The sequence below is a fragment of the Erpetoichthys calabaricus genome, chromosome 16 (genome assembly GCF_900747795.2).
Source record: "Erpetoichthys calabaricus chromosome 16, fErpCal1.3, whole genome shotgun sequence".
Taxonomy (NCBI): Eukaryota; Metazoa; Chordata; class Cladistia; order Polypteriformes; family Polypteridae; genus Erpetoichthys; species Erpetoichthys calabaricus.
In genome coordinates this window covers 103609321-103681409 of record NC_041409.2, presented here as the reverse complement: position 1 = coordinate 103681409, position 72089 = coordinate 103609321, and the positions used below count along the sequence as shown (strand labels likewise).

The following is a 72089-nucleotide window of genomic DNA, read 5'->3' as shown; positions in this document are numbered from 1 at the left end:
TTGTAGTGATCCACAGAGTAATCCTCACAGTTCCAGCTGTCTTCCAATGTGTCTACTTTTCCGAGAAAACACAACTGTTCCGACCAAAACCAGACAGCTTGCATAAGACAAATACTACATGTGACAGCCTGATGCATTTATTGGTGTGTGTCCACAGTGTAGGAGAGCAGGCTGGCTGTGTGGCTGCAGTGGGGCAGCTGACTGAAGAGCAAGTGGCTCAGGTTTTTGCAGCTGCAGAGATCAGCAGGGCCTACAGGAGGACTCAACATGAGAAACTGTTGGAGTTCATAATAAAGGACCATGGAGCAGATGATCACTTGCTGGTAACTTAGTTCAGATGACAAGTAAAACTTTGGTATTGTAATCTATCTGGCAGCAAAGAGCTATGATAACTTTATAGTGCCAAACACTTGTATTTTCTTGTCCAACAGGCTGTTGTATCTCATAAGGTATCGTCCAAATGGTTAAAAAAATTATGAAAATCCTAAAGGTCACCAGGTAATGACTTATATAGAAGACTAGCAAAATACCCGCGCTTCGCAGCGGAGAAGTAGTGTGTTAAAGAGGTTATGAAAAAAAAAGGAAACATTTTAAAAATAACGTAACATGATTGTCAATTTAATTTTGTTGTCATTGTTATAACTGTTGCTTTTATATATATATATATATATATATATATATATATATATATATATATATATATATATATATATATATTATATTATATTATATATATAATATACACACACACATAAACATTTATATACATATACATATATATACATATCTACATATACACATCTACATATATATACACACATACATACACACACACATACATACGACGTACGTACACACACACATACGTACATACGTACGCACACACACATACGTACGTGCGTACTCACACACACACATACGTACTATGTACGTGCGTACACGCACACATACATACGTACTACGTACGTGCGTACATGCACACATACATACGTACTATGTACCTGCGTACGCACACACATACACACATACATACACACACACATACATACGACGTACGTACACACACACATACGTACGTATGTACGCACACACACATACGTACGTGCGTACGCACACACGCACATACTTACTACGTACATGCGTACGCACACACATACATACGTACTACGTACGTGCATACGCACACACATACATGCAGACATACATGCGTACTACATACGTACACACATACATACGTACTACGTACGTGTGTACGCACATACATACGTACGTTCATACGTACACACATACGTACGCACATACGTACACACATACGTACGTGCGTACACACACACACACATGCATACTATGTACGTACGTACATACGCATAAATCTCAGTATTGGTGGAGTGCTGCAGTGGCAATTGTCCTTCTGAAAGGTCCTACAGTCTCCACACAGGTTCTCTGCAGGTCAGTCAGAGTGACCATTGGGTTCTGCGTCACCTCTCTTACTAAGGCTCCTGTCCCACAACACCTCATGTTTGTCATGGCAGAGTCAAACTTGTTCCATATGAGAATCATGGAAGCCACTGTGCTCCTTCATTGCTGCTGAAGCCTTTCCCAGATCCACACCCTGACACAATCCGGTCTCTGTGCTCTGTTAGTAATCCTTTCGACCTCATGACTTAGTTTTTGCTCATTTATCGCACCTTCTCTTGACATCCGTGTGCCTCTCTTAATCAATCCAATCAAGTGAACTGAGCACTGGTAGACTCCAAACATCTGTGATGATCAAAAGAGTGGGATGCACCTCAGCCAGATTTTAAGGGTCATAGCAAAATGTCTGAATACTTGGGTCCATATGATGTTTCAGTCCTTTCTTGCAGGGGTCCTAGTCAGAGGCGTGACCACGGGGGGGGCCGGGGTGGGCACTACATACCCCGCGAAATGCTCTGTCTGTCCAATGAAAACTCTGGAGAAGAATAACATTTGATTTTCAAAACTGAGTTGCTTTCCGTTTGAATTTGGGGCGTATCTGGCAGTGTCTCCTCCACTAGACAGACACCGTACACACTCCTCAGCCTCCCTGGGCGGACGGACAGACAGACGGACGGATGGACATACAGACAGAGAGATAGACAGATGGACGGACATATGGACATAGAGACAGACGAACGGATGGACTGACTGTACGTACATACACACATACATACATACATACGTACGTACATACACACATGGACGGAAAGACGGACACACGGACGGACGGATAGATGGACGGACAAAGGGACGGGCATACAGACAGACAGACGGATGGATGTATGTACGTACAGTCAGTCCGTCCGTCCGTCTGTATGTCCATATGTCCGTCCGTCTGTCTGTCTGTCTGTCCGTCCGTCTATATGTTCGTCTGTCTGTCTATCACACACATACGGATGGAAAGACGGACACACGGACGGACGGACATACAGACAGACAGACGGACACACGGATGGATGGACAGACAGATAGACAGACGGACGGATAGACAGATGGACGGACGGACGGCCAGACAGACAGACAGACATATGGACGGACAGTCAGACAGACAGACGGATGGACATATAGACAGACGGACGTCCGTCCATCCGCTCGTCCGTCCGCCCATGTGTCTGTCCGTCCGTCCGTCCATCCATCCATCCGTCCGTCCGCCAGTCTGTCTGTATGTCCATCTGTCCGTCCGTCCATCTGTATGTCCGTACGTCCGTCCGTACGTCTGTACGTTGGACTTGCGTCCACATGTCTTGGACACTCGGGTGAAGAGAAGGGCGGAGCTGTCAACTGATTACCACCTGGTGGTGAGTTGGCTTGGCAAAAAGTTGGGCGTGGGAGAAGTTTGGGGAGGCCATGGAGAACGACTTTCGGATGGCTTTGAGGAGATTCTGATCCACCATCCGGCGTCTCAGGAAGGGGAAGCAGTGCAGTGTCAACACTGTATATGGTTGTGATAGTGCGCTGCTGACCACGACTCGGGACGTTGTGGGTCGGTGGCGGGAGTACTTCGAAGAACTCCTTAATCCCATTAACATGCCTTCCAATGAGGAAGCAGAGCCTGGGGACTCAGAGGTGGGCTCCCCCATCTCTGGGACTGAGGTCACCGAAGTGGTCAGAAAACTCCTTGGTGGCAGGGCCCCAGGGGTAGATGAGATACGCCTGGAGTTCCTCAAGGCTCTGGATGTTGTAGGGCTTTCTTGGTTGACATGCCTCTGCACACCTGGTCGTGAATCACAAAGTCGCTGTGGACCCTGTCCAGGTGCTCCACTGCATTCCCACAGCCCCAGAAATGGGCCATACAGCGATCAGGTGGCACCTCCAAGTGTAAACAATGGCAGTCATGCCTGGCCGTATGCTACGGGATTTCAGCCCGACTTGCAAACTTCCCATGTGGTTTGTCAAAACGGACTCAAAAATTGTGAGTACATCACTCAGTGGCGTGAAGTGTTTTCCAGCCTGCTGCCAGGGAGTGGGATGGTCCCAAAGTTTATTGACATGTCGAAAAATGCAGACTTTGATGCTCAAGTTTGTGAGGCATGAGGGATCATGTGAGCTGATTCTTCAGAGACTGACAGATGGACCGCAACTCCCAACATGCCTGAACAGAATTAGGCTGCCTTGACGATGGACAGATATGTAAGTGAGTTCATAAAATTAGCTCTAAGATAGACTGGTGTCACCTCCAAAACTGGATCCTACTTTGTGCCCACAGACAAACACAGACCCTCAGGACTCCAAACTGAATTAAGTGAGAGGACGAGAGAGTGTGTGTGACTAAAAGCGGCATCCCGTCACGGAGTGCCTGGGGGCTGCCAGAACAGAAAATACCTGCCAACAGCACTGAGCAGAAACATAAATGATGGATGAATGGATAAGCAAGGGTGGGCACAGACAGGCTGATGGAGTGGCATCAACTCCAGGACTGACTTCTACCTTGTGACCGGTGATCCTGAGATAGAAACTATGACACCAAATTGAATTAAGTGGACTTGATAATAAATGGATGAGTGACACTGTGACTAAACGTGCTCTGTGATAGACTGGCATCCCCTTCAGGGCTGGTTGCTATTTTGTGTCCGCTGCTGCTGCTGCTGGGACAGTCATCAGTCCCCATGGCTACAAACTGAATTACATGGGTGGATCAGTGAGTGTGTGACTAAATGTGCTCTGTGATGGACTGGCTCGACTCTTGCCGAGTGACCTCCCTGGGACCACCAGAACAGACCCCACCTGCTGACAATCCTCAAAATAAATTTAGCAGCTTTAATAATGAAGGCGTGGACAGGTAAGGAAGTGTGAGCATAATTGTGCTTTACGATGGACAGGAATTCCACCCAGGGTTGGCTCCGTTCCAAATGTTCAGTGCCAGCATTGATTTCTGCTTTGTGCCCAGTGATCCTGGGACAGACAATGGCACCCTATTCTCAAACTGAATTAAGTGGCTTGGTTTATGGTTGGACAAATGAATATATAAAAATGGTGGCTTTGTGATGGAGTGGCATCCAGTCCAGGGTTGGGCTCTTGCCTAGTGAGACACCTGTACGGAACTGAAGAAGTAAAACTTCAATGTCCAGAAGGAGGCTTGTTCTGTTGAAAGCAACCATGCCATCAGGTTTTAATTAAGAAGGTGGCAAAGGGAGAGTCCAAATCAGCGAGTGCCCAGTCATGACGTGTGAGACGTGTTGCTGTTGCATTTGCTGCCAGGCAGTTTGTATCTTTTGAGAGGTGCCACACACCTCCACATTTGGGTGGATGAACTTCTAGATGCTGTGCCCAGTTGCTTACCCTGCTCCCTTTCAGTGTCCACCTTCTCTCCCTGTCAGCTGAGCTAAACGTAACCCAGCATGTAACACACCCTGATCGTATCGCCCACAAACCCAGCGAGGATGGCAAAACAACATCGTACCAACCATTTTCATTTAGAAAGGAGAGGCAGGTTGGTTAGAAATCGGCCACTGGACAGGTCAGCCAGGCCATCTGAGGGTACGGAAAAACAATGAACTCTGGGCCAGCAATGGGCACGCTGTATGAACGAGGGCTGTAGAAATCACATAAACCCCCTGACTTCTTCCTAAATTGGTGGCCTTGCTGCTTTTCTGTCAATTTCTGCTTCTTTGTTTTTCGTTTTTACATTGAAATCTCCTCTTTAGCGTCCATTTGTGAGCTCAAATGGACCAGAGGCTCTGCCTACGTGACAAAGCCGAGGCGCGTCTCGCTGACGTCTTTCTAATCACGCATTCCCCAATGGGCCTGGCAGGAAAAGACGTGCCACAGTCATGCCCAGTCAAACCTACGGGGTAATCTCATATTCATGTCTGAACAAACACGGACGAGCAAAATGCCAGGATCTGCTGCCTCGGCCCTTTGGAAACCCTGCCTGGTGCGCCGACATTTTCTAAATATGACTTTAACCTTTTTTTCCCAAGATTGTGACCACATCAGGACAATATGGCTCCTGCCCTTAAGCTCATTTCTTCCCGGTCTGTGCCCCACTTTGCCCGTTATGCACTGAAATTGCATTCAACACAGGAATGAACTTCCAGCCACCAGCCCTGCCACTTCTTAAACGACTTTCTGCTTTGCACTAAAGGGTTGTCAGTTGCTGCAAGGTCCGTCAGTGGCCTAGGTTCAGGGAAGGAGCCCACCCTGGAGGGGATGCCAGTCTACCACGGGTCTCACAGCTACTACATCTACACACCTGCTAATGAAAACAAAGAAGAAATACAAAGTGCACACGGACGGGACCAGGCCGGTATTTGAACCCGGGTCCCTGAAGTGTGAGACAATTGCAGTAGCAGCTACACCAATGTGCCAACCTTCCTTAACATGTCTAACAACCATCTGCAATAGCGACTGATGGCCCCGGCTGGGTATCTTTAGGATTTGCACACTCGCTTGCTCTCCCAGTGTCCATGTGAGCTTTTCTCCAAATGCCAAAGACACACTTGATGGGTTAGCTGGTGACTTTAAACTCTGTGTGTGACTGGGCCCTCCAGCAGACTTGCAGCCCATCCAGAGTTGGCTCCTGCATTGTGCCCAAGGCTGGCGCTGGCCAATGCAACCCCAAATTGTGTTAGGTGACTTTGGTTTAAATTAGGCTGTTTGACAGATTCAGATGAATTTTAAAATATTAAAGAACCCCTTCTCACATTACAAAAAAAAAACGATTCCACTGAAAATGACGAGCTGCCCAATCCAAGCGCCTTACGCTACAGCTGGCATGCATCCGCTAGAATAACGAAGTCTGGGCACCATCTTGAGAAATTCCGCTCAGGTGACAACTCAGTCATACACATGCCCGTTCAGTCCGGCACTCGCGCCACACGAGTTCCACCCACTGACATTTGACATAATAAAGCTGTACTCACTTAGAAAACAAAATGTCGTCCTGTGCTCTGAAAGAGAAAGGCGTAACGGGACACGTGGGAGGCTGGGAAGGCGCGGACAATGCGGCCCGACTGTTTTACAGTGAGAGCTGGGGGTGCGTTATTACACCACCCTTTGTGGTGTCATGATCCAGTTTTTCACATGCCAGTGTGTTTGTGACCCATTGTCCTGCCCCTCAGTGAATCACACGTGATAGTCAAACCTGGGGGGTACCCGTGTGATCACCAGAGTGTTAGCTGCGAGGACTTCCAGGATTGGTCGCCATCCTTTTGCGACGCTGCCGCTGTGAATCGAGTGCGATCGTCTGAGCCGTTGGGGTTGGTGGTCAGACTTTCATCCGGGGGTCAGCTGTGGCTGGGAAATACTGATCTATACGACTCCCTTTTATTTTGGGGGGTTCTTCCAGTATTCTGGGGTACTTTTACCATTCAGATGCCACATGACAGTTTTTGAAACCAAAAGGTTGCAAATGAGGATTCCCGATGTCCGGCCACTTTACTGTCCTTGCTATTGTTGTCGTCGTCACACGCACACTCACTGCGGTCACCACACAATGTGTTTTGGGTCATTTGTAGTCCTCTGCAAAATTTCAATAAACACAAATGTTGCGTGTGTGTGTGTGTGTGTGAGTGTGTGTGTGAAGGCCTCCATTTCTCGCTACCTTAAATACCACAAATCAGAATCAGGTGCCAATGACAACAACCTCAGCAGAGAGGATCGTGTCTGAAACTCTGCTCTTATTTAAGCATGAAGTTTGGTTTGAGGGGTGCGTTATCGACATGCTACAATCAAAGGACCTCTTGGAGGCCTTCAGAAAGAAGGCTAAAGATGCCTACAAGTCTCAGAAGGGATTTCCAAAGATCTCTCCACCCTACTGTCCAGAAGATCATCTGTAAGTAGAGAGGAATTCACACAATTACCAACTTGTCCTGGCAAAGTAACCGAGAAAGCCGAGCCAGAGGTCAAGCTACTGAAAGATGTCTCCAAGAAGCCCAGAATTTCATCTTGGGACGTCCAGGTAGCTCTTGCCACTGTTGCTGTCAAAGTGCAGGGGACTACCATTAGCTGCACAAGTGAGGCACATGGGAGGAGTGCAAGGAGAAAACCAGAAAGAACATCAGGGTAGGACTAAAGTGTGCTTAAGGACATCTAGGAAGGAGCCAGGACTTGTGGAACAGACGAGGAAATGATTTCCTGTAGATAGTTACTGGGCAACAATCAACTACAGTACTCAAGTGGAAGACCCTGATAGTAACTGGAAGGGTCGGCGGTGGAAGTGTGCTGCTTTGGGGCTTCTTCACTGCATCACGACTCCCCATCATAGAACTCACTAGGAATCTTCATGGTCTCACACCGTTTGATGCAACCTGTCAGAAGACCAAAACGCAACTAAACGTGGGTCTTGCGTCCCTGAACGTGTCAGTAAACCCACCAAGGATTGAATGAACAGGAAGAAAAGGGGGCTCAGGAATGGCCAGGACAAAGCTCAGACGTGAGATGCTGTTGGCAGGAGGGATTTGTGACAAGCTGTGCACGCAAGACGCCCCTCAAACATCACAGGATACATTGACGATGTCAGAGACAGCTGACGGTACAAGGGGAGCCCCACCTGCGGTTAGAGCCAAGGGTGGACTTGTGATTTCCACAGACAGAAATGGCACATCTGTTCACCTTTCATTAAATAAATTACTGCAAAGTCCATTTCTCTTTTTCTCCCTTATTATGAATTTGAATTTGGGTGACATCGTAATCCAAGGTGTACTTGAGACATCTGACATAAACACTCATAAACACTCAGTAACATTTACCTCGGTATCTCCAGTTGGAGCACGGGCAGGTGACGGGACCTACTTGGGGTCACACAGTGGTGTCAGTGGTGGGATTTCAACCCACAAAGTTCAAAGTTTTAAGCACTATGTCGGTCGGTGTGCCTGCCGGCCTGTGACGTCACCTTTACTTATTGATAATGTTCAACTATATGAAGATCAAATTTGGATACAAGACGCATATTATAATACAAAAGAAAAGACGACTGTGGAGTGCATTTACTTTTTCAAAAGGCCTGTAGTGTCCAGTGGAGAATGTAGCCATGAATGCCACCACTGGTCGCTGTCCTGTGTGTACTCGGCCTCTACTCCTCAGGTTCTTGTGTGTCTCCCACCCACAGAGTGCCACTGTCTTTAAATGGCCACGTGCGCCCCGTCCAGGGTTGGCCCTCGCCTGGCACCCAAACCGACGCCATCAGTGGACGTTTGTGATGTTTTACGTTACAAGTAGCCTTAGCACTGTTTGTGTTTTTGGGGTATCTGACGGCCCCCCGCAGACCGATGACAGCCACTTCTTGCGTAGCCCACCTCACACCCCGTCTCGTCGCATTTTATTTTGTTTCTTCTGTCAGATTAAGCAGCAGCAGCTGCCTCTCGCTGCAGACCCCAATGTGTGAATCCACGTTTCATTTGGACCCCCGCCACTGGCCGGTCCCCGAGCAGGTGGCTCAGCCGACTTGGTCAACAGCGCTACAAGCAATAACTCACACAGCAAAGTAACATTAAAAAAATAAAAGAAGAAAGAAAAAAGTTTGACTCGACGAAAACAGTCGCCGCCGCATCTCGGGTCCCCACACAGGAAGCCCATCCCTCCCTGGCCGATGACTTCCTCCAGCCCAGCGAGCACCTCCGCAGTATGCGGCATGGCAGAGCAGAGCGGAGCGGACGGAAGGTTACGTACCTGGCGAAGCAGAATTCGCAGTGGTTGGCCTTGTTGGCCACACTTCCTTCATTTTACTTCTTTATGCCTAATGCTCCTCTTGGACTGGTTGACACAGACCATAATAACATCGACCCTTTGAACTTTCATGCTCGCCCAAGCCCAACCACCCTTCAAGTAACTTTCATTCCACCTTTCCTCACAAGATCTGCCATGTCCACCCTAACCTTTTAATCACCTTTTCAGCTCATGGAGGCTCTCGTAAGTCCTTTAATGAAGAGCACTGTTGGATCACAGCTAAAACTACAACTCCCATGAGCCCTTGCAGTAACCTGCATACCTGCAGCAGGTCTCTCCTGCTGCCAGCTAGTGGCCTGGGGGATTTACAGCACTTTTATAGTACATCCCAAACCCCAAGGATCCACAATTGTGCCACCCTGTAGCTATAAGTTACTTGAAGTTACAACATTTAATACTCCTTGACACACACATGCGAGCAGAGGACGTCTTTGTGGCTCACATCAGGTAAGCAATACCACCCTGAGACAAGAGGAGGTGCCATTGCTACTTTTAATCTCCTTTTCCCTCTGCAGCTCTACGAGATGACAGCTGGAATTTCCGGTCCAGAATGAAAAGCCCCTCCCTGAAGACCACCGGAATTGGAAGCACTAATCAGGCCGACGACCATCAGAGACAGAACTCCTAATCAGAAGTCTTTGCTGACGTCTTGTGAATGGCTGTGGCCGGGATTTTGCATCATTGCCTTGTTTTTCCATTTTCATCTCATTTTTGTCTTCATTAAATGGCGTCTGCAGGGTTGGCACCCCAATTCTTTGTGCTGAGGATCCCTCTTATCTATTACAATAAGTTTAATACACATATATATGTATAGATATTTACAGTCGTACACCAATGTACAGCCGACTGAGTTGAGGCGATTTGTACTTAGGGCTGAGGTTCAGAGGAAAGCCACAGATGACAAACTTGTAGAAACTGCCAAAGCAGCCACAGTCAGACAATTGTGATGATGATGATGATGATGATGATGATGATGATGATCGTATTACATAGGGTCTCTGACTCTTGGGTGACCCTTTCAGGTTTGTTCTCATCAGCACTGCTCTGACATATTCGGGCAGTGCCACATTCCTTACACCTTTGTGGTCCTGCACCCCAGTTTTGCTTTTTTAAATTCACTGACGACCCACTGGCAGCGATTGCAAAGCACCCCTTTGGTGATTACAAGCTCACTTAGAAATGGAGAAACACATTGCACAGCACAGCCGATCACTTAGGTGACCAACTGCGGCCCACTCTCGAACCAACGACCTCATCACAAGACCCACTGGTGGCACGATCCCGTGGAAGAGAAACACTGCCTTACGCAGACCTGACGTGTGGCCGGTTTGTGGCCCTCCATAGCAGCAGTTAAACTGTGTGTGGCACACACCAGGCCCCCCGGGCCTCAATCGAAGTGACCTGCACTCTTTGTGACCGACACACGGCCAATTTGAGATATGGCCGGTCCCTAACAAGGCCAGCGCAGGACTGGATATACTCTCTCTCTCCATATATACTGAAGGAGACCCTGGTGGGCACTTAGGGTACCTGAGAGCTCCAGCTGCAGACAGAAGTGGCGTCCAGTTGTGATGAGGTGTGGCTGTGCTGCCCCAGCCAATCGATAATCATAATGGAAGGAAAGGACTGGTCATTGTCTGGTCACAAGCCATTATGACGACAAGCTCAAAAAGTGGGTCTGCTCCTCGGGATGTTGGGCTTATTCTCCATCTTCATGCCCTCATCTGCACACGCTCACCTCCAAGATACGATTCTCGAACTGAGAAGTCGCCCAATTCTCGCTCATGGGAATCTCTGGCGGAGCCATTACCTGTAAACCAGTCGCTCGATTCTTGTTCCGTTTCTTCTCTTTTGGGGTCGCACGTTTTTCATGCACTTCATTCTCAAACCAAATCATCACTCTGGAACGAGTCACACGATTCCCTCATTCATGGATTCCTTCGGGTACGAACTTCTTCATTACCAGCCAGTGAGTTGCACGATTCTCGTTCACTCACTTCTCAGACTGTGACAGTTTGTGAAATACATCGCGTTGTACTCACTCAACACAAAGGCAGAACCTTCTCTACTAGGATCCCGCACTCGCACATTCTTCATCCTGGGCAGATGGCGGGAGGTTTCCGATCCTGACTGGCCCTGGAGTTCTTATACCACCATATGACCCTAGTATTCAGTATGCTTGGTGGGTTGATATGATAGGAAGACATTGGGATACTGAGTTCCACCTAGATGGGTTTGGGGAGTTTGAACGAGAGATTAGATTCTCTGCCCCATCCCTGAACCCTTACTTTAAAGTCAGGAAATGGGGCCCTGATGTTAATCTAGAAATGGGCCCTGATGTTAAAAGTTCCATCCTAACGGAGGCAGAAATTCTATTTTCTGCCCCATCCCTTAACCCTCACCTTAAGGTCAGTAAATGGGGCCCGGATGTTAAAAGTTCCACTTTAACGGAGGCGGAAATTCTATCCTCTGCCCCATCCCTTAACCCTCACCTTAAGGTCAGTAAATGGGGCCCTGATGTTAATTTGACGGGGGGCCCTGATGTTAAAAATCCCACCCCGGGGCTGTCTGGAACAGGAATAAGTGGAGTGGAGGACGGGGACCGGGAGAGGCAAGGGGGAATGATGATAGCTATGGGGGCTGTGGAGGAGGATTTGGAGGTAGAAATGGATGGAGGGGAGATTGGTGGAGGGAGGAGTGAAGAGAGGAATAGGCCGATGGAGATCATCCCCTTGGTTTTTACTTACTCAAGGAAGACACAGGCAGTGATTAGAATGCTAAAGGACAATTTTCAGGGGGCCCAATTGACTAATGATGATCTGGCCAACATTAAGTTAGTGTTGGCCTATCGCAAGAACAAAAATCTAAAAGATTATTTAATTAGGGCGTCCTGTAAAAGGAATAAAACAGCATGGCATATTCCGTTTATACAGTAAATAAAAAAATGATAAAAAACGGAATATCAAAGAAAGAAATGCCAATTTATCAGCAACTGACTTTGACCTCTAAAAATTGCATTTATGCCATCCAATGTCGAGCATGCGGCCTGCTCTACATTGGAGAAACCAAAAACTCGGTGAAGGCCCGTTTCATTCAACACCTTAGATTAATAGAAAACCAGCAAAAGCCCACTGGGTTATACTCCCACTTTGCCCAGCCAGATCATGAACCGTTTTTTTTTCCTGAAGAGAGTCAAAGCTACTGGAATAAAACTAGACGTCTGAAGAGGGAATTGGAATGGATAACATCTTTAGATACATTTTTTCCTAACGGATTAAATGAAAAATAGATGACTGGAGATGTTATGGATAAAAGGTGTTAATAGGTTTAATTTTCTTTGATTGTCCTTTTTTTTTCTTTGTTTGGTGGATAGAAATGTATACGATGGGAATGTAAGAGAAAAAGAAATGAGAATTAGTGCACATAGTGAACCCGTGCCTGCCAGCTCGCTGGTATCCCCTACCCTAAGCCTGACCCTGCCAGCGTCCAATGTGCATTTTGTTATTCCCACCGGTAAAATATAAATTGTCCTGTGAGAAATTAAATTAGTATTAATTGGAGAAATAAAATCAGATAGGGGAGTATTTAGGCCAACTATGGAGTAACTGGTTGGTCTGGATTTAGATAATTATCAAGCAGGACGATTTTGTTTTGTGTTTTGTTAGTGTTGAGTATGTGAAATAGGGAGAGTTGTTTTATTGTTTTAATATATCTTCTTTTATGGAAGAATATATATAAATTTATATGGTTTTAAATATATATATATTAAGGATTGGCTTAAATGGATTTAATTAAAGTTTATTTTTAACTAATTGAGGATCGGTCTTTTAAGTATCATTAATGAGTCATGTGTCAATCACAATAGATAGGGATGGCCTTTCTGATACACCTGGCTAATTACCACCTGGGGCCGAGGCGATTAGGACAGCAGATATAAAAGCAGTGCTGACTTGAGGGGCCATCGTAAGACTTGTTGGTTATCCTCTGAAGAAGCTTAATGTTTATAAGTGAAATGTTAGGGTTTAGGTTACCAAATATCATTTGTGATTGTTTATTTGTTGGTAAATCTCTTTTGTTTTTTCCTTGTGTTGGACTTGGTTGGGTAAGCTTACCTTTAAAATCTTTTTAAGAGCTCTTGTTTTGATAAAAAGTACTTTTTTGCAGGCCTGCTTTTTTCTTTTGATCTAGGACATATTTTCACTGTGCACAGTAAGTGTTTTGTCCTTTGTTTTTTGCAGGTTTCTTTTTTATATGGTTTTTTAATTCCTGGGGGAGTAGTGCATGGTTTGTTTCAAAATAGTGTGCTAGGCCTCTTGGGTTAGTCTTAGTCCTGGGGGACAGTTTGTTTCAAAATAGTTTTCTGGGGCTAATCTTTTTTTAATTCTTTTACTTATTTTTTCAAAAGAATTTTTAGTAAGAATTAGTGAGTAGTTTTTATGTAGTTAGTAGAGTAAGAGTCTGTTTCACCTTTTTTTTTTTTTTTTTTGTTTGAAAGCACTTAAATTATAGCACTTATTTATCTTAAAGCACTTATGCAACACTTAGGTTGCATATTGGATAAGTCCTTTTTTTATAATATAACAAGGGCCTGGTATAAATTCACAACAAGTCATAAGATTGGTTGCAGAAACAATTAACAACTACAGGAGGGTAAGACAAAATGATTTATTTTTTTATAAATATACAAAGTCTCCCTATTTTGTGGTTTGTGAGATATTAGTGGGTATTTGTGTGTTATATATATTTTTTTAGAAATATGGCTCCAGTTCAACTAAGAAATAGGTTTCAACCCTTGCAAGATTTAGACACGGAGGTAGACCCAGGGATGTCCCTCACCTCTATTACTGGTGAAACATGAAAACCAGATAAAAGGTATTTCATACTTTTAAAAGCTATCCATCATTTGGAAATTATTTATAAATGTTAAAATAAGACAGTAACAAAGGGGATGCAAAAACAGGTGGAGAAATTTCTTTTATTAAGCCAGCAGTACCTAATAGAATTACTACTTTACAAATTAGGAGAAATACATTTGATTGGTTGATGGCCAATTTACAGACATTAAAATGTCATTATTTGGGGATTCTATTAGATGAATATCCTAGGATTGAAGTGGTACAGGAACAGGATGTTCAAAAAGCGTTACATTTTGCTAAAAGTAGATATAAAACTAAACTAACGGAAACATCTATTCAAAAACTTAGCTTTTCTGAAGGATGGATGTGTGGCCGAATTTGATCTGGATATATCAGAGTAACAATATACGGGAAGCCGATATTGAGAAACAGACGTGGATTCCGGTGGGTCAGGTCCAAAATAACAAGAATAAAAATCGGGTAAATCCTTTGGATGGTTCTAACATGGCAAATGTACATTCATTCACTTTACCTTCTTTTTCTTCTTCTTTACCGAATGTTTTGCCTCGGAGAATAAATAAAAAAAATTATCTTTAGAAGAACAAAGTGTTTTCTTTATCTACTACTTACCTCCTTCTGGAGGTTAAGGGTGGTGGGGATGGTCAACAGCAGGAGGGAATAAAAATATCTGGAGTGATTTCCTTACCTCCCTTCTCTCTCTCTCTCTCTCTCTCTCTCTCTCTCTCTCTCTCTCTCTCTCTCTCTCTCGGAGACTATAGGGATTAATAAACAAATTAGTCTTAGAGGATATGGGATCTTCCGGGGAGTGAGTTAAGGATAGAGTTAAAAATATAGGGAATAATAGGATAGGAAACAAAGACGGGTGGGGCCACCCTTAAGGGGTGTGGTGGCAGAAGATGGGGAGGGTGTAGAACAGATTTTACCATATTCGTCGCCGGACTCTATTTCTTTTGGTTGTATTCAGGAGGGAGACAAGTCACAAGATGGTTTGCTGTTGCAGGGGGAGGAGATGGTGGTTAATCTACAAATAAAGGATCGAAATGGAGTGCAGGAGGGTGGTGAAGTGGGAGGAAGGATTGAGAAACCGTTACTTACCTTATCAGATCAGGTGGAGATACGGAGTGCATCAGGTGGACCTGTAGAGGAAACTGATAGTGGGACTACTGGACTGGGGGACTTACAGTTGATAGAACAGATACGGGTAAGGGTTTGATCAGTTTGGAGAGAAGATTTTAGAGTTATGGTTGGACAGGAGGACATGGATCAATGAGGTAATTCTGATGTTGTGTTATCTTTTGTAGGGACATCTAGAGGTTCCTTGGAACAACTTATTAGTGAACAACAGTCTGGACAATTTTTTACAATAGGAGAAGGGGAAGAGATGAGATGGGAGGAGTTTAATTCTGATTTAATGAATGACTGATTCCCAGACTGATCCCATTGCTAATAGCCCTAGAAATATTGATCAGATCAAAATAGATCATCCCATTAGAGTAAAGGGGTGGAAGCAGGAGGGATTTAAGATCCCTCAAGTTACTAAACCTTATGTCATCTTTGGGGATTCAAATATTTCTCGAATTCCACATTTTTGACAATCAATTGGAGGCATATAGTTATCCAGGTATAACAATCTCAGGGTTACAGGATATTATCAATCGGATGGGAAAACCAAATGTACAGGTATTAAAAATATTAATGTGTGGGTCTGAATGACTGTAACAAGTCTAAACCTACAAGATGGAACAATTTGATTCCATCGTTAATACGGACTGCAAAAAGGTTTTTTCCAAAGGCGATAGTATATATGGCCAAAGTACCCTATTCACTTACTGAGCAGTCAGAGGTTTGTACTAGAATACAGGGATTAAATTTGTCTACATTGTCGGGGATTCAGGTGATAGCTTAGGCCAGGAAGATGTGGACTTAGTGGAAGGGGACAATTTACATTGGACGGATCAGGGATTTTTGATTGCGGATCATTGACTAGAATGTTTAGAATTGTCTCAGGAACCTTATAGGTTTGTGGAGGCAAAAGATGTTAACCTAAACTTAGTACTTAAGTTCTAGATGTTGACGGAGTCGGATGTATCATTACAAAAAGGACTTGCCTTTGTTCCAGTTCCGACTCAAATAGATTCTGATGAGATTAAGAAAGATGTCTGTAGGTATCCTCAATGGTTGAAACTTTTGGATTATTTTGAGTATCACGGAGACCAGGGGCCAAAACGATTTGTTGAACCATCTCCTTGGGAGCCTGTGAATAGTAAAATTAGTCAGGTTATGAAGGATATGATTAGAGATGATCAGCAGGATTTGGCAAAGTTGAGGGCTTTTCCTGAAGTACCAGACAATCTGACTCCAGGGGAGCGAAGTTCTCTAGAACGTTTGAGATGGAAAAATAAGTCCATTATTATTAAACCAGCAGATAAAGGGTCTATGACCATTGTAATGGACAGAGAACAATACATCAGGGAAGCTAAACGACAACTTTCTAATAAATTGCATTATAGATGGTTGAAAAAAATCTATTCGTGAAAAAATATATTCTAAAATGGTGACTATTCTGGAGGCTATGCAGGCAGAAGGATTTATAACAGGACAACAGAAACGATATTTAAAGGGACCTTCGGATCCATCGATTAAAGTTTTATCTCTTGCCTAAGGTTCACAAGAAAGTAGAGAACTGGACAGTGCCATACTATATTCCCCCGGGCAGACCGATTATATCGGACTGCTCATCTGAATCATATAGGGTGTCGGAGTTTATAGGTTTTTATCTTAACCCCTTGTGCACATAACAGTTATGTACAAGACACGTACCACTTTTTACAGTTAGGGACAGATTTTTACCTCGAGGCATTCATGTTTTCCATGGATGTCTAATCTCTCTATACTAACATAATCAATTTAGATTTGCAGGCCGTACAAAAGATTTTTGAGCGGTTTCCGGATAAGACAAGACCAGACAAATACTTATTGGATTTATTGAGTTTAAACTTAAGATCCAATGAGTTTGAATTTGATGGAACGCTCTACCTGCAAACCTATGGTACCGCAATGGGTAAAAAATACGCTCCAGCCTATGCGAACATTTATATGGTGGACTGGGAGGAGCAGGCTTTCGCTAAATGTCGGAAATTACCTTATATTTTCGGTACTTGGACGATATTTTTGGGATTTGGACTTATTCAGTTTCCGAGTTCCAGGAATTTGTGGAAATATTGAATGGGGTACATCTCACTATTAAACTTACAGCGGAGATGAGTTTTCAATCTTTGACCTTTTTGGATACCCAATTATATTTCAAACAAGTGCCACAGGGTGGGTATAAGATTTTTTTCTAGGGTTTACTTTAAGAGTACAGACACTTATGCCCTTTTACACAAAATTAGTTATCATCCAAAGCATACTTTCCGAGGAATTGTGAAATCACAGTTGATAAGGTTTTATCTAAACATGGAGGAACAGTATGTTAATGAGGCGGTAAGTGTTGTTTAAGGCCCTTAGGGAGAGGGGTTACTCTAGAAGATTTCTTAGAGAAATCCGACAGGAGGTGAGAAATGATTATAGCCAATATTTGCATGTCCCAATTAATGCTACAAATAAACACACAGGGATTTCTCCAATTCAAATCCAGCGGGAGGAAGAGATGAATATTTCTGGAGCTTCCTGGTTAACAATACATGAATCCTTAGAAACAAGTGGAGAGCAGAGTCAGGTTGAAAGGCAAGGGTTGGCTTCAAGGATATTAACATATATGGGTATCCTGGATGATGTTACTTCATGCTTCTCGGGATCTTGGACACCTAGAATAAAAGTTTATTTTCCGGACCGGAGCACTCTTCTTTTTTCGATTCCTTCCTTTTTTTCTACTTGCCATGTTGGGACATCCGGGGTCTGCAAAACAAAGAGGAGGTTAGAGATAAAAATAGGGAACAAAATTCTTCTTTCCAGTATTGTTTTAATGCTAGTGAGGGTTTCCCCGGGGCTATTTACTTTGATCTGGAGCCGGAGGTCAATTCTTCATCCTGGGCAGATGGCGGGAGGTTTCCGATCCTGACTGGCCCTGGAGTTCTTATACCACCATATGACCCTAGTATTCAGTATGCTTGGTGGGTTGATATGATAGGAAGACATTGGGATACTGAGTTCCACCTAGATGGGTTTGGGGAGTTTGAACGAGAGATTAGATTCTCTGCCCCATCTCTGAACCCTTACTTTAAAGTCAGGAAATGGGGCCCTGATGTTAATCTAGAAATGGGCCCTGATAAAAGTTCCATCCTAACTGAGGCAGAAATTCTATCCCCTGCCCCATCCCTTACCTTAAGGTCAGTAAATGGGGCCCTGATGTTAAAAATCCCACCCCGGGGCTGTCTGGAACAGGAATAAGTGGAGTGGAGGACAGGGACCGGGAGAGGCAAGGGGGAATGATAGCTATGGGGGCTGTGGAGGAGGATTTGGAGGTAGAAATGGATGGAGGGGAGATTAGTGGAGGGAGGAGTGAAGAGAGGAATAGGCTGATGGATATCATCCCCTTGGTTTTTACTTACTCAAGGCAGACACAGGCAGTGATTAGAGTGCTAAAGGACAATTTTCAGGGGGCCCAATTGACTAATGATGATCTGGCCAACATTAAGTTAGTGTCGGCCTATCGCAAGAACAAAAATCTAAAAGATTATTTAATTAGGGCCTCCTGTACAATTCGTAAAAGGAATAAAACAGCATGGCATATTCCGTTTTATAAATAAAAAATTGATAAACGGAATATCAAAGAAAGAAATGCCAATTTATCAGCAACTGACTTTGACCACTAAAAATTGCATTTATGCCATCCAATGTCGAGCGTGCGGCCTGCTCTACATTGGAGAAACCAAAAACTCGAAGGCCTGTTTCATCCAACACCTTAGATTAATAGAAAACCAGCAAAAGCCCACTGGGTTATACTCCCACTTTGCCCAGCCAGATCATGAACCGGTTTTTTTTCCTGTAGAGAGTCAAAGCTATTGGAATAAAACTAGACGTCTGAAGAGGGAATTGGAATGGATAACATCTTTAGATACATTTTTTCCTAACGGATTAGGAATAGAAATGGATAGAAATGTATACGATGGGAATGTAAGAGAAAAAGAATTGAGAATTAGTGCACATAGTGAACCCGTGCCTGCCAGCTCGCTGGTATCCCCTACCCTAAGCCTAACCCTAACCCTAATTTGAAAAAGGGTTAATTCGGGACAGCAAAAATCGGGTGAAAACGATGCGTTAATTCATGACATGAAAAATTGGGTCAAAATTAATGGTTAATTCAGGACAGCAACATTCAGTTGAAAGCGAAGGATTAATTCTGGTGTTGGTTTACTGATTGTGGTGTTCTGCATTTTTGATTCTATTTCTCTTGGCTTTTTAATAAGTCTGAAAAGTTACTATTTCTTGTGTTTAAATTTGACATAATTTTATTCAAATTACATTTCAAACTGTTATCACTTTTCAGGATTAGGTTCCGACGATTTTTATAAGTTTTTTTTTTTTTTAAGTAGAATTTTCTGTAACTCTGAATGTATAAGAAACGGAAAGCTATTTCATTTTTTTGTTGATCCAGGTATTCATTTTGAATTGTTGCTGGGCACTAAAGCTTAACTAGGGAGCAATGAAGGGAAAAAATTGAATGCACTTTGAACAGACCATCATTCGACTACACTTCAATCTCCCTTTCAAACCATGCAGGACACCATATTTAACTTTTGAATATAATGATGGAGTGCTGTCAGCACATTTCTGTACATACTGATAACAATTTTATAAGTTCAAACTCTAACAGCCAAGCACAGTCTCTGTGCACCCAAAGTCAGCCTCAGGTGAGGGGATGCTACCACACGCATACTGCTGCCGGTCCTACCGTTTAAAAAGACAAATTTCATTTCAATCGGCGTTAAACTTGCAGTTTTTGCATTTCTTGCACTTTCCTTTTCTTTTATTGTACAGTATGTATAGTTCATTGGTGCATTTGACATGAATGGATTTGATTCTGGATTTATTTTTATGGACTTAGCCTTGACTGGGTTTGCAGCCTCTGGAACAACTGAATCTTTCTGTGGTTCACTGCAGAAGACTTTCTTTTGATTGTTCATTTCTCCCTTATGCTTGATCAATGAACATTTTTTTTCCTCTGGACCTTAGAGATGTAGGAGCTGTGGATGTTCGGTCCCCTTGATTAGGATGGATATGCTGGATTGCTGTTGATTCCTTCTGTGGTTCAACTGAGAATAACTGACAAGTGATCTTATGTCTGCAGCCACCTGGCTTGCGGCTTTGGGCTGATCACTCCTGTAATACCCAGCACTGTATGTATGGGGTTGTATGTTTCAACATCAGGATTCTGTTAGCTATCTTTTGTGTGCATCTTCTAATATCTCGTTTCTTGTGGATTGCTCATCTGCACCATCCCACCCCTTCCATCTCTCCTTCACTGTGCTTCTCTGCATCTTTGTTACTATCAGATAAGTATTGCTCCACATCATGCTGAATTACTCTTGTGACAAACTCCTTCATATTTAACAGTTTGTTTAGAGCAAGTGGTCATTCTGGAATGTCCTAAAAGACACTGGTATTGTGCAGCGCCAAAAATGTCGTCATGAGTCAGCTTATCGTCACCACCAGGCCACAGATGAAAAGTTTTCTGGTGATCTTTTAACTCTCTGCTAAAGGGGACTTAACTGGGTTAATCTTCTTGCCGATTTCAATGCCCATATTGACAACTGTAAACTGAGAAATGTCTTCCTGTCCATACCGAATCTTTTGAATTGGTACAACACGTTAAATTTCCTACTCACTCTGGTGGTCAAACATTGGACTTGATCAATATGACTGCCTCACTCCAGTGATTTTGGGTCTCTGGTCATAAAGCTGAACTTTTCACGGTCTCATTATCTCTCTCTCACCTTTTAAATGTCCAATTTCTTTCAGAAAACTTAAAATATCTGTCCTTCTGTCCTTGCTGGGTTAAATTCTTATCTTTTTCTGTCTTCATCTATTCCATCAACACTAGATAGTCTTGTTGACTATTATAACTCAGACCTTCATTCAACACCACATAAAGCAGCTCTGTTAAAACATAAGGAATTTTCAATTAAGCATTCAGCTCGAGTAACAATTTCAGGACTTTAGTCTATGAAAGGAGCTGGCCAATGTCTTCAGAGATGTCACATAAGACTGGCCTCACTATGCATGTCCAGGCTTCCTCTGACCATCAAAGGGCTTACAGGGAGGCACTGACTGCAGCCAACACCCATTATGGCAGAATAGTAGAAAGTGGCCATGACCACCAAGGGTTTTGTTCTCCGTAGTTAAACTTCTTCAACCTGCATCTGTCCTAATCTCCTCATCTACTGAAGTCAACCCGCTATATCCTAACTACAGGGTCACGTGGGTCTGCTGGAGCCAATCCCAGCCAACACAGGGCGCAAGGCAGAAAACAAACCCCAGGCAGGGCGCCAGCCCACCGCAGGGCACCCACACACCAAGCATACACTGGGACAATTTAGGATGGCCACTGCACCTAACCTGCATGTCTATGGGCTGTTGGAGGAAACCCACACAGACACGGGGCGAACATGCAAACTCCACGCAGTGAGGACCCGGGAAGCGAAACCGGGTCTCCATAACTGCAAGGCAGCAGTGCTATCCACTGTGCCACCATGCCATCCAGCTCCTTTCTGTATTTTCACCAGTCACGTCTGCATTTGTTAATGACTTGCTTTGTAAAATGACTTTGTAAAATGTGTACTGGACCCTATCACTTCCTAAGTCTTGCGTTCATGCCATAATCCTGACTGTTATGACAATAATAAATACATCCCTTGTCACCAGCTTTGTGTCAGTCACTTTTAAGATCGCTTCTGTAACCCCAATGTTAATGCTGACAATCTTAACAATTTTCAGACTACTGTATTTCTTTCTTTTCTGTCAAAGTTCTTTAGCATGTTGTAGCCTCCCAAGTCCTCAATTACTCAAGTTCTAATAAAATGATGAAACCCTTTCAGTTTGTATTTTAGAGCATAACACAGCTTTCAAACTGCTCTGTTTTGGGTAACAAATGATTTACTTATGGCAGTAGACTCCGCGAAAACCACCACACTAATTCTGTTACTTCTTAGTGCAGTTTTTGACACTGTCAGGTTTGACGTTCTACTGTCCACAATGGAGAACACTAAGGATATTCTCTGGCACTGCCATCCAGTGGTTTAAGTCCTATCTGACTGACAGGCAAGAGTGTGAGTCTTGGCAAAAGTAGATTCAGCTCTGTGCCAGTCACACAAGGTGATCCACGGGGCTCTGTCCTCGGCCCTCTGCTCTTCTGTGTCTCTAACATTCTCCTTGGCCATATCATTCATTGCTATGCACTGCATTATCATTTTAATTTCAGATGATACTCAACTTTGTTTAAATGTTAAAAGTGAAACTTCATCTGAGCTTTCACAGCTCACAACTTACCTCAGTGAAATGAAAACGTGGATGGAGCAGAACTCTTTACAACAAAACTGAACTCCTGCAAATCTCACTAAATCACAATTTAACTTCTCAGTTACTCATAATGGTGATCTCACCAGACCTTCTAATGCAAGGAATCTTGGTGTCATTTCTCATTCCTCTTTTTCTTACTTCACCCATATAAACCACATTAAGAAACATTCTTTCACCTCAATCACATATTGCTCATTTCTTGCCTTTTCTTATGCTAAGAAATATGTCCCTGCTTTTATCACATCCCACATTGATTAAGTCCCGACTGGCAGGTGCTGCTCCTAATCTTATACCACAGCTCCAGTTAATTCAGCACTCGAGTCCAAACATGGGCTAGCAATAGTGAGCACATCAGTCATCCTGCTTCGCTTTCACTGGTTCCGTGTCTTACAGGATTAGGTTTAAAATTCTATTAATAAATAACCTAGAAAGCTTTAAATGGCCTCAGACAGGACATCTGTGACCTTCTCCTTCACTCTGCTCCTGTTTGCCCACTAATGTCCTCTGATTTTGTCCATCTTGTTGTGCCCCCCACTAACCTGCACTTTGTGGGTGAGAGCAGGGCCTTCAGCTGTATAGCGCCCAGACTTTGGAATGACCTCCCGAAATGAATGAGATGAGCGGACTCAATTCATTCTTTTAAAAAACCACTTCAAACTCATCTGTTCAGGAAGTCTTTTAACTTAACCCAACACTCTGCCCCTTTCTTCAGTTCACCTCTGTGTCATGCCTGTTAGGATCATTTGTGTGTGTGTGTGTGTGTGTTGTATCTCAGATTACGTAATATGTTTAGGCATTTCTTTTACTATTGAATTTAGTATCATAATCTGATTTAATATTCCATTTACTCTAATGCTTTACCTATCCTGTATTTCTTTTCCAGTCTTTCCAGAAAATATTTATATCTTAAGCACCTTGCGCATGGCAAAGATGCAATATAAGGTATTAATAAAATACAATAGTCAATGATGTCAAATGCTCGGCTTAAATCTAATAACATAATTACAGTGGAGTTTCCTACATCAGTCTTGCCATTGGCAATAAAATACCAGTAATTAATTAAATAATTTGGTGAGGCTCCAACTTTAATTGTTTCCTTATCTGTTATAGGAGGAGGTCTCCAACCTTTAGAGTGAGGTCAAGGTAACTGAAACTCACTCATTTTAAGAAACAGAATAATGCAATTAATTTAGAAACACAACATTTATAGAAACGCAATTACTGCATATATATATTGACACAAGAGGGGACACACACAGTAATGACAAACATATAACACAGAGAGGCTGGCTCTGTATTTGCTGTTTAGAGTTCTAATTTATCTTGGCACAGGTAAATAGTTGTATGATACCAAATCTTTCATGTGGACGACAGATGTTAAGTGGAGTTGTTGCTGTTGGTGGTAATTCCTCAGCCATCCACAGAGTAGCGCTGTATTCTAATGCCTCTTCTCTTCCTCCCTCTCCCAAACTCGCCACCTCTGATGTCACTTCCGGTATCCATCCACCTGGACCTGCCTCTTCCTGCCTGGCTGGCATTTAACCAGAAGTGTCACCATCTTGGATAGTTTAATTTGAGACTCGCATCCTTAGGGACATTCTTTTGCTGAAAGGCTGCATTAATTATTTTCCACTTACAATATATGGGTTGTCATTGTGTCACCCTAAACCTTTTTCTTTCTCTTGTCCTCTTACAATACATATACTTTGCCATTTTGTTTCATTTTTACTTTTTAATGTTTTTGGATGGTATTCTTGTTTTGTGACTGGGATTAATTTTTTAATGTGCTGTAAAGACTAAGGATTCATGGATCCATTTACAGAGGATGAGTGGGTGCCTTGCACTGTAAAAGAACGATTCTTTATAGAAAAGAAGCAATAAGCCTTTTAATAATATCTAAATTTACATGAGAATACACATTTAAAAAAAAAAAAAAAATCCTTTATCTTTTTGTTCTTAAATAGTGGTTCAAACAATATACCGAGTTGAAACTTGAAGTCCCCACCAGACAATCTACTTGCTCCTTCATTTTCAAGCCACCTGTTTTATTCTTTTTGTAATTCTTTGTTAGTCTCTGCTTTTCTAGCTTGGAGCCTTTAAATAATCCAAGCAGTTGTTTTGTGCGGTGTCTTTACCAGTGCTGTGCCTTGCCGCAGTGAATTTTGTGCCATAATGTCTATGTACAGTAGAACCTCAAATTACACAAAACAAACTAACTCTAATTCAATTTTATCCAAACCAGTGACAAAATAAATTGGAATATGCAAGTGGGACTTGGGTTACAAAGAAGTTCAATAGATGAAGACATTTATAAACTCATTTTGTATGTAAGTGGGGTATGCACTAAAAATGTCCAACCTTGTGGAAAAAATGTCAAATACTGTATGTAATTTTATTTATGTAAGAATTTTTTTTCAAACTTACCAGTAAAAAAAAAAAAAAGGTAAAAATACTGTACTGTAAATAACAAAACACTAATATTCATGGGATACTTTAACTACCCAAATATTCTCTGGGCTATCCTTACAAACTACGGAGTATGACAGCAGTTTATACACGTAATGAGCAACTCTTTAACATACCAACACAGGGTGACGATGTCTTTCAAAATGTTTAATAGTTTGTAATAATCAGGATAGAATTGAGAGTATAGAGGTGTTTGAAACACTAGGGTCAAATGAACATCCTCTTTAATAAAATCCCTGTGTGCATCCAGGTGTCCGTGTGTGTGTGTGTCTGTCTTCTGGTGAAGTGCGCATGCGCAGGGCACGGTGCGTTGCTTCAAAGGTCGCCTGACACGTCACACAAGACAGAGACTGCGGGACCTATAAAAGATCGTGCGGCAGATCCAATCGCATTTCTGTAAATGAGGTAAGACCTAAAACAGAAAACGAAAAATCCAATCGGGTACTGAGACGCGGAGACCAGCTTCCCCATTGTTGTGCAAGTGTTCACTCTGAGGATGTCAGATTTGCGATTAAGAAAGCTTGCCCCGGTAAAGTATAAGTAGATTTATTTTCGCGCACATTACATCAGTTGCTGGGGAGAATCTGCTGATTGCCCACTGTTGTCGCATAAAATTAAACGCATATTACGAACAGCAAAGCCAGTATTACTGTCAGAGAAAATTACAGGCATTTTATGGAAACAATTTAATGAGGTAAAAGGTCCCTTTCCATTTAATATAGACTGTGCCTACTAATGTTTATGGACTACTGTTCTAGCGCCCATTATTGTAACGGGCTTCATGTCTAGTAAAATAAAAAAATTCTCAGTATTTTGAAAAAAATGCAAATGCAAAGAACTTGCAAAAGATTTAACTTTGATAGGGCAAATTTTGAACAAATGTGGCAAAGTCTGCAAAGGAAAAAAAAAAAAAAACAGACGAATTACTGTATAAGACTAATGAATCCAGTACAAATAATAGGGTGTTTGAGAACATGAGTGCAACCATTAACCCCTTAACCGCCCTCTGCCGGATATATCCGGCATCGTAGCTTTAATGTTGACGCCTTACTGCCAGAATTATCCGGCACATTTGTCTGGTTATGTGAATGCCTGGCACGTAGTATAACTGACAGTTTGGCGTGGGTATTATTACTACGTTGTATTTTGACAACTCTGCGCTTGTATTGGCCGATCACGTGATGTGATTCGAAAGTGAAAGCTGTGAATATGGCAAAACGTAAACTGACTTCAAGTGAGGTTTTGCAGGCGATTTTGGACAATAATTCTGATCATGATTGTAGCAGTTCTGAAGAAGATTTTAGCGACAATGATGATCAGCAACGTGCGCTGCATGATACTATGAATGACGGCGCATCGGATGACGGTGATGAGTGGGTGTATCCCCAGCATCTCAACTGGACTGCTGCCCGAGGTGAACTACCTTTTCTGCATCCGTTTGAGGCAACGTGTGGCTTTATTGTTGATGTAAACAATTACACTGCTGAGCAGTTTTATGAGCTGTTTGTGTCACCTGATTTGATCAGACATTTTGCTCATCAGACAAATCTGTATGCAGCACAGTTTATTGAGAAAAATCCCAATTTACCTCCACATTCCCGTGTTCGTGCTTGGGTAGACACTGATGAAAACGAAATGAAAAAATTCATTGGGATTTTGATGTTGATGGGAATAATCAGAAAACCAGATATTGATGTACTGGTCTACAGATCCTATGTATGCAACACCTATTTTTGCAGCTATCATGACACGTAACCGATTCTCTTTGCTGCTGAAATTCTTTCATTTGAATGACAACAGAAATGAGCCAGATAAAGATCCAAACCGCGACCGCTTGTTCAAGCTACGTCCTTTGATTGACCATTTATTTGAAGCATTTCAGTTGCCCTACATGCCAGGACCGTCAGTTACAGTTGATGATTTATTGTTGTGGAAGCCTGAGAAAAGGTACATTTTGTGTTTTATTATGTGTTTGCCCATTTCTAGAACTTGCACAACATTTAGTGGTCAATACTGCTTGAATAAATGTAAAAAAGTAAAATAACGAAAATTGTTCAGATTTCGCCTGGCGTGGGGAATATTTAGGGAGTTGGCGGTTAAAGGGTTAAGAAGGATATTAGGGAGGCTAAAAAACAGTTAGAGAGGAATATGGCAGATAAGGAGAAAGATGACCAAAGAGATTCTTTCAGTAGTTCGGCATAAAAGGACAGTCAAGGAAGAGCTAAAGTACATCGGGAATATTCAAGGAAATTAAAGAATACATCCATCCATCCATCCATTTTCCAACCCGCTGAATCCAAACACAGGGTCATGGGGGTTTGCTGGAGCCAATCCCAGCCGGCACAAGGCAGGAATCAATCCCGGGCAGGGTGCCAACCCAACGCAGTAAAGAATACAGATAATGCATTTTTGCAGGTTTTCCCATGTGAGGAAGTGTATAACGTCCCATTGGAAAAAGGAACTACGAAGGAGTTACTGAAGAATATGAAAAATTGTAGAGGGTTAAGGGTTGCTCAGATTAAAGACTGAGATTAATATCACCAGGACCAGATCATGTTTATGACAGAATGTTAAACAGGTGAGTGATTACAGATATGAAACCTTGATGCATATTTTAGGAATTCCATGATCATTGGTTTCAGAAGAAGGCCATGTTTGACTGTCATGTTGGATTTCTATGAGGAAGCAACAAAAGGCTACAACCAGAGTTTTGCATCCCAGATTATTTATCTTGAATTTCAGAAAGTATTTGATAAAGTGCCACATAAGAGGTTGACAATTAAACCCAAACAAGTATGAATTCAGGAAGTGATGTGTAGAATGGATACAGAATTGACTAAAATACAGGTAGCAGAGGGTGACGGTGCAAGGAACCTTATCACAATTGGCTGATGTTAAGAGTGGCATCCAGCGGGGGCAGTACTAGGGCTACCTCTGTTTTTAATACGTAAAAATAATTTGGATAGGAATGTAAGTAAATAAGTTGGTTAGGTTAGCAGATGATAACAAACTTGGTGCATTGGCAGATACTCAAGAATTCATAGAATCATCACAGACAGACTTGTACAGCTGACAGGCTTAGGCAAATTTGTGGCAGATGAAATTTGAGATCAGTAAATTTAAAGTATTACATGTATGAAATAAAATGTTACTTTTGAATACATAATGGGAGGTATGAAAATTTTAAAGTACACCTTATGAGGATTGCAGAGTCATATTGGACTTGACAGTAACAACTGCCAAACATTGTTCTGAAGCCATTAACAAGACTAACAGTATCTTATGTTATATAGCACCCTGGTGTGTAGAATACAAGTCAAAGGAGGTGATCCTTAAAATGTATAATGCACTGCTAAGGCCTCATTTGGAGTATTATGTTCAGTTTTGGTCTACACACTACAAAAAAGACAGACTGAGTAGAAAAAGGTCTAAAGAAGAAAGACTCGATTGATTTAAAACTGCGGGGGATAAATTATGAGGAAATATTAGAGCTGAGGTTTTTCATTTTAAGTAAAAGGAGATTAAGAGGAGACATGATTGGGGCGGCACGGTAGCGCAGTGGGTAGCGCTGCTGCCTTGCAGTTGGGAGACCTGGGTTCGCTTCCCGGGTCCTCCCTGCATGGAGTCTGCATGTTCTCCCCGTGTCTGTGTGGGTTTCCTCCGGGCGCTCCGGTTTCCTCCCACAGCCCAAAGATATGCAGGTTAGGTGGATTGGCGATTCTAAATTGGCCCTGGTGTGTGCTTGGTGTGTGGGTGTGTTTGTGTGTGTCCTGCAGTGGGTTGGCACCCTGCCCAGGATTGGTTCCTGCCTTGTGCCCTGTGTTGGCTGGGATTGGCTCCAGCAGACCCCCGTGACCCTGTGTTCGGATTCAGCGGGTTGGAAAATGGATGTTTGAAATGTTTAAAATTATGATGGGAATTAGTCCAGTGGATTGAGACTGTTACTTTAAAACAAGTTAATCCAATACACATGAATACGGTTGGAAATGTTATCAAGATTTTCAACACTCCCAGAACCATGGAAACATGCTGTAAGTGACCGCATAGTGTGGTGAACAGTAGGACTCTCGGGACTTTTAAAACAAGAAGTTATTTTTGAAGGATTGAGTGGATGGGATTGGCAAACTATGCTGGGATGAATGGCCTGCTCGTCTTTTTTTTTTTTAATGTGCTAATTTAATCTAAAGTCAACCAATAGTTATGTCCATTATGTCAACTTTGTTTAAATATCCTACAGTTGTTAATAACAAATAAACATGCAATATTTGTCTTTTCTAAGATGTGAGCTGCATGTGGTCATTGCAAGTGTCACCTTGCCTGCCAGCAACTGTACTCCCTGAGACGACATGGCTATGATGTTTATTTAGGATACTGGGAATGACAAGAAGTATCTTCTACCACTCCGCTAAATGAAAAGTTGTTGATTGATCGGCTTACCTGTGGTGAAGCGTGCCGAGTGGCTGCCATTTACTTCACTTGACTCTTGGACAAAGTCACAAAGTATGTGTAATACTGTATTGCAGTATGTTTTACCATTAGTTATGGCTGCTACATATTCATATACTATATTTCAAAACTAGTTTCATTTATTAATAAGGGGAAAAAATTAAGCAACTAAAATCCATCATAGAAATCCACTTAAATAGGAAAATAAGGGACTTTTATACCATTATGATGACTTAAAATTGTTGTAATCCAAGACCCATCCGTATACCAAGATTAAAATCAGTATAAGTGAAGTGCATTTTTTAAGATGGTACAAGACGGGCCTTTCACGCACCTACCATCTCTCTCTCTCTCTCTCTCTCACTACTTCATGTGGTAGTGCGAAAAAGATGGGGCTGCACCTCTGCTGCTCTCACAATCACTATTGGTCCCAATGGAACAAGAAAGAGAGAGGGACATTTTACTCGTGTTTCACTCTGTCTCATTCAGAGCACCCCATAAACAACAGGACATGCTCCTAGGGATACTCTTGCTTTGTGTCACTCATCCTGGTGTGCACTGTTGTGAGAAACAGCAAGATGTGCACTTCTTGAACCTGTATTTCCACACATTCGTCACTACACACAGCACCTCTAGCAGTGAGAAGTGCACCACTTGTGCTCTCTCGTGATTTTTGTGAACTGCAGGTTTGCTTTTTCTAATCCTCTGGTGCAGCCTTGCATGTCAAGCCCAAGTCATGGGTATGTTGCACTTAAAGCTACTGATGTAAATGCATTCTGCACATATTAGAGTGCACAGGTGTAACCAGGATTGCTACAGTCAGTGTAACACGTTGTCTAAGAACTTCACTACATGAGAATTTCCTGTATATTTGGTACTGTGGAATTTATCCCTTGTGTAACTAGAGGTTCTACTGCATCTGCTATAAAGCACAAGAACACATGCCACACTCAAAAAGATCTGTAAAATGAACAAATTGCATCACACTTACTTGAATACAAAGACAATATTGCCAAAAGATGTCCTGCCATCAAGTAATTTGAAATGAGGAGCAGAATGGTTTTGCACCTTTATTAGTAATAATACTGAAGTTATTTAAAATGTGTCAGCTGGTGTGTTTTTAAATGACAGGACTGTGTAAATGTCTTGTTGCAAACTGTGCATTCAAAGGGTCTTTGTCCAGTATGAATAAGATAATGTCTTTTAAACTTTGATGGAGAATTGAAACTTTTAAAGCACACAGCACACTGATAAGGGCTCCTGTTTGAATTTTTCTCTGTCACCTTTGCATCACAAGCCTGGCACTTATGTAGCAGAAGTTCTCTTTCTGTGCTGAAAAGCTTGGCACACTGAATACAGTGCATCCTCCGATTAAGACTGGTTGAACACAAGTAGTCTTGTGTGTATTTGGATTGTGAACTTAATCCAATGTCTTCTTGCTGCTCCAATAACATTGCTTCACCAGCATTCTCCGTTAAAGGAGTTGAAACACCTTCAAACTCCATCACACAAACAGGGGTCTGCAGTCCACCTGGAATATGATCTTCAGCCCTGTGACTGCTTTCATCATTAAACTCAGGTGGAGGTACAGCCTCAAACCATTTTGCATGGACGCGCTGATGCACTTTTAAATGAGCAGCCTGTCTGAACATCTTGTTGCAGACTGAGCACTCAAAAGGCTTCTCCCTACCATGAATTAGTTGGTGTCTTCCAAGTTTTGATGGTGAAGAAAAGCATTTTTGACAGTCTGAGCATTGGTAAATCAAATCATTTTTACACTTCACTGAAGATTTTGCAACATTTACATTTGAAGTTAAAGTTCTCTTCTCTAGGAAAGAATGAGGAAGGCATATACCATTTGCCGCCTTGTCTGTCTCAAGAGTTAAATGGCATAAAACAGGTTTAGAGTTTTCTGAAGCCTGTTCTGTTTGCTCCTGAAAGGAGGTTTCTAATAATCCATTAAAATCGGAAATGGCATCCTTTGAATTTGATGGACTTTCTTCTTGATGACTAAAATGCAGATTATTAAAGTCAGTCTGTGAATTGGAGCAGACCTTCCACTCAGTGTGGGTGTTCAGATGGTTCTGTAGGTGACAGAGCTGTCGAAACAACTTGGTGCATATGTAACATTTAAAAGGTTTCAAACCAGTATGAATAAGAAAATGTCTTTCCAGTTTGGAAGGGGAGTTGAATGTTTTTGAACAAACAGAGCATTCGTATGGCTTTCCTCCAAAGGATTTATGGCTTATGCCTAGGCTATAATTAGACAGTTGATCAGGGGGCTCTTCGCTTGTCACACAGGATCCACAGCTGGCATCCATCTCTTCCTGTTTTTGGCTTTGTGTAGGCTCCCTAGAATTTAGCATTAATGATTGATCTCCAGAATTATATGTCTCTGCATGTAAAGACCCCAAATTAGAAGATCCACTTACTGATATACATTCCCCATGAGTGCGTTGATGCATTTTTAAATGTGACAACTGACGAAATGCTTTAGAACACAAACTGCACTTAAAGGGTCTTTGACCAGTATGAATTAGGTAATGCCGTTCTAGTCGAGATGGAGCATCAAAACATTTCTGACATTCTGGACAGTGATAACGTTTTTTGCTGCCTTGGACATTTTCAAGGTCTTCGGAAGCAAGCATCTGGTTTGCTAAAATCAGTTCTCCTATTATACTCCCACTTTCATCAAATCTCTGACCATCAACAGTACTTTCTTTGGAACAGAGATACCCAACCTCAAAGTGCTTCTCATTTTCAATGTTCAGTTCATTACCAGGCCAGCAGTGGTCAGGCTCCTCAATCTGTTGCTCACTGCCTGTACCTGTACCAGCCACCAAATGCCTCTTCTGCGGACTGCAATCTCTGATGATTCTCTTTCGGCTGTGACTTTGCTGATGCCTTTTTAAATGTGTTAATTGGCGAAATTTTCTTCCACAAACAAAACATCTGAAAGCCTTCTGTCCAGTATGTGAAAGATAATGCCGGTTAAGTTTGGAAGGGCAGTCAAAAATTTTGAAGCAAAAGCAGCACTGATGCAGTTGCATTCTTAAACTCATTTTCTCAGTGTCACTTTGATGCTGTGGAGTCTCCTCCTCGCTAGTCTTGATCAAATTTGATTTCAGACCTAACTTGGCAGTTCCTATTAAACTCGGCTGGCCTGTTTTTAGTTTTTCCACATCCAATGAAAGGATGTCTTCCATTACAGGTGGAAAATGATGCACATTTAAATCTTGAGGACTACAAGTCTCTAAATTATCACAAAGGCTACCATTGCTAGCAGGAGGAGCTATGTGTTTCTTTAGCACTGTCAGTCTGGTATGAAGACTACCACTTCTTAAGGCCCTTAACTCCCTATGAGTGTGATGATGAGCTTTTAAATGTGATGCTTGTCTAAATGCCCGATGACAAAAATTACACTCAAATGGCCTTTGGCCAGTATGAATGAGCCAGTGTCTCTGCAACTGTGATGGAGCACTGAAACACTTTTGACATGTTGAGCACTGATAGACTCTTTTAACACTGCTGGCAGCATTTTGGCTTTCAAGGTTCTGCTCCTCTTGACCCATTGCTGATGTGAGGCCTGTTTCATTTAAACTTACCAACTCGGGCCTACTTTTTTCAGTGTTATTGTCATGAGGATCTTCAGGCTGAGAGACATCAGAGAGGCTGCTGATACCAGAGCCCATTTCATTGCTTCTGCACTTTATAAACTTTTGTTGTTGTAATAAACTTTTGAATGTCCGCCATTTGTCATGTGTCCGCTGATGAACTTTCAGGTGAACAGCCTGTCTAAACTGCTTACCACAAGAAAAGCACTTGAATGGCTTTTGGCCTGTATGGGTTAGATAATGTCTCTGCAGCTTAGATGGACAGTTAAAACATTTGCAGCAGAAAGAGCATTGATGTGTCCTCCTCTTCATCATTTTACTGTGCCTGTGAGGCTGCTCATACCCATGCATGCGAAATAACTTTCCAGATGCTAAATTCTCAGAAGTCATAGAACTTGTCCCAATTTTGGAATATTTGTTTTGAACATTATCCATATCAGTAGGCTGTTTAGATATTTCTACATCGTACTCTCCAGAGTCTTTTTCTGGCAAGAATTCTTCAGATTTCACCCGAGTAGGATTCTCCTTAGTACAGGTCTTCTGCTGTGACACTAGGATTTTCACATTTGCTTCTTTTTTTAACAATGTCCGAGATAAATGGGACGTTGAATGAGTACGTTTATGGAGTTTTAAATGTTCCAGCTGTCTAAAAGTCTTCTGGCAATCAGAACACTCAAATGGCCGCTGGCCAGTATGTATTAGGAAATGTCGTTGAAGTTTATAGGGAGAAGAGAAGAATTTGAAGCACACAATGCATTGATGAAGTTTCTTGCTGGCCTTAGCCAATGACTTTTTATTAAAGCAGTCTCTTTCAGGCCTTTGCTGGGATAACTCATTGACAACACTCTGCTCAGATGTTGTTGGGGTAGTCGCATTCATATCATTAACAGTCCAAGGATCAGTCATCTCCTCGGGTTTTACAATAATGTTGAGGTCAAGCTGCTCCACTTGCAACAATTCATTGCTTACGTGACCCTCATAAGAACATAGCTTAAAGGAGGACCCATCTGTACTGTCTTGCTCCTTTTTACAAGCATCGGCATCTGCAGGAAACTTGCATAGCAAGTCGTGACTTTCAGTACAGCCATCTTGGGGAACAGCAAGGCTAAATTTGTACAAAGAAAATTTGACATCTACATTAGTTTTTGAATGTTTTACTTGATGCTTTTTCAAATGAGCTGCCTGCCTGAAAGCAATTCCACACTCTGGACATTTAAATGGTTTTAAACCAGCATGGATGAGCTTGTGGCGTTCCAATTTTGAGGCAAACTTAAAAGATTTCAAACATACATTACACCGATTTACTTTCTGCCTTTTTTCTCCAGTTGCCTCCATCTCGTCTGTAGCACAGTCAAATGTCTCATATTCGGTTTTAAGTTTACAGCTTGTCTTAACCATTTTCAGATCCCCAAGGTCATTGACAACACCACTGTCGTTATTCTGCTGATTCTCAGAGTAAGCAGGCTCCTGTTTATACTCCTGTTGCTGAAATTGATGAAAATGGACTACAGAAGTTATTTGAGTGGTGGGTGTGGCAAGATAATCCGATTTATTTTGTACAGGACTCGGGGGATTATTCAAGTCTTTGTTTCTCCCTGGTTCAAAAATCCGCCCATGATCCTTGTAGTTTTCGTGAGTTCCTTGATGAACTTTTAAATGTGTCATCTGCCTGAAAGTTTTGCCACATTTTACACAGTGGAAAGGCCTCTGGCCGGTATGAATAAGATAATGTCTGCTTAGTTTGGAAGGAGAATTAAAACATTTTGAGCATACACTGCACTGGTGTTTTTTTCGATCTCCTTTTACAGATTTGCAATGAGGATTCTGCACAGTTGTAATGTTTCTTTCAAGAGCTTCATATCTTTCATCTTTACTTCTGCCAAGACCAGTTTCATCATGGTGATCAGAAGACAAGACATGATCCTTTCCGCTTTCTGGAATTGAGTCCTGCAGAGAATTTCCTTCTAGCTTTGATAGCTTACCTTGAATCTCACAACTGCTATTGATTCTTACACATTCAGACTCTCCACTTTGCAACCACTGTGAAGTACCTGACTTTGTGTGGATGCGCATGTGTAGCTTTAAATGCACAAGCTGTCTGAACGATTTTGTGCAGGTTGAACACTCAAAAGGCTTCTGTCCAGTATGAATGAGGAAGTGTCTCTGAAGCTTATATGGTGAGTTGAAGCATTTCAGGCACACTGAGCACTGGTGTGCTTTCCTCTTCTGTCTCCCTCCTTTCCCTTCTCTTGCAGAGTTGAACCGATGCTCCTGAAGTATTTGCTTGATGGAGGTATCAGTTTCTGATCCTGGCCAATCAGATACTTCGCAAGCACTGAAATCAATCCAATTAATCCCATTTACATCACTTGGGGCCACACCGATATTAAGTTCTAGTGGTTTAGATGGTTTAGGGTCCTGAAGTGCAGTATACAGCTGCAAAGAACCAGAATGCGTGAAGCCATACTGAGGACCCACAGTACTCGTTTCACTATATAAGGCATCTGCAGGGTCATTCCCACTGAAGAAATCTTGAAGATTATCCTTAAAGGGATCCCATCTGAGGTGTGTTTCCTGATGCTTTTTTAAATGAATGGACTGCCTAAATGCTCGCCCACAAACCAAGCAGGTAAAGGGTTTTTGTCCTGTGTGAATTAAATAATGGCGTTCAAGTTTTGATGCAAATTTGAAGGACTTCTGACACACAGTACACTGATGAACCAATTTGCAGTGGCTTATATTTTCAATGTCCCGCTGCTCCTTTTCAGTTTTAAAGTCTGTAGGTGAACCGTCTGTAAACAAAGTGTATGATGCAGCTGTATGCGGGTATGAACTGGTATGGTGCGCTTCGAGGCAGCTGTTCATTTCAGACAGTGGATGTAGCTGCTTTACCGGATGATTTTCAGTTGGCACTTGCAAATACATTTTGGGAATCGTTTTGCTGTTATTTTGCTCTTAAGCAACTGACCAAAAAAAAGAAAAATCTGTTAAACTTCTCAGCATTAAATGATGGATAGCTTCTTTGCTGCCTCTACAGAAAAAATTCAAACATGCTTGAAGAATTACCTTCACGTCTTTCCCAGTTCACAAATATGAATGCTGTCATTTGCCATGTCAGCAGTTTTACTCTGAAAAACAAAGTTAACACCATTAATACACTGTGAAATATAATTTCGAAATTTAAAGAACTTGCTCAATTACAATATCTCAAGTATTAAGATAGACAACTTTAAAATTTACAGTATTTTAAAACGTAATATACAGTATTACTAGTCCTAGCATTATTTTCACAGGCTGCTGGTACAACTCACTTTCTTCACGCTGACTGTTTTAGATGCTACAACTGCTGTGTTGAGAGGCACTTTTATGTTTATTAAGTCCATAACAGTCAAAGGTTGATTTCTTAATTTTAAGCCCAGCTTTGTCCTTCCAATTTCAGTATATGTGCCACTGAAGTGGTGCCAGGGTTAGCTGTGTTGCGACAGGCATCCAGAAAATTAAGTTCAAATCCCAGTCACCTGTCTGCAAGAAGGCTGCATATTCTCTACACGTTTGTTTTTTCTCCAGGTACTCCTGCTTTCCTCCCACATTATGGAAATATAGCTGGAAGATTAACTTCACACGAAATTCTTCCCATGTGAATGAATTTGTGAGTTTAGGTGACTGTACCTTTCTTGCAAAGCTATTGTGACAGTATCTGACCAACTACAACCTTGAACTGCAATAAACTACTCAGAAAATGGATGAATGGGTAGTACATGTTTAATTATTCCATCCATCTATCCATTCAGGGTCTCGGCAGCCCCAGCAAGAATACAGCGCAAGGCAGGAACAATCCCTGAATGGGGCGCCAACTCATTGCTACCACTGCCCACTGCATTTAGAGCTCTTGGGATGGAAGTGTTTCTGAACCGCAAGGTCCGTGCAGTAAAAGCTGTGAAGTGTTTGCCGAATGGGAGCAGTTCAAATAGACGGTGCGCATGGCTTAGGCAGCGTGTGCCAGAAGCCGTACCTCGATATTTCTCCCCGCTCTTGACACAACCCGCTGTACAGCTTTCCGATCAGTTGCTGTATAGCTGTGATTCCACACTCAGATACAATGGGTTAAAATACTCCGAGTGGTACACTGAGAGTAGCAACGCTAAAGTGGCTATTGTATTTTAAATAGTTTAGTCATTCCATACACCATTATATGGTTACAGGTTGATTATAATCATGTCCCTTAAACTAATAAACGATACGTGGTTAATTTCAGTGTATTTTGATAAAGCCGCATCAGGGATGTGAATCTAAAAAAGAAAGGGAGACCACACAGGAACAGTAACCCTGCTTTGACGCTGGGTGCCACCAGTTTGCAAAACCCAGCTGAGAACTTGCGTATGCAAGGGGTTGAGCTGGCGTGAAAATGTGTGTGGCTTTACACCAAGTTTAGTGTTTATACATAACGATGTGAGCGTGGAAATGGGCATCCTCAACATTTTTGTGTGTATACACCGTTTATACATGAGGCCCCTGGTCTGTATATTTAAAAAATTTACAGTAATCAGGCAAAATTAAAAGAATACCTTCTGTCTCAGTCCCCCTTGCACCGCCCATAACCTTTAACAGTTAGATCTTCAGTGTTCTGAACATGATAGTTTTAACATTGGTGTCCTAATTAGAGTTGTTAAGGATTAACTGTTGCTTACATTAACAGCTTGAACTAAATAATCTTATTATTTTATAGCTAAGTGTAATATGACTTACCATGAGACATATTGTTTAATCCAACAGACACACGGGGGTAGAATTTTACATCCAGGTACAGAACAGAACACTTCAGTGAAAACAAAGTGCAGTAAACATAGCTTGGTGTAATAGTAATAGTAATAGTGCACTGAAATACAAAAGCAGCATATATACGGAGCACCACATACAAAAAAAAAAGCCACTTGCTAGGTCTGACTTCAGAAACCTATCATAATGGGAAAAGCTACCAGAGAAGAAAAAACTTTGATGACTGCCGGTGAAATAAAATCCCAAAGATGGGGTTTGCTATGACAGAAGAGGTCACTTTACCAATCAACATGGTTTACAGCAAAGGTTTTCAGCAAATATCTTAAACTGGGGGGCCAATGTCGTAAATAATTACATTACACTGTGACCCTCTTCCATGTCACTTGCCTACACCTCGTTGTGTGCGACAAAGACTCCATTACTAACATTTCTATTGCCAGTTACTTGATTACAGCTTATATTTATTGAATAATCAATGCCTGTAATAAAAAAGGTTTTCTCTGTAACAGGAGAAGGGATGAAATAAAGGAGTAAGAGGGGGGGATTGGTCGCTTCAGTGCAAAACCAGCTACAAAGATTGGAATGTTTGGGATGATAGCGAAAGAATGTGCAAAAACTTGCTTCTCATAAAGAGTTTCAGAATGTTATGGGAATACAGTCAAGGCCATGTACTTGTTTTTCACTTCGAGGGGCTTCATTGCAAGCAACGCTTGTTATTGTGTGTCTTCTGATACTAGGCACCATCTCAGTGAGGGCCAAGTAGAAGAAAAACAATAAGATGTCCCGTGGGAAGAAGGTGTGCAGAAACTGATCACTTCTGTATACACTGCTTACACGTAAGCCATTTTGGGTAAGGACACTCAATTAGTATATAAGGGAAGGTTCCGCCCTCAGTTTCTTCGGAAGCTCAACCGTGGGGAACGTGCACACCGCCCGGTATTGGACCAGGCTCACGAGTTGATCCTCTGACGAGACTGACACGCGGGCTCCCTCAGTCTACTGGTCTAGGATGATGGCTCTGGGTCTTTTGATATTACTGTAAGTATAGTATAATTCACATATCTGTATTACTGTAAGTTAATAGTATAAATCACATATCTTTATATATATTACTGTAAGTCAATAGTACAATTCCTATATCTGCATGTATATTGCTATTATATTGTATGTAACTGATATTATATTTGAACAAGTAAACAATTGAAGTATTGGACCTTTCCTCTCTGATTCTTGCCTGCTTATTTTCTGTTAAAACCTTTGAACCATTTTCCCAAACTAAAACATTTTGGCGTAGTCGGTGGCAGGATTTTGGGGAATCTGGTAAAATATTGAACTATTAAGTGAGGCCAAGGAAATCAGAGATGTTTAAGAAAAAGGATAAAAACCCTGGCGCAGCTCCTTTACCTCTCCCCGGCTGGGAAGAAACGGTATGGGAAGACTGCGCCAGAGAATTGAGATGTGGGGGGGGATTAGCACAATATTGGCAGAGCTTGGATCCCCCAACACCAGTGAATGTGCTAGCCGCGCTTAAGAAATGTCAGGTGTCTGCAAAGGAACCCATAATGGGCTTGCAGACGCGAGGGTGGGTTTTGCTAACTGCGGTTAAAAATCTGGATAGTCTGATAGACGAAAAAGAAAGGGAGATTAAGAAAATGCAAATGGACTTGGCGGATGCGTTAGGGTGGGCCTCAATGGCCGAATCCCAGGTAGCTGTATTATTGCCGCGGGTACAGAGAGCCGAGGGGATGGCGGAAAAGGCAGCCTTTTGCATAGCCAAGGTGAATGCGAAAAAGAAGCGTAGACCGGATGTTGCGAAGATCAAAGCGTTTGTAGCCGCAGTTAACGTCCATGAGTGGGATCCTGAAAAATGGGATGGTAACATTTGGGATGATGATTATGAGGATGATGACGGACCCGATGCAGGGTCGGTAATTGATCCTCTGCCTTTACAGGCTAAACCCGTGATGCGTCGCAGACTTTTTACTGACGCACATGGTAATGTTAGGAGGGGAGATGTTTTCGAAGATTATACTGCACAAGAAAGGGAAGGATTTAGATCACGTTATGCACAAGGGCGAAATGAGCTAGTAGACACATGGTTCGTACGCTTGCATGATGCAGGAGCCGGGCATGTGTCACTGGATAAGGGGGATGGTACTGAATTTACAGATTATGCTGTCGATTCCCGTTTTAAACAAGCAATGAGACAAGAATTGACTAAGTTAGAAGGGGACAGCACGTTGCTGGCGCTGGCGGCGAATGCAGCATATGAAATATATCCACACCCACAGAATTGGCCTGAAGTAAAACCATGGATGACTTTGCAGCAGGCGATTCGAGTGGTTAGAGAATTGGCAATGAGGGACGCCGTGGTAGCGGGCCAAGCGGATCAGTTAGATGTGTTCCCATTTACATCTGTAGCCAGGACCATCCTAATAAAAACAGCCCCTGCTAACTTGAAAGGAATAATAATGACTCTTTTACTGAATGAGGTAGGTGCAGGAGTGGGGGAAGTTGTAGCCAAATTACGGGATTTAGGTGACCTGGGGGAGTGGGGAGGAGCCCCGCCAGGGACAGCTGCAACACAACCCACTGGGGCTACATCAAGGGATAGCGCCTATAGAACAGGGGGAGTGAATAGGAAGGAGTTATGGGGAGCGTTAATTAATGCTAAAGTCCCTAAGGAAGAGATAGATGGACTGCCTACAGGAGTGCTCCTGGACAGGGCAAAGAAAAAAGGACTTATAGATAAGTCTGGTGGAATAAAGAAACGAGTAGCAAAGGCAGAAGTACATTCATTTCTTACCTTCGCTGAATGGGAAAAATTAAGTAAAAAGCATGACGAAGTTCTTACTTTTGCTGAGTGGGAAAAGTTGAGTAAGAAGCGTGATGAAACTGGCCCCTCTTCATCTTCCGAGAGCTCCTCGGAGGAGGAGGAGGAAGACAGGGGGAAAAACCGGCGCAAGAGTAAACATAAGAAAGGAGGGAAGAAAGCTAAGAGCAAAGGGAAAGGGAAAAATAAAGGAAGGACTTTATATCCCGTCGAAGAATTAGAACGCGCAGCACGAGATTGTTAGGGATGGGGCCAAGCACAGGTGAGAGCTCTAAATTGGCACGATGCGGACATTCGACCTTTTGTACCGGTAACGATACATTGGGAAACTAAAAACAAACAAATAGTAAAGGCTCTCATCGATACGGGTGCGGAGGCCACTTTAATATATGGGAATCCATCTAAATTCAAGGGGAAACGATTGACAGTGCAGGGGATTGGGGGAACGGACATCCCTGCCACTCAGGTGACGGTGATGTTACAAATTGGTCAGTTGCCCGTGAGACCCTACCCCGTACTAATCACCCCAGTGAAAGAGTATATAATAGGGATGGACATTTTACGGGGGATGACTCTTCATCTCCCCAATGAGGGGACATTTTCTTTTGGGGGCCCAAAGAAAGTTAGAGCAGTGACAGTGGGGAAATTGAAAATACCACCGTTCCCCATCCCAATCGCCCGAAAAGTAGTGTGTCAAAAACAGTATAGGATTCCAGGAGGGCAGGAAGAAATTCAGGCTGCAATAAAAGATTACCTGAACGTAGGAGTGTTGAGGGGAGCAACCACTAAGTGGAACAACCCAATCTGGCCTGTTAAAAAGTCAGACGGCACTTGGCGAATGACGGTAGATTACCGAGAACTAAATAACTATTACATTGATAGAAAAAATTCAGGCAAGTAAGGGAAAGTGTTACGGGGTGATAGACTTGGCAAATGCCTTTTTCACAATCCCCATCCCTGAGGATAAGCAGGATCAGTTTGCATTTACATGGCTGGGGAGACAATACACTTTCACACGCCTGCCACAGGGGTATTTACATTCCCCAACCATCTGTCACCGGCTGGTGGCAGAATATTTAGATGAGTGGAAAAGGTCGGCGGACCTCACAATCACCCATTATATCGATGACATCATGGTGCAGGGGGAGACAGAGGGGCAGGTAGGAGAGGCGATAGCCTCACTAGTAGAACACATGAAAAGCAAGGGATGGGAAATTAACCCACAAAAAATACAAGGACCCTCTCACACGGTTAAGTTTTTGGGGATTCAGTGGAACAAGGGAGAAAGAGAGATAGTGGAAAAGGTACGCAACAAAGTCGTTCACTTTGCAACCCCAAAAACAAAGCAGGATGTGCAGAAATTTGTGGGGCTATTTGGATACTGGCGACACCATATACCGCACATGGGGCAAATTCTGGGGCCGTTATACAAGATCACACGTAAAAAGAATACGTTCGAATGGACACCAGAAGCGCAGGTGGCTTTCGCGCTGGCCAAGGAAGCGATAGTGCAGGCAGGGAGCCTGGCAAGGGTGGAGGATGGGCCTCTAGAATTGCAGGTGTTCTCAACCGAGTGCTATGCTAACTGGAGCTTGTGGCAAAAGCAGAGTGGGAAACGCAGACCTTTAGGGTTCTGGTCTAAAAAATTAGCAGATGCATGTTCACGCTACACTCCGTTCGAACGACAATTGCAGGCGTGTTATCTTGCACTCATAGACACAGAACAACTGACACTAGGACATGAGGTCCTTTTGCAACCGCAGATACCGATCATGACATGGGTAATGAGCAACCCCAAAACTCACAGGGTGGGGGCAGCCCAAGAAAACACCATAATCAAATGGAAATGGTACATAGTTGACCGGGCGAAGCCCGGCGCAACCGGTGTGTCTGTATTACACGAGAAAGTGGCAGAGGTACCAGAGGAAGGTGAGGAAATAATAATGGTGACTCACGAGGAGGAGTCGCCGGTGAAATGGGGTAAGTTATACGATACCCTGACAGACGAGCAAAAACAGCACGCCTGGTTCACCGATGGGAGTTGCAGAGTGGTGGGGGGGCGGCGCTGCTGGAAAGCGGTGGCGTATAATCCTCACACTGGGAAAATGCTGGAAGGGAGGGGAGAAGGAAAGAGCAGTCAGTGGGCAGAGCTACAGGCAGTAGCGATGATATTACAGCAGGAAAAGCTGAGTCCCTGTCATATCTACACTGACTCATGGTCCGTGGCAAACGGGCTAGGGGTGTGGATGCCCACATGGAAGAAAAATAAGTGGGCAATCAAAGGAAGGGACGTTTGGGGGAGAGAGATGTGGGAACAAATTTGGGAAATTGCTGCCAATAATCCTAACATCACGGTGTCGCACGTGGACGCGCATACAAAAGGGACGGATGCAGAGGCTCTTTTTAACGCGGTGGCGGATGCCCAAACCAAAACCGCGACAGTAACAATAATGGAACATGGAACAGACATGGCAAAGTGGGCGCATGAGAGGGGGGGTCACCTTGGGGCGGCTGCTACTGTAAAGTGGGCAGCAGAGAGGGGGGTGGCCCTAACTATAGACAAAGCGAGGGAGGTAGGATTAAATTGTGAAACATGTCAGCATCAGCAGAAGCTCCCGGTATTGCAACCAGTAATGGGACATATTAACAGGGGGCGGGAACCAGGACAAATTTGGCAAATTGATTTTATTGGGCCCATGCCTAGGTCCAAAGGGTGTGAGTATGCATGCACGGTGGTGGACACATACTCCGGAGTATTGGTGGTACATCCCTGCCCACATGCCAACCAAGAGGCCACCCTATTGGCCCTTCAAAAGGTAGAATTGGCATATGGCCTCCCATTGCAGGTTCAATCAGATAACAGGACGCACTTTACAGGATGGAAAGTGAAGCGCTGGGCGGCGGAAAGACAGGTAGAGTGGGTATACCATGTAACCTATCATCCGCAGGCCGCAGGGTTAGTGGAACGAGTTAACGGGTTATTGAAAACTCAGCTGCGTAAGAGAGGAGGGGGAACGCTCCAAAACTGGAAGGAGCATTTAGTGGATGCGGTTTGCGCGCTCAATAATCGCCCATTTGCAACAGGTTCAACTCCGTTGCAGAGGATGAAATTTCAGATCTGTAAAATGGACGCAGACGGGCCAATACAGATCTGGACAGAGCATCCAGACGCGAAACTACCCATTAGGGGCAGTGAGGGGGCAGCAGGCTTAGATCTCTATGCGATACAGGATGAGACAGTCACCGAACGAGTAACTATAATTAATACAGGGATAGGGGTGAAAATCCCGAAGGGACACTACGGGCATGTATGCCCAAGATCAAGTCTAGCGCTAAAGGGAGTCACTGTGCTAGCAGGCGTAATCGACGCAGATTACCAAGGGACCGTCAAAGTTCTGTTACAATCCTCAATGGGGGATCCAATCAAATTGACTAAGGGAGATCGAATAGCGCAATTGTTAATAATACCAGTTCACATGGGAAAAGTGCAGGAAAGTACTGCACCAGTAGTTAAGACTGGCCGGAATGTGGGGGGATTTGGATCAACAGATGCTCCTAAATTGGTTAATGGGGCGAAGGTGTGGGTTAAACAACCCCATGGACCACCCCGCCCGGCAGAAATCATCGCAATGGGACAGGATTTGATTGTAACTGTTCTATACAATGGAGAAGAAGCATGGGTAAATGTTCCTGCAAAACACTGCTATAGACGGGAGTGAGGAGTGGGTGCAACATGCTGTGTTCTTGTTTTACAGAATTGGGGGTGTTCTGAATGAAGTAGGAGCCACTACATTAGGAGGCGAGGCAACGGAGACGACTCAGGTCCGATGGTGGTGGAACACTTCCACTAAATCTAGACGGCAGGAGAACACGACGTGTCCGGAGAATCAGTCTTGCAATGTCCTTACAATTACGACTGGTGATGGGTGCACCATCTACTCCTCGAACTTGAAGGTCCCGGGGGTAAAACCACAGAAGTATCTGATTGAGTGCTCTGAAAACTTAAATATTACCTGGACGTCGAAAGTAACTTGGTGTATGGGGCCCTGGAACGGCTCCAAGGTACAGTGCGAGGTCAATGCAACATCAGGCGAATACACCTCTAATAAGACTGGGCCCATTGGCTGGATTAATGCAACCGATATTATTAACAGGACTATACAAATGCTTAATATAGCCGTGTGGGCCAGAACCCCCATAGCGAGACAGTCACATGTAGAACCAATAATTGACACATGTAAACTTGTTTCTATGACAGCAAAAAGGACTAAGGTTACATGGCAAGTGACGTTTCCACTGTTGCCACAGTGTAAGCGTGCTAAACGGGCATGGTATGACACTTTCTTAGGAGGGGTTGGCACCACCCTAGGAACTTTAAACACCGTAGATAATGAAATAACTGCAAACAAGCTTGAGAATGTGGGACGACATACTCACAAAGTGGCAGACCAAATGGCTAGGTGGTTACCTCAGTCCATGGTCTCTCATCAGCAAACAGTAAACTGGGAACAACGCGCTTCAGATTGGATAATCATGGCTAGCAATGACATTCGATGGCTAAATGTCTCAACTTTCATGAATTGGACTGTATGCACTTTTAACATATTACAAGCACAGATACAGAAAAATAACATGCAAATGGCTTTAAGGACTAATAATATGCAAATATGGCAAGATATATGGAACATTAGCAGTAGCTTATGGTTAACGGTTAAACCTGAAAACACTAGGTGTAATGATACAATATGTAATGGGTATTGGTTTCAATATAATGTTACCACTATGATAACCTTGTGTAGATATCACGTTTTACCTGTTGTTGCACACGGACACTTTTGGCAGCTGCAATTGGATGGTGAGTGGCTAGAACCTAAAACAAACAAAACATATGATTTACGAAATTGCGAACACACTAATATTGGTATGTTCTGTGGATTGATGTCAGGACAGGAAAACCCATGTATTTCAGGTAAAGCAACCACCTGTAATTGGAGACTAGTTAATCAGAACACCACTCTGTATGAAGTGGGACCTCACCGACTCTGTGTTTCCACCACCATCGCTAATCGTAGGCTGCCACAGGTTCCGTTTTCTGGATGTCTTGATAATGTATATGTTTGGCAAATAGCAAATAATACTTACTATCTGAATAATTACACCACTAAAAACCATCTTACCAAGGTTCAATGGCAAGTCTGGCATGCTCCGACCTCAATTTCACTGGCTGTAGCTGAACGTTCATTAAATAGCTCCCTGCAATTAAAAGAATTGGCTGCTAAACATCAAAAACATGTAGATGCACTTACTGTACAGACAGTCATGACGACGTCTCAATTACAAATTTTAGGGACCAAAATTGAAGGTGAATCTGTAAATGCGTGGTGGTCAATCTTTACAGGTTGGTCACCAAAGGCATCCACAATGTTGTCAGTTTTCTTCCGCCCTTTGGTGCTGCTTATTATTATTATTGCTTTAATGACTATATTTAATTGCTATGTGTTTTGTGTTTTAAAACGAATTAATAACAGAGCACGACAGACAAGGTTGCTGATTTTGCACTGAGCGAGGGACCGATTGTAATGAAAAAGGTTTTCTCAGTAACGGGAGAAAGGATGAAATAAAGGAGTAAGAGGGGGGGGATTGGTCACTTCAGTGCAAAACCAGCTACAAAGATTGGAATGTTTGGGATGATAGCGAAAGAATGTGCAAAAACTTGCTTCTCATAAAGAGTTTCAGAATGTTATGGGAATACAGTCAAGGCCATGTACTTGTTTTTCACTTCGAGGGGCTTCATTGCAAGCAACGCTTGTTATTGTGTGTCTTCTGATACTAGGCACCATCTCAGTGAGGGCCAAGTAGAAGAAAAACAATAAGATGTCCCGTGGGAAGAAGGTGTGCAGAAACTGATCACTTCTGTATACACTGCTTACACGTAAGCCATTTTGGGTAAGGACACTCAATTAGTATATAAGGGAAGGTTCCGCCCTCAGTTTCTTCGGAAGCTCAACCGTGGGGAACGTGCACACCGCCCGGTATTGGACCAGGCTCACGAGTTGATCCTCTGACGAGACTGACACGCGGGCTCCCTCAGTCTACTGGTCTAGGATGATGGCTCTGGGTCTTTTGATATTACTGTAAGTATAGTATAATTCACATATCTGTATTACTGTAAGTTAATAGTATAAATCACATATCTTTATATATATTACTGTAAGTCAATAGTACAATTCCTATATCTGCATGTATATTGCTATTATATTGTATGTAACTGATACTATATTTGAACAAGTAAACAATTGAAGTATTGGACCTTTCCTCTCTGATTCCTGCCTGCTTATTTTCTGTTAAAACCTTTGAACCATTTTCCAAAACTAAAACAATGCCATTCATGGTTGACAATGTTTTGTTTAGCAACTTGTGGCTGCTGTATTTTGATATTATTAGATGAAAATGTCCAGGCAGGAACAGACATCTTGTTAAGTGCAGCAAGGTGTCTGTTTTAATGTATTTTAAGTGCAGAAAATCTCAATCTCTGCTCTTCTTGAATCAGCAGATGTCATCGTTTTCCCAGATAAATGATTGGTGTTTATCTTCCCTTGAACTGAGAAGCCTTGTTCTCCTTCTACCAGTATCTCCATTTATCTTTCCTTGCCTTTAAATGTCTCACTTCTAAACTGACAGTCCGTCCTATCTAAACCCATCCATCCATCCATTATCCAACCCGCTATATCCTAACTACAGGGTCACAGGGGTCTGCTGGAGCCAATCCCAGCCAACACAGGGCGCAAGGCAGGAAACAAACCCCGGGCAGGGCGCCAGCCCACTGCAGCCTGTCTAAACCACTTCTCATTTATGAGTTTATCACTTTTACTAAAATTGGCTTGCTTTGACGTAACAGAAACCTAGCACCATTCTCTTAATCTTGCCACCCAGGAAGGCTTATATTTCAGTTCGAATGGCCGCAGTGGTAAGGCTGCTGCTCTCTTCACATCTTCGTCTTCAACTGATTCTGTCCCTCTCTGTCTTCCATCTTACGGGTCCTTCAAGTCATGCTGCTACTCATTTCTGTCCTTCTTGCTGTTATCTACCAATAACCTCACTCTGATTTTACTTGCTTCTGAGAGTTTTCTGTTCTTCTGTCTGGACTGTGCACCCACACAGAAAACATTTTTTGTGACTTTAGCATACATATGGAAGGCCCTTCAGCTGTTCTATGGTTTGATTTTATTCCTCTCAATGATTTCTTGGGACTTACATGCTTATAAATCCCCTGATTAACCCCTAGACATCCTCAAGTCAGAAGGCCATTTCTATAGTAATACAGTACAGTATCATTTATCTGAACTGTCTAACCATCTTTGCCATCTCTCGCTTGCACTACTATTATCTACTAGCTGTAGAGACCCCATTCCACTCCACACATCTCCAGCCTCATAACCTTTTCTTCAAACTCCTCCTGCTTTCCATCCACTGCTGCTGAAGCCACCACATTTTACAACCCCAGCGTGAGTTTGTAACACATTACTTTGAAACTATAAAGAAACCCTGCAAACCATATTAAAGCTAAAACAATCCTTTCTGTAACCAAACCCACACGCAACTGAATTGAGTCAAACTTGATAGATAATAAACTTGCCATATTACACATAACAGAAAGAATAACAACAATAATTACAAAGCAATCATGCTACATCAGAGATACATCAGAGATAAACAGAAAATGTCTCAATCATTTCTATACAGCATCTTTTGCAGAACTAATCTATGCTGGCACAGCGTGATCACTGAACAAACAGCCAACAAGATTCTCAAGTAAAAGAAAAAAAAAACACCCTTGTAAGAACAAATCCAATGTATCCAGATGTTCTTCCACATAAAAAAATAATACAAACTTGACCAACGTCACTTTTAATCATGATCTAAAACAATCCTTCTTCTTGGGTGTCCATGAAATGCTTGCCTTACCTGCCTTTAAACTTGCTGTTACTCTCCTTCTGATCACTTCTTCCTCTATTCTTAAGCCAATGCTATGTTTGAACCCTTTATCACTTCTAGTTATATTATAGAGGCTGCAAACAGACAAACTTCCAGGGTCAGGTTTTCCTTCTAAAACTACCTGAAGATACTATATAAGCCCAGGTAATCATATAGCGGAGATAAAATACATAGTCCATTACGAAGTATTTTGTAGATTGCGAAGATCTTTGCAATGGTTGATGGAATAATCATATCCATTGTTCACAGAGAAACTACAAAATCTCAAGACCTTTAGGTTGAAGAATGGAACATAAATTGTGAATATCTGGTCTTTCTTACTATAAACAAACCTGTTCCTCACAAGGAAATTGCAACCATAGTGTTTTACTGAACGCAATTGGCCAGAACCTGTAGCCTGAAACAAAGGGACATCTTTTATCATTTCTAGCTGCGCCTCCAGCTTTCATGGTGTAGGATCAATGCTCACCGTACCACTCTCGCTCCTGCGAGTCAAGCCATTTTATTGCTCTTCCTACTTCACTCCATCCTTTTTCTACCTTATTGGCTGTTTCCCTATCTGATGTTTCTGACCTTCTTTATCGTTTCAGGCCAATCACCTGCCTTCTATGGTCCAATGCTAAGCCATCTTCTCAAGTGTCCTGATGAAGTTGTTTTCCTTCAAAACCAGACAATTCATTTTTCTTCTGTTTCTGAACCTGGTAAAAGCAGTTTCCATTTTGAAGAAACTGTGCACCAATGTATTATATAGTAGTTGTGTTATGGTTTACTTTTTAACTTTTGGAGTTCTTATTACTTTCTGCTTTTGTCCATCTGCAAAGTCTGTCTGTACTTGTTTACTGGACATGACTATTTTCTACTTGTATCGAGGGTAGGAACAGACTTCTAATCATGTGCAACCCCGAGCAAAAATTATGGAATCACTACATTTAGAGGATGTTCATTCAGCTGGTTTACTTTGTTGCAATAAAAAAATAAAAAAAAAATAAAAAAAATCACAGAAATGACACAAAACTAATTTATTTAACAGCTGAACATTCTGCCATTGTAAACCATACAACAATTTAATTTAATTTTTTTTTAAGGTAATTTATGGCACCTTTTTTGTTCAGACCAAGTAGAGGAAAAAAATGTGAAATCATGAATCCAAAAACTTACAATTAGCACTTTGTTGCACCTCCTCTGGCTTTTATGATAGGCTTGAGCATGGACTTCAATAATGAAAAATGTCTGAAAAGTAGCATATTACAATAATCTAATCCAGAAGCCTTTCAGGTACTGGTAGTACTGCAAAGGCGATAGAAGGATACTTTAGGAAACTTTTTCATATGTGCCTCAAATGTCATCTGAATGTCAAAGATAACTCCTAGGATATGTGCATACATGACGGATGATACCTGGAAACTACCAATCATGATTAACTGCGTTATGCATGAAGGAGAGCCAACTGAAGTAAAGTAAATTTCAATTTTTTTTTTTTTTTTTTTTAAGAACAGGGGCATCAGCAATGGTCTAAACTAGTGGGGAGTGAGCATTATAAGATTCAGCTTGCCCACAACGACCCATCGCAAGGCATTATGTAAACTGTCCCTTTCCCATTTGGTACTAATGTCATTCACGAATCAAGTTCAGACAACAAGCGACCAAAATGGGTCTCAACACACCACTGTTTAAAAAACACTGGTCTAGACACACAAGTCATCAGGTTTTTATACACTTCAAAGGACAAAACCAGAGCTGAAATCAAAATGTAAAAAAATCATAACCAGGATATTTTCCAAAAAAATTGTTTTGCTCCAGTGAGATCCTCCCACTAAGATGTTTCTTTAATTTCCCAAAATTCAAATGCACCTTAATGCGTGCATCCATCTTCTATAATGAAACTGTGATGACTTTGCATGTTGCATGGCATGACAACGTGATAAAACCAAAAACAACTCAACATGATCCCGACACTCTACAATCACGCAGACATCTTTTTACTGCAACTGGAGTATTGCCAGGGTCAGAGTTCTCCCCTCCACTGAAGTAGTAATGATCTCTTATGTCTTCATTACCTCACGACCGGATTACTGCAATTCTCTTTGTAAGGACATCCTCAAAGCATTAATCAACTGCACCATTCAAAACAAGGATGTCGGAGAACTGTAATGAACCAAATCAAAAGAATACACGTTGTCAAATGATATATACTGTAGCTCATTTACCACTATTATGACATTATGTTCAAAATAAAGCAATTTATTGCAACACACCAGGCTACCTGACCTCAGTCGCTGAATCTTAACAACATGCCAGACAAATCATTTCAGAAACTGGCCCTTTCTTTAATCATAAGGTTTATTTTGCAACTCAAGGTGAACTCCCATTGAGCATAACAGCTACATTGGCGGACTCCAGAAAATCTCTGTGTGCATTAAAATCTTTACATTGAAGAAAAATTGAGAAATTTTAAGTTATTAAAGCAAAGTACTAATTAACTGACAACAGTAGTAGTCAATAGCCTCGGTGTTAATCTTAATGCACATTACGGCCCATTCCAAAAACTACATTTCCCATCTACCCACAGTCATAATCGGCAGATGTGGGGAAACTGCAAGCAAACAGGGCCCTCATCAAAGAAAAACAAATAATCAATTCACAATCACTGATGTGCTGAGCAGTGCTTTTCATGAGACAGATCAAAGGAAAATGCTCCACACTGCTGCATTCATGCAGACCCCATCCGTGAAACAGCCAAATTAGGTTGAAATCAATCGACTTTCATGTTAGTCAACATCCCACAATTCAGTTTCTACTATAATACACCAAGCCTGAGAGCACACAGAGGTGTAGCACCGTTTATACAATTCAGGACGGAAATTTTATAGCACCTTGCATTACATAGTACAGTGGCATGGAAATGTTTAGTCACCTTTGCTTAAAATTTAATTTATTGTGAATATTTAAGTGAGCAGAAGAGAAGATGAACTGATCACCAAAAGAAAGTTAAAGATGACACATTTTCAGCATTTTATGCAAGATTAGTGTATTATTTTTTGTTTTGTACAATTGTACAGTGAAAAAAGGAAAGAAGCACCATGCAGAAGTTTGTGGACCCCAAGATATAGGAGGTCTCAGAACTTAATTAGCTTGTTAGGGCCATGGCTTGATCACAATCATCGGAAACCCCATGGGCCTCATGTATAACACCATCCATATAATTCACACCATAACATGGCGTACGGACAAAAGCAGAAATGTTTGTACGCACAAAAAAATCCAGATGCATAAATATGTGCGTTCGCTAACTTCCACGTTCTTCCGGTACATAAATCCCGGTCAGCGTGAAAAGTAACACACGTGCATGTGCCTGCTGTCCCGTCCCGTCTCCTCCCAGAATTATGCCTCTTTGAATATGCAAATAAATATAAATAGCTCTCAAGCTCAACCTTCTGTGAAAAGGCAATTGTAAGAGCCAATTTCATAGTTATATAAGATTCATAAATATTTTACTAGATGACAATGCATAATCTATGGGAGGTTCCTATAACCCCCATAAATAGAACTGAATTGGTATATTCTTGCGATTTCTAACATCTTTGAGTAAACATTATTCTTCAGTTAGTGACCAGCCTTGCCATGTGTAAGGTGTAGAAGGCATAAGGTTTTACACCGTGCCTGCCGGCCTTTTGAGTGTGTGAAATAACTCCAAGAAAACAGTGCTTATTTAAATACTGTACCGTACGCTTCTGGCATACAGAAGAAGAAATTAAGGACCTTGAAGTATAGAAAGAAGAAGTAAAGAACTTTTAAGTACAGAAATAACTAAAGTTTCTCAAGAAAAGCTAAGTTTAGAGAAGATACATTTTTCCTTTTTTTTGCCTTTTATTCTACGTGTGTAACTATTTTTTCTTTTATTCTTGTGTGGATTATTTGCTTTTAACTTTCACTAAATAATTTTAAAACAAACTTCTGAGAGATTTCTTTCAAGAAGCGTTTTACCCGTGTTTGATCTCACCTTATGCTTCGGCGGCTACAACAATAGCAAAAGCACGGGGGAAAATAGAAGAATTTCAGCGAATACCAAGTGGAGGCAAGGAAAAACATAGTATTTGTTGATTTAAACAGTGGTATAAACAACAAAAGGAAGTTGATCGAGTGATCAAAGTCGTACAGTGCCCGAAATAAAAAAAGAAGTTGTCACATATCAAAGTCACCATAAAAAGGCAAGTCGTAGCCCATCGTCTGAGTGTCATATGAAAGCTTATTAGGGTACAGAGAAAAAAAAATAGGCACACAATGGGGAAAAAAAGCACGAAATGTCAACTTTAATCTCTAAATTTCCACTTAAATCAAATAGTTTATTTTGTCATTAAAGTAGATCATCATAAACTTCATCTTAAAATCGTTTAATTTACTAGTTTCTCAAATCCCATCGTAACTAAAGTAGCATGTGAAATGCTTTGTTTTGCATTTGATCTTCTATGTGCTCTGTGTGTGTGAATCACTATGAGCTTCTTAAACAGGCTTTCTCTTCCTCCGACAGGACACAGAATCCATAACATTTGTGATATTACAGCTCTCTGAATAATTAAAATACTGAGATGTATACTTGATATCATTTTCATGATGATAGGAAGTAAAACATATTATTAAACATGGGAACACTGTGGCGCAGTGACTGTTCCTGCTTCACGCAGGATGCTTGCTGCGCCGTGCACGACATTTGATGAAATAATTTATTGCAGCAGTACTGTCTCTTTCAAACTTACTAACCTCCAATTCCAGTCCTTACTTTTCTTTCTCCAAATACCCAATCACCACACAATCATCTCTGTAATAGACGTTAAGTCATCAGTAAGCTTAGAACGACGATTCTTCAAAACTTTTAAGGAACATTGAAATATCTTCGTAGTATGTGTTTAATTATTCTATCCTTTCGGTGTCGCACCAGCCCCAGCAAGAATACAGCGCAAGGCAGGAACAATCCGTGAACGGAGCGCCAGCGCCTTGTTAGTGCATCGACACTGTGTCCTCACATGTTTAATTATTAATAATACAGATTATTTAAATGAAGTTAAAGTTTTATCTGTATAATGTAATAAACATATTTTGCTGCATTTCATCTTAAAAATGATATCGTCATCATATGTAAATACGTGCTTTATAAAGTGGCTCAGGTTGTGCAATATTATAACTGCAGTGCAAGTTTACAGTGAGGTGATTGTACTTATAAGTCCAAACAGTTCTACAAGGAGCACCTGATGGACTGATTGAGTGCGTTTAGAGTTCTTGGGATGAAACTGTTTGTGAACCGCGAGGTCTGTACAGGAAAGGCTTTGAAGCGTTTGCCGTATGAGAGCAGTTCAGTAGACAGCATGGCTGAGGCAGCATGTGCTTCATGCTGTATACCGATAATTCTCTTTCCGATCAGCTGCTGTACAGCTGTGATTCACATTCAGATACAGTGATATAAATACTCTGAGTGGTGCAATGAGAGTAATATGGAAAAAGATGATCATGATCCGCTGTGGCAACCCCTAACAGGAGCAGCTGAAAGAAGAAGAAGAAGGATGTGCAGTGAAGAGTAACAACGCTAAAGCAGTTATGGTATTTGGAATACTTTGGCTATTCCCTTCATTCCCTTAATTTCACTGGAGAATTTTTTGCCACTCATTTGGCTCCATGTTCCCTCAAGCCCCTGAGCTGGCCCCGTTTCACTCTTCATTCCCCCAAATGGAGGGCATACAAAGCCCAAAGTTATACGCTAATAACCTGAATTTTCGGGAGAAATATCTGTGTGCAAACATTCAAGTCCATGACTTGAAAAACAAAGTTGTGTATGAAGAACTACCAGAGACTATGCTTTACAAACAATTCTGACAATAAGTGAAGCGGCCACTGGACCAAAATACACTGAATTGTGGAAGGCTGCAGTTACCTCAGTGCCGGTCACTGGGAAATTATGTCTTAATTTACTGGAAGACTTGGAAAACCAGAATTAAAATTGTAGCAATGAGAAAGATTAAAAAAATAAAACCAGTAAAATTACCCTGAATCTATCATACATATATGCCTTCAATAATTTCAATAAAATTTTAGTTTTGAAATTTCTGGATTGACACGGAGACAGAGAAAAAGGAAAACAGCAGCTTGCTTAACTAAAGCAGGAGTCCAAGGAAAAGATGAAAACCTGAAGCCACCGTGGGATCCCAGGAAAGAACATGAGGAACATGGGTGCAAAATAAAGTAAAAACAGGTATTATGTCTATTGGCTATACAAGCGTGACTAGCAACAGAAATACTTTGTGTGCGGCAAAGAATAATGGCAATAAACGAATGAAATGCAGTGGTGTCCTCTTCAGCGTGCCCTGTATGACAATCGCTCCATGTTCCTGCTCAACCTATAATATTCCATGTCAGTGGTACCCAAACTCAGTCCTCAGGGAACCCTTTGACTGGAGGTTTTTCATTCAAACAAATTTCAAAACCAGTGTGTCATTCATAATTACCACTGATCTCATTGATTAGGGACCTTTCCAATTTAATCTCTTAGGAATCCTGAAATATTTAGTTTTGTTGTCAAACTTTTGGATGCTTGCATGTCTTTTTCTACAGACTTTGCTCCCTTAATTGTATTCAAATTCTGAAAGGACTGAATGCTAAAGTAAATCAATGACTTCACTGCCGTGTCACATCAGCACAGTTTAAGAAGCCGAATCTAATACTAGTGACATTTGCCTAGTGTCAGAAAGGCGCTATATTGCACCCGACCCAGCACAGACTCGACACAGGAGGCACTATCAAATACAACTATTTTATTATTCTTCAGCCGGAGGGCACGTCTTCCCCGTAAACCCCCCAGCTACAACACAGTTCCAAGCACTGTTCACCACCAGTACGGCCCAAGCACAAAACCTTCTTCTCCTTGGCACCACCACTCCTCTCTAGCAACCTTGTCCTCCTCCACCCGACTCTGGCCCCGGGGGGTGGCCGCTGGCTCCTTTTATAGGTCACCTGGAAGTGCTCCAGGTGCTTGATAACCGAGTTCCGGCAGCACTTCCAGGTGTGACGAATCTGTTGCCCATACGGGCTCAGGAGCCCCAAACACAGCTCCCCCTGGCGGTACCTGCGGGACCCAACAGGGCTGCCCCCAACTCCAATTCCCAGGGAGCCCTGTGGGAAACCCAGGCACTACTCCGGCCCAGGGGGGAGGCCATCTAGCGTCCAGGGGGAGGTATTACACTTTCCAGGGCTGCTCCCCCCAAATATAGTGTGCAGAGGCGTCCCGGCTGGGCATGGATGCCAGCCTCCTGCCACACTAGACATATAGTGGGCTATGCCCAGGTCATTGCATTACTTGGAAAATGAAGGTCTGGGTCTCTTCCTTTTAGTGTGCCTCGAAGGATCCTGCATACATGATAGCTTTACAGCAAGTTTGCAGTGTAGTAAAGGCTATATTCCCAAAGGTTTTATGGGTCTTGGTTTTTAGGCATGTTAGGAAAGCCATCTTGTCCACGAGCCCATTTACACAGAAAGAGCTGCAGCATAATTGCTCTGAAACAAAATGGACTCTGTGAAGAACAGAGGAGACTGAGTGCATGCTTGGACAGTGGAATAGATTTGTTGAAATAACGCGAGCTCTGCAGCTCTCAGAAAGACTACATTTACTGTAAATGCACAACACCTCATGCTTGAGAGAGGACCACCACAGTCCTCAAGAGGGAGACCTAAAAGTTGAGAACATGCAAGTACTTCATCTGAGGGGGCTGCACTATGCAAACAATGTGTCCCAAAAAAGAAAGAGAAAACTGAAAGCAGAAAATGCTATTCAATATAAAAGTAGGTAGGATGTGCCCACCATTTTACAGGCTGAATTTAAAACACATGCCTTGTACCAGCATTCCTTTTGGCAGTGACCTCATGAGGGGAGAAATGAGCCAGCTTATAGTTCAGACAGTGACTTGAAGGTGGCAGACAAAGAAAGTTGAAGGAAGGTACAAGGTGGAGAACAGGTGAAGGGTACGTTCTTCTATGTCTTTCTTTTTGTCCTTTTGTGCACTTTTATAAGTAAGACAGAAATTTTATGGTTAGGCAGTTTTCACTCATTCATCACGGTCCCCAGAGAGTAACAGCTGTTGTATGTTGATTAGCACAAGCAAGTAAGAATTTCACAATCCTCTATACGTGTAACAGTAAGGACCCCATAAACCTATAGGTCATTTATCAAAAAGTGTTCTTAATGTGCCTACAACAGAAAAAGGCATTGAATTTCTATATATGATATTAGCGGTTAGGTTTTTGTAATATTTTATAACTTGCTTGATTTTTTTTTTGACCTCTTCACTTGCGATGATGAATTTTGTTACCTCGTCCTCTCACTCTTGTTCCCAAACTGTACCCCAGACTGACCTCCTCTCCAAGGTGCTTTGGATAAATGCGTTTACTCAGCAAAAAAATGTCAAAGTAAGTCATTATACCACTTTAGCAGTCAATGGTGCTTGCTGCCAAATCTGTACTGCTCACTTACAATTACAGAAACAAACTGAACAGAAAAGAATCGATTAAAATGAAAACGACCAAAGAAATGCGAGCACTTAAATCTAGAATACAAATATTTATGCATTTTTAGAAACATGTATAAGTCAAATAACTAAAAAAAATGAGAACAATTAAAATGATGAACGAGGCACTGCTTGTGAAACTGGCAAAAAATAAAAACCATGCGACTACCTTCATGCCTGAACATGAAAACCACAGCCCAACATAAACGCGATCCTGGGGAGCATGTCTGGCATCGACTTGGGGCGCCTGCATGGTCTCTGCTCCCGTTCCTTTCGGGTCCTCTGCACGCACGTGACATCGCGTATGGAGGAGTCCTGTTCCGTCACCCGTCCCAGTCTCGTATTCACAAGTCGCGAGCCGCCCGTTTTCCGATACCACTGCCCTGCTAGAATGAAATGGGGAATTGACACACGCGAGCCACACTCTTCGTCTGTGTGTTTAAAAGGTGGTCGTGCGCTCTAATCACAGATGTAATCAATAGAATACATCCATTCTTATAATATACTATTTAATGGCGAAAACTGAAAACTAGCACGGTTTGAACGGGAAATATGTTAACATGATAACCAATATATTATTATATGAAATATCAGTAAGATTTATAATTATAATAACACAATAGTTTAAGATGACACGTAATTGAAACAAAAGAAAAAATCATCTTACGCCTTCAAAAACAGATGGAAATAGAAAAAATACCTTTTACTGACATACTTCTACCCACTGCCTCAAATAACAGGAACACTTAAAACCGTGCACGAGCAGCACAGTTCCATTTATTTGACCATTGAGCACTTCCGGAAGCACTCAGCTACCAATGTCGTGGGCTCATTACAGTACGTGTGGAAACAAGGTCCCATCTTTTTAGTTCCACCGGATGAAGTTTAAAAACTACACCGGGACGACTTTGTCACAAACAAGGTGGCGAAAAGTTTGTGCCAAGCATATGAATACGGGAAGGGTATCCGAATTCGCCCTGTTCTCCCACATTACATGCGACAACTTAATAATAGGAAGGCACACCACGTCGTCACGTTAAACTCTATGCTAACGAAGACAAAGGCGCAACGTGCGTTTGTCTCTTTAAATGATGAATGACTTTACTCTGACGTCCAATGCGCTTTAAAAAATGTAAACAAAGCTAGCAAATGCTTACGAAATCGGAGAATATTTTTCTATATTCTCTGCCTATGCAGGCCGTAAAGTAATGACAAATTGTTTGTTTTTAGTTTGTGGGTATACTTTATTGCCTTTTAGACACAAGAGCCGTATGTTATCAAGTTTAACGTGAGCGTCCATGATATCGAATACTCAATTCAACAGGCGCTGCACGAAGTGTCGTTGAATTCGCTTCACTCCACGCCGCTACTAACGCCGCGTCTGCTAAATTACGTCTTCAGTGTCTTGCGTGCTCACTTCATTTAATTTCTTTAAGTCATTTCAGAGATCCAGCTAAGGCAAGAAAGCAAATCACGGCAGTCAAGTCATCTGCGCTTAAAAGTGATTTGCACGTGTATATTGTATGGGAGGTATTTTCTGCAAAAATGAAAATACAATCTATCTTTTGCAATTTCATTTTTAAAGTCTGCGCACAAGAATGCTGCAGAAATTAAAATGAAATAACCCCATTTGCAATTTAATTTTCAGCCTGGACTGCAATGAAGCTGCAAAAATGGAAAGTAAAACTCTGCGTTTCCACTTTGCGTTTTCATTTTCATGTTCTCAACATGCAAGTAACACGGGTCAATGGGCGGGGCTTTGCACCTCAGTTTCCCACAATTCTTTGTCCTTCGTAGCTGTTGGCAACAGAGTGTAGTTGCAGATTGCAGTACCTACGAGGTCAGTCATGTAATGCCCCAATATCACGAGACGCCCTCAACTTCAGTCACGTAACACCCATCACATTAGACTATGATTAACATTAGGGCCCCGTTACACTATGGTTAAGATTAGGGTTGTAGGAGAGTTATCTGAGTCAAAGGGCGTTTTGGGACTGACGTTGTGGGCATTACCTGATCTATATCATTAAGGTGATCATCCGTCCCCGTTTTCCAGGGACAGTCCCCTTTTTCGGACAACTGTCCCCACTCAGAAACATGTCCCCGGTTTAAGATTTGTCCACATTACCAGTCCTTACACGATCTTGCGTTAAGTTTTGCTTGTTCATGTACGCTCATAATGAAACTACATTTTCACAACCAGGCATGAATTCTTCTTGTGACGTATGTAGTCTACGCTCCACTAGCCCCCCATGTCCCCGGATTGGCCCAAAAAATTCTGGTCACCTTAATATCATAGGTAGACCCTTCTCGCTGTAGGCCCACTTTGATTGATAGAATGCTTCTCACTTCGACTGTGTTTAATTCACGTGATTTTGATCTTTTCATTCCCATACTGTGAGTTGCAAAGTGAAACCGTCTCATGAAATCTGAAGACCATGCATAATTGTACTTCTAAAGTAATAATTACAGTGCAATTTAATTACAATATTTGACATGACAGAAATTTGCCAGTTTCGTCATGTGGTGGGTGCGGAAACACACCGTACCAGTAGTGCATGCTCCCCAACCTGACCTGAAATGCCTGTGACTGGTAGGCTGTGTTGGTGAGCTATTTCTCTTGACTGCACCAGTTTCTATTTAAAACTCAAATTCTTAATTGTACTTTGAAAACTGCTGAAATTTGCCCTGGTTGTATCCAAAGCCTTGCTTTTCTATCTGATCTGAGTCATTTTGGGGCATTTTGCCAACATATAGATAATCAGCTTCGATTTATAGATAATATCTTTGGTAATTCAATGATTATGTTCTGGTAATACGTGAAATAAAACTGACAACAATTAATTTATAAAATCCATATAAAGTTTGGTATGCAGATGCTCACAAACATATACCCATATTTGTACCTTACAAGCCAAAGGAAAAAGTAAGCATCACAAAGTAGCAAAGTGTGTATTTGCACTGCATTTAAAATTCCCATTATTGCCAACATTACAAGGTGTTAACTTTTATATCGTAGTGTTGAATGGTGCTTGCTAGCACTGACGCAATGAATTCATGCTTACACTGTAAAAAAACAACTAAAGGAAAGTGTCCTCAATGTGCCTGCGCCTTCTTGTTCATCGACTTTTTAAATTTGTTTCACTTCTTTGTGTCTGCTTTGGGTTTCAGTGAGCGCTCCTGGCTTGTTGCTCTCTCTGCTGGAAAAGGAATTGTGCTTGGCTGTAGCCAGTTATTTCCGCAATTGGTACGTCACCGTTGTCGATATACTACTAGAGTAAATCAAGCAAAATAATTTGGCACTATAAATAGGTATTCCCAACTTTTCCATGTCTTCTTCAATATCGAGCTGACAGCTGTGGCAGATTGTTTGTTAATGTTATTGGTAAAAATTGAGAGGGCAACCTATTAGAAGGACCTTTGTATAGAATGTGTTTCTGGTTTTTGATTGTACTGCTGTTAATATTAACTGGTTTATTAGGTTACCTCATTTTTGTGTAAGTTTATGGTTCCAGAAGTCCTGGAAAGATTCCAACTTGCCCTTATCTGTGTTTGCACGCAAAAGTAAGAAAAAGTCCAATTCACTGTATTAACACAGACATTGCTAAAACATTTACCCAAACATTCTTCTTCTTATTCCTTTTTGGTAATACTGAAATGTGCATTTTTGAGGTATATATTTGAGTCACTGTACATGGCGACTCAAGGTGCTTATGCAGCCGACTCTGCATCTTTGTGTTTGGACGTCTTACACTGCATTGCTCATCCAGGCTACTTTAGTAAAGAGCTGTTAGTATGTAATAGGACACTCGCCCGTTGAAGACACATACAGGTATTCATGTGAATCTGCAAGGTGCTGCAGAGTGTGGTTCACTTGCTGACATTATTTATTTGTTTATGTGACATGCAAAATGAAAAAGTACAGCTAGTACCAAACAAATCCTGCCAGCTCATGTGCAGAGTAGGATGCCTGAATCTGTGAAATTGTTGCTAAAATAAAGCATTATCTTAAGATTTGTATTCCCAAAAAATGTTTTGAAGTTGCACTTGCATAAATAAGCTGAAAAATTGCATGAGTTTAAACGTGCTTGTATAAAATGGTCATTCTTTGTTTGGTCAGCTTAAAGTGCACAGTAAAGTACACAGAAGAATTATCCACTTAAGTCAAAGTAATACAAATCTGTATTTTTATTAGAGTCCCATGCTGTTGTTTATGTGATGAGGTTGATGGAGGGAGATATCTAGAGGCAAATTAGAGAATTATTAATGTGATGTATGGATATTAATCTACCTAAATATACTGTTTTACTTTTTCTTTTTTTTTGGACTAATGCTGTTTGTTACACCAACAAGAACTATCCCAGTAGCAATAAGCATTCAATATGGACTAATGTTTAAAACATTAGACTTTGAGCCACAAATTGGACACTGTTGTTCCATATTTAACTCTGTGCGACCAGGGCCGGATTTTCCTATAGGCTAACTAGGCTTCAGCCTAGGGCCTCAAGATCAAGAGGGGCCTACATTCAAATTGTTAGCAAAATTAAAATTACACTATTCTAAAAACAGTGAACACTAAAACACTGAACCGAAAATAAGGAGAAATTCTACGCATATGACTAATAAACAAACATAAAAATGTATTGGTTAAGATCAATGCGTATTACGTATTTTATTATCTCTCATGTAATTTACAAACTTAAAAATGGAAGGTGAAAGGGCATCATAAGTGGAATAGCCTAGGGCCTCTTTTCATATAAATCCGGCCCTGTGTGCGACAATAAGATTTCTAAAGTACTTACTGCACTTTTCAGGTTTATGATTTGTTTGTGGAATGCCTTGGAGTCACGCTGTGTAAAATAAAGGCTGCATATAGCCATTATCTTATCACCTAAGCCTCGCTGGGTTACACTTGATGCTTTAATATTTGACTTGCCAAAAGCTTCATAAAAATCCTCCCATTTCAGTCCACTTACCATATCAGGGTTGATATCTGATCCAAATCTTATTCCACGATCATTGGAAGTTCATTTTATTAACTGGCATAATTACAAAATTGAATAGCTTGTTTTTTTGTATATAATCAGTCAACTAAACTCGTTGTCTTCTTCTCTTCCTCCACGGTCCTCATGCCGTGCAAGCTGTGTTCTTGATCCCATGATAACCAAGACACAATTCATGAATCATGATAGCTGTGCAAATATATCGTATAATATAACAACTGTAACATTTTATACAGCCATGTTTCACAAGTTAGCAGTACATTAATGAAAGGTTTACATATAAAATCCTATATACAGTATATTCAGAAGTTTGAGGTTTTTATTGCATACAAACTTATGTTTTACTTTAATCATACAGTTTATAAACATATACAGATTAGCCTTAATCTTGCAAATAGAAAGTGCTGTCTTAAAATATGAATTAAATTATTTAGATGACTTCCATATTATTTTGGGCTAGAGATACTCGTATTTTTTGTCTTGCAATTGTATTGCAAATTTTGCAGTAACTGTAGTTATTTTGCATTTAGTTATTTGTTATATTTCATAAGCTGCACAGGTCTGTGCTGGCTTTCGAAGGATTACTCAGATGAACCTGAAGGGAACAAGTCCATCCATCCATCCATTATTCAACCCGCTGAATCCGAACACAGGGTCACGGGGGTCTGCTGGAGCCAATCCCAGCCAACACAGGGCACAAGGCAGGAACCAATCCTGGGCTGGGTGCCAACACACCGCAGGGGGAACAAGTCTTTCTTGCAAAACAATTCCCAGCCTCAATCAAGCCGTAGCAATCAAAAGGTGTCAAAGAAGGAGAGGAAATGAAGAGCTTTTTGGAGGCTTTGAATAAACAGCTTAGTTAAAAATGGTATTTGTCGGGATTTACAAACTTTGATTACAACATCTATGAATTACATCTGACTGGAGAATTTCCACTAATATGGTATTACTACGATATTCAGAATATAATATTTTTTCTAAAAACACAGGTTACAGATGTTGGTGCATACAGAAGGTCAATGGGTCTTTGAGATCTTCCGTACATCTTGACAGATGTAGCTAGTGATGGCCTGGTGCCAGTGTTTTGAGTTCATTCCTGCATTGTGCTTAGTGCTGCCAGCATATTGTATTTAATTTGGTATTGAATAGACGCCGGAAACTTTTTTTTTATTAAATTGGGTATTAAATAGACGCCGGAACCTTTTTGCTCAGGCACGCTTACTCCAGACGGAATTATTTTCACGCGCACTAAAGCTTTGGAAAGACGCGCGTTGTTGTTACGCACGCAGCCAGTTGTAATTTGACTTAATTTTGTTAACGGACGTGAAGTCACGTCGAACCCCTGGGAAGAAAATCAGTCCAGTAAGCCCTGCACTGGTAAGTCGCTCTTGTGAGATGTTGCTGCTTCCACCCTGTGCGTCTGTAGTTTCAGAAGCTAAGCCATGCATTCGAGCGGCAGCCGGTAACTAGACGCTTGACTTTATCTAGTCAACCTGTTACGTTTTAGCGTAGTAAAGAGTTGTAAAACATGCTGTGTTTTCACGTTCGAATTGTATGTATGCTGATGTGTAGACTCCACTTTAGGCGCTTCGTACCATGTTGGGTCAAATCGAGCATGCTGACGCTAAAGCCTCGAAGCTATGTCCATGGAACGCAGTATTAATACTCCGCCATAAATCGGCGAGAACGAGTCGTCAGGCCGAGAACGTGGAGGATGATGTCCTCAGATTGGCCACTGGAGAGCACGTACCTGATTACGATGTGACAATTGGCCTTTCCTGGAAAAGCCTGGTCTGTTGTTGGTGGGTCGGGAAGGACCCGCTGGGCCAGTGCAGGAGTTCAGGTAGCCCGAGTCTGGCTCGGCAGTAACAATAAAGGAGACCGGACTGGTAATCACGGAACGGGCACTGCGGGGCACGATTTCCCCACGTAAAGTGGGTGCCTTGAGCCAATTTTTTAGTGGCCAGACTGCATTTCCATCCACACCTGTTATCGCAGGCTCTGTGTGGTGATTGAGGGAGTGTGGCAGGACTGCGACTGTCTCACAAGACAGGGTGAGCAGTTCAGCCATATGAAAAGAACTGCTGCTGAGTGACTAGGAGCCAAGTGAGGCACAACTCTTTATGGTGTGTACATTTCTGGAAACGCTTTTAACAAAAACTGAGAAACGAGAGTGGTTGCTATAGATAATTAAAATAAGTGTTAGTGGACCACTTAAAGCACATTCTAGAAAGGCTTGTCATGTTGTAGATAACCAAACACAGTTTGTGGAAAAAGATGACCACAGGTAAAATGGAAATTTAAGTTTAAGCAGATGTCTCTACAGGTAACTAGATTGGATTTTACTGGTTTTGGAATGATATGTTACATGATTTAACTTTCTAAGGCTCGTTTTTGCTAAGTGATGAGTGGCTCACATTTAGAGCTCATCAAATAAGTGGGATACCAGGTATATCTGTCTTATTGCTCGCATATTGATCTGGCAAACGTTTACTCCGAATACCCATCCTGATGTAACCTTCCCCATTTAATCAGGCTTGGGATCTTCACTAAGTAACATACTGGTTTGTGCATCCCTCCGTGGCTGGGGGACATTGTGATCTGTAACGAGAGTAGAGAGCAGGTTGAGGACACCCTGAAGAGGAGGAGATAGGATAGGAGAGGAGAGGAATGAAGGTCAGTAGGACCACTAAGACAGAATACTTATATGTGAATGAGAAGGAGGTCAGAGGAATGGTGAGGGTGCAGGGAGTAGAGTTGGCGAAGGTGGATGAGTTTAAATACTTGGGATCAACAGTACAGAGTAATGGGGATTGTGGAAGAGAGGTGAAAAAGAGAATGCAGGCAGGGTGGAATGGATGGAGAAGAGTGTCGGGAGTGATGTGTGACAGGCGGGTATCAGCAAGAGTGAAAGGGAAGGTGTGCAGGACGGTAGGGAGAGCAGCTGTGTTATATGGGTTGGAGACGGTGGCACTAGCCAGAAAGCAGGAGACAGAGCTGGAGGTGGCAGAGTTAACGGTGCTAAGATTTGCATTGGGTGTGACGAGGATGGATAGGATTAGAAATGAGGACATTAGAGGGTCAGCTCAGGTTGGATGGTTGGGAGACAAAGTCAGAGAGGCGAGATTGCGTTGTTTTGGACATGTGCAGACGGAGAGATGCTGAGTATATTGGGAAAAGGATGCTAAGGATAGAGCTGCCAGGGAAGAGAAAAAGAGGAAGGCCTAAGCCAAGGTTTATGGATGTGGTGAGAGAGGACATGAAGGTGATGGGTGTAACAGAGCAAGATGACGAGGACAGGAAGATCTGGAAAAAGATGATCTGCTGTGGCGACCCCTAATGGGAGCAGAGGAAAGAAAAAGAAACACATGTACAGTATCTGTCTGGTGACTGTAAAGATGTCAGGCTCAGTTTTTGGAGGCTCATTTGCACAGGTACAACATGGGGATAGAAGTGGGACTAGAAATTGCATTGTGTGATAATTCCTGTAATTTTGTCTTTTTTAGAATTAAATATAGAAATCATGGAAAAGCAAACCCCGACCAAGAAGTCCTTTGCACCTTCTGTTTCTCAAATAAATGCTGAATTTGTAACACAGGTATTTCTTTAAAATATTTAAATCATGTAATAACAAGACTGTTCAGGTAATTACTTTCATTGCCTTATTTTTCCCCCTTTAAAGAGTTTGCAGGGGTCGACAAATTATAAATGGATATGATAGTCTGCTGAGATACCAGCTTTATGTACAGGATGGGCATCATGTGCAGCATTCTACAGTAACATTTATTTAAAATGTTTTGTTGTACATGAGTGCATAACACAACACTCTTCTATCACAATATAAACATTTGACATTTTGAAAGCGAATTTGTTAGCAAACAGATGATTTTTAAAGTTTATATCATTATTTCAGGAAACAAGTATTGGTATTCATAAATATCAAAATACAAAGCAAGGCTTGTCTTTTAATGTGTGGCAGAGATGGGAATCCTCCAATGCAACAACAAATGTAAAACTGTACTGTTAGTGCATTCCAAGATGATTCAAGATATTTTAATTTTAATAAACTCTTTAAATCTGTTTGCTATTGTAAGCTTTATATTTCATCATAAGCTGGTTAAAAAATACTACTAAAGAGTGAATTAATTTGACTCATCTTTTAAGTATTACATTTTCAAATGAAACGGAAACTCCTGTTGCTTTATTTTCTAAATCTGTTTCTAATTTTTTTTTTTTAATTGTCCCAAGTAGGTTCCTTTAAAATGAAACTTGTCAGTTTTACATGAATCCTTTATTTCAGAACTTGTGTAACAGCCTTTGTTTTGCCACTTTCAAGGTTTCTTATGTGTGTGTGATCAGACTTTGGTATTGCTTATGCCTGTGTATGAATTCAGAATTTAAAGAATGATTGGGTTGTCATTACCTGTACTCTCTGTGAGACAGTGTTACATGCTTCAACATACCATTCAATATATGACTCGTGCTTTCACTTCATGGGGTATTTTAATGAATGTTAGTTTCCCTTCAAACCCAAATGACATAAATTCAGTGTTTGCAGAATAGGATTTAGCAATGCAGTGTGCTGTTTTGCTTGTCTGATTACTCATGTTTTTAACACTGCACGTGGTAAAATTAGGGAGATGTGTCTTGGCCTTCCAAGCACTGAAATACGAAGTATATATTATTTTGGTATTAACAAAAGGAGCAGTTGCCGGTGTAGACGAGCTAAGCAGACACTTTCTTTGAAACTTGCTTCGATATTTGCCTTATCTTTTCATCTACTTTTACATATGTGAGACAATACAAGTTAAACTGTTGCACCTCATCTGATCAGTAATGTTTTTTTTGCTCTCAAAACATGCACAAATAAGTCTTTGTATTTAACATGTAATGGGGTAAAACTGGCAGTAATGCGAGCATGTTGTGTGCTTTTTGCTTTTTTGTTTTTTATTTTAAAGCATCTACGGTCCCTGCACTCACACGTTTTAATTCTCCAGCATGGAAGCAAAGCATTTCCAGACATGACATTTTCTTTTCACCACGTGTTGATCCAGTGCTGTTACATTACCACTGTAATTCATTTTATATGTAGTTTTTAATTGCAGTCAGGCACGAGTGCAGTACTAACTTTCTCAGTAGTACCAATACTGTTAAAAAGCTTAATACCATTATGTTTTCAGAACTTTGGTATCAAATTAGTATCAATATCTGTATATGACATCCCTTTCCTTTACAGTGTCATACAACTTTAGTTGACCATAGGCGATGATTTATACATAGAGATGCGTTCAAATTTGTCACACCTGGGCCAATATGATGGTCCTCATGTTAGTTAGAGATGAGTTTTGGGCGTGAAAAGCATCTTCACACTCTGCGATGTTTGGGCTAATGGCAGGAGCATTTTTTTAAACCTCCAGTATACTTGTTAGGTGCCCAGAGTACATATTTCTTAATGGTGAGCATTTTACTTGTTTATGAGATTCCTCTCAGTGACTGCATAAGAAAATCTCTGTTTGTAATAAAGTTTGACCCTCTGATTTCAAAAGGTTATTGTCTATTTCCTAAGGCTGAACCCTTGAAAATGTGTAACAAAAGCATTGTCGAAACATTCAAGCCATCACAAATGAAAACAAAGGCCCCTTTATATTTTATATCTTGTTTCTGAGTACATCCTCTGATGTGCTTGTGATGCTGTCCACTTCCTGCAGCTGTCACTACTTTGCAGAATATTCTTCATATTTAATCCACTGCAAAAGTTCTTCCTGTGTTTAAAAAGTTATTTGATATTTATTTTGATCATATGGCTGCTTGTAATTATGATTCCTTTCACTTGTAACTGGTGTTGAAGTAGTCATGGAATGATTTGCCTTGTCCTGTATGTGTTAATTATTACTTTATACTGTGGTAAATGATGATAGGATACAGTTAACATCTGACATTCTTGCCCTCACTGCCCCAGTTGCTTTACAACTAACAGTACTGTTTCTCTTACTTGCTTTACAGACTTTTTGGCCAATTTCGCTATATATTGCTCACTAGTGTATGTTTGTGCTCGGGCAGACCCATTAAAACAAGAGCAGCAAAGTCAGGGAGAATATATATTCTCTCTAATGAGTGATGTACATGATGAAGAGATGCACTTCTCATATTTTTGTATATTTTCCTTGCTCACTGTTCACCTGTTGCTTCATAGTCAGCCCTTTATTCATCATTCTGGCACCCATGTAACCAGCCTTTTCTTGAATTTCACCATTTAGGGTACATGGCAATGTGCCGATATTGCACATACATAGCATGCGGTGAAAACCCAATCCGTGTCACTGCATTTGCCGTCTTTTTTCTTACCCTCACAACTAGTGTGGGCGCATCAAGCAGTGTGTTTACTTGTACTTTAATAACATGGTTATTTACAGAAACCTGGTTTCTAAAATTGATGTTAAGGCCTTATTCCATTTTGATAAACCATATTAACAGATGCAGATTTCTTCAGGAATAATATGATTATGTGGCCATGTAAACTGTTAACCGGGTTACAGTTAAGGATTTTGATGTCTGTGCATGTACATTGCACTCTGTCATCCTGCACATGTGTTTGGTTCACACACATTTTCAGCAGCCACAAGTTAAGGTGTCCACAAGAACAATTTCCGGAGGCAAATGCTTGGGTGATGGCATTATTTGTTCTCCTGATTGAAATAATCTGTCTCGATATTTCAGATATCTCTAAATTTATGTTAAAGACCTGAATGTACAGTTCTAAACTCAACAAAATATTCTCAGGAGCAGTAATGTGTTAAGTGGTCTGATTACTTTTTAAAGTTACCTTTAATCTAATGCAATGGTTATTTTATTGAGGGAAAAGTACCTGCGTTGTCTTACATCCAGAGCTGCTGGGATGATAACAAGAAGCACGTGTACCGGTGTGCTGCTGCTTTACAGAACAGAACAAACAGAAAAAATTGTAACAGAAACATATTAATAAAGTGTCAATTTAACTAAACACATTTTTATATCACAAGCTTCATACTTGTTTTCCGATTTACCGTGGCAGATGGTGATGCTTAACTTTTTTTTTTTTTTTTTTTTTTTTGCGCAGTTAACTGATGTCAGAGTGTTTTGCCAAAGGAGAACTTCAGAAGATTACTTACATGTGTAAATGAGTTTTAAGAAACCAGGTTTCTGCTTCAACTGTTTTACTCACCTAAAGCTGATTAAGGGTTGGCATGTAAACACACTGAAGTATAAACCAGGATTTATTATTGCAGTTTTATAAGTATTAAGTCCTGTCATTCTTTCTTTGTAGCTGGCAAATAAATATTGGGCTCCCCATGTTAAGAAGAAATTGCCATTTGATAGAAAGGTACAGCATCTTGCTATTCATTTCCATATTGGATATACTGTATTGTACCTACAGCTTTTTCTTTTTTAGTTAATTAAAATAACCAACTTATACAAAGGAATTCCTGTTATTAGAAGGCATGGTCAGAGTCTTCAGTTGGTGAGAACAACTGGTAATGCTATTTGCATATAAGTTTCTATAATTTCGGTACTGTTTTCAAATATTATTTGTAATTACATCAACCAAAAGGCAGCCAGTTAACCTAAAGAAGAGCTCACAATTTAAAAGAATGGAATAACCAGAATAGGAAAGCATTTATGGTAGGCCTTGAAGTGGGATTGCTATAGGCAGTCTTGTACTGCATCCCTTCCATTAAATGCACTCGAGCAGATGTCCGCTAATTGTGCAATAATACATTGTGTTTCTTGTTACAGGTGATTGAAGATGTATATCAGCAAGAAATTGTCAAGTCCAAGTAAGAAGGGGACGTCTAATAGCGCTCTACTCATCTTTCTGCTGTTATTCCTTCTTTTAACAATGCTCTCTCCCTTCTTTTTTAAGGTTTGCTATCAAGAAAATTATGCTGCTTGAGTTCAGGTATGTTTCGTACACAAATGGAACAAAGACTGCAGAAGTTCTGTAGTAGTTTTTTTAATTTTCTGCACTGATTATGACAATTTCTGTTACAAATTATTTTTTATTTCTTTTTAGTCAATATCTGGAGAATTACCTGTGGGTTAATTACACCCCCAAAGTATCCAGTGCTGCATATTTAATGTCTATTTGCTGTATGGTTAATGAGAAGTTTAGGGAAAATGTCCCAGCCTGGGAGGTAAGATATTTCTCTCTCAATGTATACTTATGTTTTCTTAGAAATGATGAAAGCCGTGTCTGGTCAAACACAACATTTGTCCATTATTAGTCTGAGTTAACCAACTTCATGGTCCTGCCAATGTAGAGCACAAGGCAGTTTTAACTGTGCTGTTCTCTGGAAGCCATACTGACACACAGTCCCGTAATTACTCTTAGTCCGCTTAGGATATTTTGAGGTGCAGGAGGATAAACTAGAGAAGAACACCACTCCAACTGCGACCTGCATTAGACCCATGAACTCTCCAGCCTGGTTCTCATTTGGGCCAACCGTGAAATTTCTGTCTGTCTTACATAAGTGCGCAAAAGGTGGGGAAAAAATAAATTAGAGATAAGTACCTTCACCTATTCTTCTCCTTGCATCTCTCCAGCCTCTTTCTTCATCTTTTTCCGTCTGTTGCTTTCAAGTCACAGTCTGAACTAGAAGCGGGCACATTTCTCAAGACATTAGATGGCTGACATTGTCACACTATTTCCATTTATTTAAAAAAAATATATATAGTTTTAACATTTACTTAAGTGTTTGTAACAATTCTCAACATGTTTGTTTACAGACTTTCAAGAAGAACCCTGAGCACTTTCCTTACTTTTTCAAATGTGTCCTGAATTCTTCTTTGGCTGAGGAAGGTGAAAGTTTTTCATTAAAGGAGCAAACAGTTCAAATCCTCTTCCTTGATCACTGCTTTAATAGTTTGGTAAGTACACTGATTCAGCCATACTCGCCAAGCAAATATCTGAAGGAAGAATTTTAGGAAGCAAAAAAATGTGTTTATTCTGTACTTGTCCATATAGTTGCTTTATTGTATGTTATCTTAAAATAAATACAAAAATAAACTGTATTGTATTGTATTTTATATAGTCTAAAATCACACAGGAAGTGCCGCAATGGGTTTTAACAGGCCCTGCCTCTTGACAGCCCCACCCCAGCCTTGACTCCCTAAGAAGACAAGGAAAACTTCCAAAAAACCTTGTAGGAAAAAATGGAAGAAACCTTGTAACATCCTGTTTTTCCCACAGCTGTGTATGCTCTCTGTGTTAGCACTGTTCCATTCATTTGTGGTAGCCAAGTTAAGGAGCAGCTGCTTTGATGGGATTTACAAAAGAAACCTTGGTGTTAAATGGTGTATTTAGTGGATTAAATGAATTGAGTTACAACAGTTAAAGTGGTCTGTTGTGTTTTCCCATAGTGTTAATTCCGTAACATAACATTCTTCAAACACATTTAAGGATTCGAGAATTTAATTGTCTTATTTACATAAGTGTCTAAGGTGCTGTACATTGATAATACACTAGCAAAATACCCGCGCTTCGCAGCGGAGAAGTAGTGTGTTAAAGAGGTTATGAAAAAGTAAAGGAAACATTTTAAAAATAACGTAACATGATTGTCAATGTAATTGTGTTGTCATTGTTATGAGTGTTGTCATATATATATATATATATATATATATATATATATATATATATATATATATATATATATATATATATATATATATATATATATATATATATATATATACACATACATATATATATATATAATATATATATATACACATACATATATCCATCCATCCATTTTCCAACCCGCTGAATCCGAACACAGGGTCACGGGGGTCTGCTG

General features: G+C 41.4%; 2 protein-coding genes across 3 annotated transcripts in view; one reads left to right on the top strand and one right to left on the bottom strand.

Annotated features, from left to right (window-relative positions):
* Nucleotides 1–24016: 24016 nt before the first annotated feature.
* On the bottom strand, nucleotides 24017–58086 carry LOC114666449 (zinc finger protein Xfin-like). Its single transcript, XM_028821314.2, has 3 exons — nucleotides 57954–58086; nucleotides 36170–36231; nucleotides 24017–36055 (listed from the first exon to the last, which is right to left on the bottom strand). The coding sequence occupies exon 3, from the start codon at nucleotides 36026–36028 to the stop codon at nucleotides 30581–30583; it is 5448 nt and encodes a 1815-aa protein (XP_028677147.1). The 5' UTR covers nucleotides 36029–36055; nucleotides 36170–36231; nucleotides 57954–58086; the 3' UTR covers nucleotides 24017–30580.
* Nucleotides 58087–63481: 5395 nt separating this feature from the next.
* aqr (aquarius intron-binding spliceosomal factor) overlaps nucleotides 63482–72089 on the top strand; it is an 869120-nt gene continuing 860512 nt past the window's right edge. For both annotated transcript variants that reach the window (XM_051919988.1, XM_051919987.1), the window contains exons 1-7: nucleotides 63482–63633; nucleotides 65763–65854; nucleotides 69560–69616; nucleotides 70030–70070; nucleotides 70157–70192; nucleotides 70307–70427; nucleotides 71020–71160. In XM_051919988.1, the coding sequence (XP_051775948.1) occupies nucleotides 65780–65854; nucleotides 69560–69616; nucleotides 70030–70070; nucleotides 70157–70192; nucleotides 70307–70427; nucleotides 71020–71160 (471 nt within the window). In that variant the 5' untranslated portion in view covers nucleotides 63482–63633; nucleotides 65763–65779. The remainder of the gene's footprint in view (nucleotides 63634–65762; nucleotides 65855–69559; nucleotides 69617–70029; nucleotides 70071–70156; nucleotides 70193–70306; nucleotides 70428–71019; nucleotides 71161–72089) is intronic.

Coding starts and splice junctions, on each gene's coding strand:
- LOC114666449 (XM_028821314.2), bottom strand. CDS start 36,028: ATGTATTTGCAAGTGCCAACTGAAAATCATCCGGTAAAGCAGCTACAT.